This window comes from Leucopleurus acutus (genome assembly GCF_964270905.1).
Source record: "Leucopleurus acutus genome assembly, chromosome: 5".
Classification (NCBI taxonomy): domain Eukaryota; kingdom Metazoa; phylum Chordata; class Mammalia; order Artiodactyla; family Delphinidae; genus Leucopleurus; species Leucopleurus acutus.
The window spans coordinates 17586813-17658901 of NC_139147.1; positions in this window are offsets into that span (position 1 = coordinate 17586813).

Consider the following 72089-nt stretch of genomic DNA (forward strand, 5'->3'; position numbering starts at 1 on the left):
CTCTTGGTTATTTAGTAACGTATTGTTTAGCCTCCACGTGTTTGTGTGTTTTACTTTTTTTTCCCTGTAATTCATTTCTTATCTCATAGTGTTGTGGTCAGAAAAGATGCTTGATATGATTTCAGTTTTCTTAAATTTACTCTGGCTTGATTTGTGACCCGAGATGTGATCTATCTTGGAGAATGTTCCATGCACTTGGGTGCATATCTATTTATAATTGTTATATCTTCTTCTTGGATTGATCCTATGATCATTATGTAGTGTCCTTCCTTGTCTCTTGTAACATTCTTTATTTTAAAGTCTATTTTATCTGATATGAGTATTGCTACTCCAGTTTTCTTTTGATTTCCATTGGTGTGGAATATCTTTTTCCATCCCCTCACATTCAGTCTGTATGTGTCCCTAGGTCTGAAGTGGGTCTCTTGTAGACAGCATATAGATGGGTCTCGTTTTTGTATCCATTCAGCAAGCCTGTGTCTTTTGGTTGGAACACTTAATCCACTCACGTTTAAGGTAATTATCAATATGTATGTTCCTATGACCATTTTCTTAATTGTTTTGGGTTTGTTTTTGTAGGTCCTTTTCTTCTCTTGTGTTTCCCACTTAGAGAAGTTCCTTTAGCATTTGTTGTAGAGCTGGTTTTGGTGGTGCTGAATTCTCTTAGCTTTTGCTTGTCTGTAAAACTTTTGATTTCTCCATCGAATCTGAATGAGATCCTTGCCAGGTAGAGTAATCTTGTTTGTAGGTTCTTCCCTTTCATCACTTTAAGTATATCATGCCACTCCTTCTGGCTTGTAGAGAAACTCTACTTTCTTAAGCATACAAAGGATGCCATTCATCCTTCCTTCTCCCTAGACAAAAGGAAATAGTTTAAAATGTTAATAAAAACAAAACTTTTTGATTGGGAACGCTGCTTGGGAGAGCTCCGGAGACGGGCGCGAGCCGCGGCTAAGAGTGCGGAGCCCAGAGACGGACATGGGACGCTAAGGCCGCTGCTGCCGCCGCCAGGAGGCCTGTGTGCGAGCGCAGGTCACTAGCCACACGCCCTTCCGGGGAGCCTGTGCAGCCCGCCGCTGCCGGGGTCCCGGGATCCGGGGACGGCTCCCCCGGGAGAGCGCACAGCGCGCCTCAGGCTGCAGCGTCACGCCGGCCTCTGCCGCTGCAGGCCCGCCCTGCACTCCGTGACCCTCCCTACCCCCCGGCCTGGGTGAGCCAGAGCCTCCGAATCAGCGGCTCCTTTAACCCCGTCCTGTCTGAGCAAAGAACAGACGCCCTCCGGCGACCTACACGCACAGGCGGGGCCAAATCCAAAGCTGAGCCCCTGGGAGCTGTGAGAACAAAGAAGAGAAAGGGAAATCTCTTCCAGCAGCCTCAGAAGCAGCGGATTAAAGCTCCACAATCAACTTGATATATCCTGCATCTGTGGAATACCTGAATAGACAACGAATCATCCCAAATTAAGGAGCCCTGTGGATGAAAGGCTCTTGGTGCTGCAGCCAGGACTCAGTGCTGTGCCTCTGAGGTGGGAGAGCCAACTTCAGGACACTGGTCCACAAGAGGCCTCCCAGCTGCACATAATATCAAACAGCAAAAATCTCCGAGAGATCTCCATCTCAATGCCAGCACCCAGCTTCACTCAACGACCAGCAAGCTACAGTGCTGGACATCCTATGCCAAACAACTAGCAAGACAGGAACACAACCCCACCCATTAGCAGAGAGGCTGCCCAAAATCATAATAAGTCTACAGACACCCCAAAACACACCACCAGACGTGGACGTGCCCACCAGAAAGACAAGATCCAGCCTCATACACCAGAACACAGGCACTAGTACCCTCCACCAGGAAGCCTACACAACCCACTGAACCAACCTTAGCCACTGGGGACAGACTCAAAAAACAACAGAAACTACGAACCTTCAGCCTGCAAAAAAAAAAAAAAAGGAGACCCCAAACACAGTAAGATAAGCAAAATGAAAAGACAGAAAAACACACAGCAGATGAAGGAGCAAGATAAAAACCCACCAGACCTAACAAATGAAGAGGAAATAGGCAGTCTACCTGAAAAAGAATTCAGAATAATGATAGTAAGGTTGATCCGAAATCTTGGAGATAGAATGGACAATAGAATGGACAAATTGCAAGAATCAGTTAACAAGGACCTAGAAGAACTAAAGATGAAACAAGCAACAATGAACAACACAATAAATGAAATTAAAAGTACTCTAGATGGGATCAATAGCAGAATAACTGAGGCAGAAGAACGGATAAGTGACCTGGAAGATAAAATAGTGGAAATAACTACTGCAGAGCAGAATAAAGAAAAAAGAATGAAAAGAACTGAGGACAGTCTCAGAGACCTCTGGGACAACATTAAACGCACCAACATTCGAATTATAGGGGTTCCAGAAGAAGAAGAGAAAAAGAAAGGGACTGAGAAAATATTTGAAGAGATTATAGTTGAAAACTTCCCTAATATGGGAAAGGAAATAGTTAATCAAGTCCAGGAAGCACAGAGAGTCCCATACAGGATAAATCCAAGGAGAAATACGCCAAGACACATATTAATCAAACTGTCAAAAATTAAATACAAAGAAAACATATTAAAAGCAGCAAGGGAAAAACAACAAATAACACACAAGGGAATCCCCATAAGGTTAACAGCTGATCTTTCAGCAGAAACTCTGCAAGCCAGAAGGGAGTGGCAGGACATATTGAAAGTGTTGAAGGAGAAAAACCTGCAACCAAGATTACTCTACCCAGCAAGGATCTCATTCAGATTTGATGGAGAAATTAAAACCTTTACAGACAAGCAAAAGCTGAGAGAGTTCAGCACCACCAAACCAGCTCTACAACAACTGCTAAAGGAAGTTCTCTAGGCAAGAAACACAAAAGAAGGAAAGGACCTACAATAACAAACCCAAAACAATGAAGAAAATGGGAATAGGAACACACATATCGATAATTACCTTAAATGTAAATGGACTAAATGCTCCCACCAAAAGACAAAGATTGGCTGAATGGATACAAAAACAAGACCCATATATTTGCTGTCTACAAGAGACCCACTTCAGACCTAGAGACACATACAGACTGAAAGTAAGGGGATGGAAAAAGATATTTCATGCAAGTGGAAACCAAAAGAAAGCTGGAGTAGCAATTCTCATATCAGACAAAATAGACTTTAAAACAAAGACTATTAGAAGAGACAAAGAAGGACACTACATAATGATCAAGGGATCAATCCAAGAGGAAGATATAACAATTGTAAATATTTATGCACCCAACATAGGTGCACCTCAATACATAAGGCAAATACTGACAACCATAAAAGGGGAAATTGACAGTAACACATTCATAGTAGGGGACTTTAACACCCCACTTTCACCAATGGACAGATCATCCAAAATAAAAAAAAAAAAAAAAAAAAAACAAAAAAAAAACTTTTTTTAATATAAATTTATTTATTTTTGGTTGCTTTGATTCTTCATTGCTGTGCACGGCTTTCTCTAGTTACAGCAAGGAGGGGTTACTCCTCATTGCAGCACATGGGCTTCTCATTGTGGTGACTTCTCTTGTTGCAAAGCATGGGCTGTAAGTATGTGAGCTTCAGTTGTTGTGGCACACAGACTCAGTAGTTGTGGTTTGTGAGCTCTATAACATAGGCAAAGTAGTTATGACACATGGGCTTAGTTGTTCTGCAATGAAAACAACATTTTAAAATGAAGTTTCAAATAATTAATCATGGAAACTGATTCTATTTTCACAGAATACATAAGTTCAGTTTGCCAAATTATTTAGGATTTGATAGCACAATTCATGTGCCAAATATTCAACAACAGGGAAGCATTCCTGCCAAAGAAGTAAAATTTCTCATAGTACTTGAGTACTTGATCTGTTTTTCTAAAAAGTAGCTCCATTTTGGAAGCTTATGCATCTTAAGTAACAACACACAGAATTACCTCCATGGATCTTAAGTCACAGAAGTAAATTATACAAAGTTTTATTACTATTTAATGTTATAAACAGAATACATGTTTATTGCCAGATAACTACCTTGGAAGCTAGAAGTGGAGTTAATGAGTCTTGAAGGACATTACCCTCCTAAGAAAAGGGAAAAATCAGATAAATGCTATATATCTTGGTGTGTCCTAACAGCAGCACTCAATCAAATGCTTTACTCAAGGATTTTTTTCTTCAATTTGTTTTTTTTTAATTAAAATATAGTTGATTTACAATATTGTGTTAGTTTCAGATGTACAACAAAGTGATTCATATATATATATATACACATATATATTTCAGATTATTTTTCATTATAGGTTATTATAAGATATTGAATATGGTTTCCTGTACTATACAGTAAATCTTTGTTGCTTATCTATTTTTTATACAGTAGTGTACATCTGTTAATTTTTGTTTTGTTTTGTTTTTGGGTTTTTTTTGTTTGTTTTTTGTTTTTGCAACATCTACATTAGAGTAAAACACTTTTCTAGACTCAATGAATGGTTAAGTTTGGAACAAAAGCTGACTGACTCTTGGATTCCAAAAGCACATCATGTGAGAATCTTAGAAATGGTTCAGTAGATTTTACACAGTCTTTGATACCAGTTAGCTCCATGAAAACACTAATGTGTCAGAAAGGAAAAAAATATTCAAACTAATTGGACAAAGCAAAATTTGGAGAAATGATTTGGAAAGATATTTTTAAGCATCAGAGAGAAGAGACGGGGTTCCCTTCTTTTAAAACTACTGAGGATTTCAAATGAAATGAAAACAGTCTAGATTAAGAGAGAGTACACATATACCCATCCAGAAACAGACACAAATAAAACTACCATAAAACTAAACATCAAGAATTAAGGCCAGGTCATACCAAACTCTGAGATTAAGGGCTAGGGGACTGACCACACAACATGCCCAATTTCAATTAAACATGAGGTTTAAGTATGGGTCAGAAACATAAAAGGGCAGAGGCAGGTTGGAGAACTCCAATCCGAAATATTTGAAATTTGAATCAGGAGAGATACCATTGTCCAGGCTGACACATTGACATAGGAAGACATCCAGAGAGAAAAGGGCCAAAAACTGAGTATTCTGCCCTTTTTTGTTGGTATCTCTTCTATCATATGTCTATGATTTACAGATTCTTCCCATTATATTTCCATGAAATGAAACCATGTAAAACATAACCTACAAGACAACATGAGACATACGTATTTCTTTATAGTTATATCAGAATTTCTGTTTTCTTAATGTCTTTTCCTTGTTATCTCACCTAATTCTCACAGCCACCATGAAAGGCCAGGCTTATAGTTTGAGCTGAACCAATATATGGATGTCAGTTTGGGTTGCTATAACAAATTCCATAGATTGAGTGGGTTAAACGACAAATATTTATTTCTCACAGTTCTGGAGGCTGAATAGTCCAAGATCAAGGTGCTGGATGATTCAATATCTAGTGAGACTCCAAGGTCAGGTTCAGTGGTGGACACCTCACCATGTCCTCCATTGGATAAAGAGCAGGGAATCATTTTTATAATGGGACCAGTCTCATTCATGAGGACTCCCTCTTCATGGCTAATCACATCCCAAAGGTCTCACCTCTAAATGCTATCACAATGGGCATTAAGATTTAACATATGAATTTTGGGAAGACATAAACATTTAGTTTACAGCAACAGAGAAAAGGAGATTCAGAAGGATTAAGTAATCATCCTCATGTCCAAAGCCTATAAATGGAGTGAAAGCCAAAATCAGGGTTTCTGATGCTAACTATTCAAGAAAAGCATAAGTTATATATTTTAAGTGTACTTAAAAATTCTTGATAAGTTACAGATCTAAGGATAAAAAGGAGGGACATGTGAAATTAGAGGACTGGACTCTGGGGAGAACCCTCACATTGTTAAGGAAATCTGGCATGTGAAACTAGACTTAGCAAATAAAAATTTACAGACATCAGTTTAATTGAAATTTCAGATAAACAGCACATTTCTTTTTCTGTTTAGTTTAAGTGTGCCCTAGTGTTTGGTATAATTATGTCCAAGTTTTAGTATAAGTGCATCCTGATATTTTGGTCAATTTTACACTAAAATATATTTTGTTATTTTCTGAAATTCAAATTGAATTGTGCATCCTGTGGTTTACCTGGCAACCCTCCTCAAAATGTAGAGACGGCCTCTAGCTATCTAGAGGGGGAGTTAGGGTATGCTCAACAACCAATTAAAACTCTCACTGTTTCAATAAAGATTTATTGAGTATTATGGCCTGACCTTTGCTTTAATTGTGAGAAATTGAAGGGCTGTATCCACAATGTGGATAGATTAGTACAGTAGAAGGAGCAGCACACCCTAAGAATTCTAATCTCCAGACCAAAAATAGTGAACTAGAGAAGAGAAGGTGCTGGTCAAGAGGGCAGAGAGATGTGTAGCATGTGGAAGCCCTTCCTGGTATTTCCACAGACAAACATGGGGAGGAAGAAAACGTGAAAGCCTGGACTTCCTTTAGCAAGGCAGAAAATGAGGCCGAATTATTGGTCTCTGAAGGTTAAACAGATATGGAACCTTATGACTGGATAAAGCTCCCCCTGCACATTAATCTAGAAAGCTCTGTTTGCTAAAACATCATAGTTACAGTGCTTGTCTGACAACTAATAAATATAGTACCATCAAGATGGGTGGTGTAGGCAATCAGCTCTTGACACTAAAGTTTATTGTCTACCTTCCCATGGGTTCTTAAGCTTATTTACAGTTTTTACATGGGGAAAACAATATATATTTTTCATAGTCATGTTACTCTATCCAAGATCTAGCTTCCTCACCTAAAAAATGGGAAGAATCTATCTTAAAGGAACATTAGGAGATTTAAAGAGGTAATACTTTTAAGGCACTAGCAGAAGACCCAACACCTGGAAGTCACTCTATTTTGCATTTTCTTCTTCCTCTTTCTATTCCTACCACTCATTTGATCTGTAAATTTGATCAAGTTACATTAGTTTTATAGCTCTCAGTTTTAGCTGAAGTACTGGAAGTAAATTATCTCTTAGCCTCTTTCACATCCAAATATTTTATTATTAAGGCAGAGGGAAACTTTAAGAGGTATGTACTCTACCATGAAATCAATGTCATATGTAAAATTCCATCAGGAATTAAAATTTTTCCCAAGAGCAGGGAATGATTGCAAAACAAAAGATTATCACTATGTGAGGTTTAATAATTTTTATTGAAACAAGTTTTAAAATATGACAATATGAAACATTTGGATTTAGAAATACAAAGAAAAAGACATATGACAAAAAGTGATATTTATTTTGCTCACACATTCTCTAATATAAGCAAAAGAAAAAAAGATCCTATAATTACTTAATTTTCCTCTGGTTGGAGACTTAAAGAGAGACATTTCAGTGAAAAGAACGTGAAAGGGGGAAAACTTGTTGAATTACTCACATCTTAGCTATGAGCCCTATAAACTCAAAGCAGAACTTAGAAAAGCAAGTTGCTTCATTTAATGTTAGAAAATTAAAACAACAAAAGTTAAACCAAATACCAGTAAAATATCCCACAATCTAAGTATCACAAAACTGATCATTTGTAGAGTCTAAAACGTAAAAGAAAAGTAATTTCAATATTTCATTGCATGTATTTTTAGTAAAAGTGATTAAAAAGAACAAATAAAAAACTCATCAAGTAATAACTTACTACAACTGAAATGGATACTATGTGTCAAAAGTGAATTATAATGTAAGCTATGCATTTACCTAATTTACTTTACAAAGGTGAAGCAAATACTTGCCCTTTTACATTAATTTAGTCAGCCATATATACATATATACATACCCTTTCTTGCCTAATGTGATTCTACCATTTTGGAACTTAACAAATTTACGCTTTAGAGCTGTTTAAAATGGAAAATCGTTATATAATTTCAAAAACCATGCAATAATATCATAAAACAACTATACACTGCTTTTCAAATGATTTTCAATGTGTTTTTCAAAGCCCATTTCAAAAGTCATTAAAATAAATAAGGCCTGAACAACTTTATTCCATACATAGAACTATTAAACCTTACTCAAAACCTTCCAAATGAAATACTGAGCACTTCATACACTGTAAAGAACTTTCCTGGTGGTCCAGTGGTAAAGAATCCACATTCCAATGCAGGGGACGCAGGTTCCATCCCTGGTTGGGGAATTAAGACGAGAGAAAACCTGCACGCCACAACTAGAGAGAAGCCTGCGTGCCACAACGAAGAGCCCGCACCACAATGAAAAAAGATCCTGCATGTCTCAGTGAAGACCACATGTGCCAAAACTAAGACCTGATGCAGGCCAAAATAAACTAAGACCCGATGCAGCCAAAAATAAAAATAAAATAAATTAATATAAAAAATAAATAAATAAAATAAAGTTGCAAGCACTTAAGTGTTTGCTTATGTTATTTTAGTTCATTTTATGTTACACTACTTTTCATTATTTGAAATAACATCTAAATTGATAGAAATGAAATTATTTCTTAAGAATCATACTTTTCTTCAAGAATATACTACCATAAAACTTTTAGGTAAGTACCAAATTCTGTGTGTTATTAGATTCTTAGGATTTAGTAGTCATAATTCAAGGTAAAATTTTTTGATAAACAGTAATGCCTTTGAAAGAGGTATGTAGGAATGTTGAATCATCCTACCATATATTTTCTAGTACTATTATATTCCAGGAATATGTTGAAGCTCAAAATTTATTTTTTCAATCTTGCAAAATATTTATAGTCATCAACAGAAGTCAAATGATCTTCCAATCTCTGCATTTGACTTCTTCTACTTGAGAATAAGTGCATTATTTAAAATGTGTCATTTTAAACTATGTGTGTGATAATATATTTGTATTTAGAGTCTTAATTTTTAATGTAATGCTTAGATTTCAACTTGAAGGCATTTATTATACTATGTTTAATGGTGTTAACTTCATTATTTTATTGTGCAATATATACAAATTTCATAAATGTCAAAAAAACTAATTGATCTGGGAAATTTTATGGATTTTCTCTTTAACAGTGATAGCTGTTCTGTTGTTTTGTTTTCACATATGGTGGGAAATACACAAAACATTAATGTCTACAAAGCACTTTGTAAGTGCAGTCCCAGTGTACTCTTTACTCAAAGTGCCCCACATGCACTGCCTAATCTTCACAACAACACTGTAAGCTAAATAGCATTATCCTCATTTTATAGATAAGAAAGTGAATTCCTAATGAAATTAATTTTTCAAGTACCCATATACAGTAAGAGTGGACACAGATTAAAACCCAAGTTTGTCCAACTATTTAATACTCTAAATTCCAACACTTTCATCTGCACTCAATGCTTTCCCCAGCTCTGCTTTCTCACCTGAATAGACATATATTACCTCTACTAATAAAAATACTAATATTGGGAGAAATATTCCTAGTACACTATATTTCTGCATGTAAAAAGTGAAAATCTGAAACTATGCCATAGATATGTTTACCTGAAAGAAGCAAATACCTTTACATTTTATTCTAAATAAAGCTCTAAGAGATACTAACAAAAACTAAACTTTATACCATTTATTAAAATTCTCACTCACAAATTAATATAAATACAAACATAAAACTTGAGTGGATATTTTCTAATTCTCATTTGCCAGGTATATATTGATGACTATTATTATGAAATTTTTCATCAACCCAAGAATCTTTTTGAAAAATACACAACTTATCACTTAAAAATTTGAAACTATGAAACTGTACAAATTGGGTTATAATGTCTTATTAAATTTTCACACTATTGAAATGGTAGAGAACATCCAAATCCATCACATTTACACATCTTTCAAAGCCAAAAATCAATAATGTTTTCGTATGTTCCTACAACAGAAAACTTTTGCCATTCAAATTATGACTATTGATATTCCTCAAAAGTAATTCTTGGAAATGTATATTTATAGTCAACTCTTCTATCTTTATAGGCCTATGCTTACTTAAGGGAAAATATGATATATATTTATGTCATATCTACATATATATGTTATATATGTATATATATATATATACCCTACAGAGTTGCTGAGGCAACCACAACTTGCCAGGTCAGGATTTTCAAGAAATTCTCAAGTAAGCCAACATTTGATTTGCCTACATTTGCAATCTGCTTCTTCCCCCAGGACCTTGGTGACTTTTTTCCCAGAAGAAAGGTGGGGAAATCTTCCAAAGTCCAAGTCTAAGAAACCAGAAGAACTTTAAATAATGCACAGGTCTGGAAAGACAACATTGGAGTCTGGAGCTGGCAAGGCCATCAAGAACTGATGTGCCTAGCCCATACAGAGAAAAAATAGGTAGCAAGAAATGAGTGTGACAGTTGGAGGTTTGTCATTTTGAGAAATTTGAAAAATTGTTAAGTTTTATAGAGCAATAAGTTCAAAAGCTAAGCCAAAAGATACTGAAGTTCAGAGTGAAGTTTTGGTAGACTTACTGTATTAAGAAGCCATAATTGGAGTTCAGATCTGACCAAGTAATAAACGTTTTAATAAACAGTCCAAGATCTCAGTTGGGGTCCATGGAGATCTAAATCTTTAGAACACAGTTGAAGCAGAAATAGAATGAGCTTTATCAAAACTTCAAGCAAGTCTGGACTCAGCTAAATCCCCACCTGGATTAAGGAGACTCTTTCACAATAAGGCTGCTTGCCAGAATTTAGGGTCAGCCTTCTGTGGAAGAAGACAACACTATCCAGAGACACTATAATTTTTTATATGCCTGGTATTTTATTGTACCAGGCAAAAGAAGAATAGAAACATGACTAAAAATATTGCAGTCAACACAAATGGAAGATCCAGTTATTGGAATAATAAAATATTGATTTTGCTTAATGACCATGAAGATAATAGAGATAATAGCTATGAAAATAATGTGAACAAGAAAATTTAGAAAAACAGTGGGAAAAATATATAAAAGGATGGATAATTTTGACCAAAATTTGGAATCAATTAAAAATGATTCAAACAGACATTCTAAAGCAAAGAGTGGAATATCTAAGATTAAAAACTCAATGAATAGTTTTAATAAAAGACTGGATACAGCAGGATACAGGAGTTTTGAACTAAAATGAATGTCAGTATAAAATAAACAGAATCACAGGCATAAAATAAACTAGGGAGAAATGAAAGAAAACAGAACATAAAATAAGTCCAAGATGTTTAATACACATATAATTGGGGTGACAGAGGATGTGGCAGAAGCAATATTCAAATGAATAGTAGCTAATAGTTTCCTAAATTCCAAATTCCAGAAATTCAGGGAACCTAAAGCAAGAAAAAGAAAAATGGTGAAGGGGAAGGATGGGGAATGGAGATGATAAATAAAAAATAGGAGACATAGGGGAAAATGCACATTTTCTTCAAAGAACAATGGTAAGACAGGTGATTGATCAACAGAAATGATGGATACTGTTGACAATGGTAAGTTCAATGGTGAATCTTTAATCTATAAACTAACTTGAGTTTAAATCCTACTCTGAAACTATCACTCTAATTTAGAACAGATTAATCTTCCTTCTGAGCCTAAGTTTCTTCAACTCACCAGAGCCCAATTATTGTGATAGTCACATATCAAAGTTATTACAATACTTATCAAAATTTCTGACACACCAAAGACATTCAAGAAATGCTAATATCCTTTCCTCTATTTAAAGCAAAAAAAAAAAAAAGAAAAGAAAAGAAAAGAAAGAAAGTCTGAATGTTTTCTAAACTGACTGTGGCATTTAGTCAACTAAGTGCATGGATCTTTGCTTTTGAGCCCTCAGATAAGAGTGAAGGGGAAAAAAAGAAAAAAAAAAAAAGAGTGAAGGGGAAGAGAATTACTTTATGAGCACCTGGCACACAAACACACAATAATGTTGTCTCCTCCTTGACTCTGCCCATCTCCTTCCTCAACTTCAAATGTCACCTACAGTTCTTTCTGAAGTTTTTAGAGAAACCTCACAACAAAGCCAGTGGAATAATTTTAAACTGAAAATGCTGCTTGCTAACCTGTAAAATGCCTATTGGTTCCTTCCAGAGAGTCTCATTATTTTTAAGTTTGAAATAACACATATAGCACTTCTCATGGAAACTAAAAGTGACTTGTATGTTTTTTAAAAGGGAGGAGCTCCAAATTGATATGAATTAATTATTTAGTCTAAATGATAAATAAAAAATGTTGATAAATGGCTTTAACAGACACGCTAAGTACAGTTACATAAAGTCCAAAAGTACACTCAGTGCTTTTAATGGCAAGGAAGGATTTTAGCCAAGTTATTCTTTAAGCATAATGGACAGTTTAACGCTTCACTACTTCTTTTCCAGCTGTGAACTGCATGTTATTTTTCAAAGAGTGCTTCCTTTATCTAAAACACTTAGTCCAAACCATTCAAGTACACTCTGCTGCTTAAGGGAAAATGATGTTTTGAGTGACCCATTTTTTAAAGAACCTTATCTCAATTCACCATCCGAAAAAGGAAAATTTTTGTAAGCTTATACGCAGTCTAGTGTAGAATTTTCTTTTTTCCTAAAATTCTAAGCATAAAACGAATAGGCAAAAATTAATAAGGGCAGTGTTTTATAAATACATAACAGCTAGATAATAACATAGATCACAGGAAATTCAGCAATTCTTTGATGGAAAAATCTATTCATGATGAGCCCTGAAGGAAATCACTTTCAAGTTGATATTACCAAAATTCAGAAAAATGTTACATTAAGAAGGCTAATGATAAAAAGTCCATCATCTGGGCATCTGGATTCTTTGGTTTGTAAATGAATAGATGTTGCACCTTTAAGGCTACCAAATATAAATGGAAGACTTTAACACGAATTAATTATGGATGATGCTTTACTGGAGCACAGTGATCATTATTACGAGATGGACAAAGAGAGTTCTGAAATCAACAAGATGCATCATCATAAGACCTGGAGATACAACTTGGCTGCCAATGGAAGCAAAATAATTTGCTTTCACTGCTTCTCAGGAAAAACCAATAGTGAGCTAAGTCCTGCACAGGAGCTATGGGCAGGACGATCCTAAGATGACATGTCCCTGACAATTTAGGGAGAGGCAAAATACTTGTGTATAAATAACTATGATACAAGTAAACTGACACATGGAAACTTGTAAACATAGTAGAAGTAAGCTTTATTTATTTTGCTGGACTGGAGAGACTGGAAAAGCCCAGAAAGATTTTTTGGATGAAGTGAGATTTGAGCTGGGATTTAAATAGCACTTGTCAAACGCTAGTGTGTTTATGAGTCCCCTGAGGATCTTGTTAATATGCAGATTCTAGTTCACTAGGTCTTGATGGGATCTAAGATTCTGCATTTCCAGCAAGCTCCCAGGTGAAGCCACTGCTGTTGGTTCTGAGGCCACACTTTGGGGAGCAAGTCTTTAAATGACAAATAACAAGTTATATGTATTACCTTCCTTGGGTAATAAATAAAGATAAATGTGGTCCAGTCATAGAGAGTAGTTTGGGAAACTACACAGAGGCAATAAAATGCAGTATTTATTTAGGAAGGACAAACACCTATTATGGCTGTTGTGCTAAGGGGATAGGATGTAGAATTGTTAACTGTACTCCTAATTATCTAATTATCTTTTAAATCCACTTCCACCTACCCTGTGCTGTTTATTCAATGTATAACTTAAGCATCTTGCACCTGATTTATTGTAATAACCACTTAACTAGAGTTCCTTCTCCTATCTTCTTTCCCCTAGAATTCATTTGTCACAGTGTTACTCAAATTATTTTTCTGAAACGCAGATCTTTGGCTCTCTAACTTATAGCAAGTAATGTACACACGCTGAGACATATCATGACCCATGATCGAATTCTACTGCAGAATTCATAATCTACAGTTATCCCTGTGGACCACAATGCAGCAATGCTAAGAGACCTAGAGTCTTCTTAAAGAGTCACATGATTTCACACAACTGTACATTTGCACATGCTGCTTTTAAGCCTGAAATATACTTGCTGACTGGGATAATCCTATTCATTCTTAAAGATCTAGCTATGTTTAACATTCTGATTTCTCTTTCTCTCCCTCACTCCCTCTTTTCCCCTGCCCTTGGTAGGAAGAATGGTTCACTTTCTCCTCTGCTCTTCTTCTGTTTCATTCATGCATCCATTATTCAAAAACATTTTCTGAGCACCTGCTAGGTGTCGGGCAATAAAGAAGTTAGCTAAGGCCCCAGCCTTCATGATGCTTAGAGTCCATTGAGGAATGTAGTGTTAAACAAATGACTGAATATGTGTTATTTATAGAAAAAGGTAAATAAGTATAGTTTTCCTAAAAAAAAAAATTGGATGGTCAAGAAACACCAACCCTGTATTCTGTTGTGAAATGATCAGCCAAATCTGATGGTGGCTTCTCCCTTTAGAGAGGGTAGCATGTGTTCTCTAGTCTGCAACACATTCCTGTGTCAGTCTGGGTCATGCCACACTTGGGTTCATGACTTCTTTTTAAAGCAAGAGGGTGATACAAGCTACTTTCATGTTTGTTAGATCATTGCCAAAAGTATAGGGAATAAGTTGAAATGTGACAAGAATTGCTATAAGGTAGTTACTTATGAAAATATTATTGCAATTGTCCTAGAAATGAATGAAGTTGGTCTAGACTGAGGATGGTGTGAGTGAGGATAGAGACAAATGGGTGAATTGCAAAGATATTTATACTCTAGGTTAGCAGTATTTGTCATTTTTTTATGGAGCATTATATGAATAGAGAAGTAAAGAATGACTCCCAGAAATCTGGCTTGAACAACTGGTACCTGTTGGCCATATAATGAGAAACAAAGTATAAAACACTAACAGTTATGAAGCAGGGAAGAGATTATGAGTCTAGTTTTGCACATATTAAGTTTCAAGTGTCTGTGAGATATTTGTGTAGGGCTGGAGCTAATAAAATAGGCCTTAAGCTAAGAAAAGATGTTAGGCTGATAGATGTACATTTGGGACTTGTTAGAATGTACGTGATAGTTATATGCATGTAAAAGGATGAAACCACATAGAAATAGGGTTTAAATTAGAACAAGAAAAAACTTAAGAAGATATTGAACATTGAATAATTGTGTGACAGGGAAGCAGTTTAGCCTAAGAGACTTAGAAAGAATGACTCTTCCTCTGAAAGAGACAGGAGCAAAACCATTTTCTAAAAATACCAAGGAAAGAGCTTCCTTGGTGGTGCAGTGGTTGAGAGTCTGCCTGCCGATGCAGGGGACACGGGTTCATGCCCTGGTCCGGGAAGATCCCACATGCCGCGGAGCGACTGGGCCCGTGAGCCATGGCCATTGAGCCTGCGTGCCCGGAGCCTGTGCTCCACAACAGGAGAGGCCATAACAGTGAGAGGCCCACGTACCACAAAAAAAAAAAAAAAAAAAACCAAGGAAAGCAAGTATTACAAGAAAAAGGAAGAGATAAATAAGAGATCCAATAAGCTGGACCCAAAAACTTTCCAAAGGAGTATTCACATGGAACTAACAGGTCCTGTTAGTGACAGGAGTTTCAGAGGAGATAAATTGGCACAAGCCAGATAGAGAAGGATGAGGAATCCGTAATGGCAAAGAAGTAGATGCAATGAGCATAAATAAATGTTCTTTAAATGGACAAATAAAAAGAAAGATAGGGGAAGAGGTAGTCAAAGTGTACATAAAATTCATATTTCATGACAAGAAAAAAGATGAAAAAAATTTTAAACATGAAAAAAATGTTCTCTGCCCTTTAGCCTCCTCTCTCCCCACTGTATCCCCCATTGAATATCTGCATTATGCATCCACCAAACCTCTCCATCTTCTCCAATGGCAGAAATACCTGGTCAACCATAAAAAGCAACATTCTCCTAGCACCAACAAGACAACTCCTTAAAAGATAACATTCTTTCTTGATCTTGCAAGGGTCCATGATGACCCATGACCCACTACTCACTAGGTTGTATAAACTGCTAATAATTCATCATGTAATGTACAACCCTCTGTCTCAAAAAATTATATAACTGTGCTTTGACTTCTAATGGATGGAACAGTTCTCAGAACTTTCTGAGAGACTGTTCCCAGGTTATATTTCTCAACTGGCTTGAATAAAATTTTCCATTTCTTTTTTAGATTGATTCATTTGTTTTTTTTTTTTTTTTTTGACAAAAAGGATAGAAGAAGAAGCAAGGGATGAAATGTTAAAATGGAGGATGTTGGATGTTTAAAGACTGGAAAACCAGGAGGTGCTAGAGAGAAATGGAGCAGACATAAAACATGTCATAATGACCCCATGAAAATGAGAGGGCATGGGAGAAAGGGGAGGGGATCAGCCTTAGATAACCAAAGGGTACAATGCTTCCTTTAAGACCAAAAATCAGGAAGAATGGATGGCTGCATATGCAGACATTTTTATAGAGTGAGAAGTTTAGGCAACTTAACTCTGATGGCTACAGTTTTCCCTATGGTTATGCATGAAATGATATTCTTAAAAGGAGGGAGGGTAGCGAGAGACAGCATCGCTTCTCAAATTGTGGTTCATCCACACTTAGAGTCAGTTAGGGTGCAAGTATGAGAGCTCTGCAGGACTCAATAAATATGAGCATCTGCATTTTAATAAGCTACTTCAAATGATATTTAAACACATTGAAGCTTGGCAATCACTAAAGAGAAGGAAATAAATGAGTCATTTTATTCAGAGATTGCCTAATTTTCCTTAGGGAACAGTCCAAAGATATTGCTTTGAACTTTAGGCCTCAGATCACTTACCTCTCTTTGTTTCCTTATAAGTAACGACCTTTGTTTCCTTTCCAGTGTTAAGTCCTCACTTGTTTTTCAGCCAGTCCCTGATGGCTGCATGTCCTACTGTGAGCCTGTAATTGATGAGGATCTACCCATTGATGCACCCTTCCTTAGCTTCTCCATGACTGACTACTAAAAGAAAGTCTCAATGTCCTTTCCTTGCTTTTTTTTTTTTTTGGTTCCTTTATAGTTTAGAAAGTTTAAACTTTCAAAAATGATGGCTAGAAGGGATATACTGTGTTTTGATTGCTCACCATCAGGTAGAAATGGTTGGACTGGATTTTTGTGTACAGTGTGAGGTAGGGGTCCAATTTCATTGCATTTTTTACATGTGAATATCCAGTTTTCCCAAGGTCATTTCTTGAAGATATTATCTTTTCCCTATTGTGCATTCTTGATCCCTTTATCAAAGTAAGTTTCCCATCTCTGTGTGGGCTCTCCATTCTGTTCCATTGGACTATATATCTGTTCTATGCCAGTATCATACTGTATTAATTACTGTGGCTTTGTAAAATATCTTGAAATCAGGAAATGTAATGTCTTTGGCTTTATTCTTATTTCTCAAGATAATTTTGGCTATGCTGTGTCCTTTGTGGTTCCACATAAATTAATTTTTTTTTTCTATTTCTGTAAAAAATGCCATTGGGATTTCAATAAGCATAGCATTGAATCTGTACATAGCTTGGGGTAGTATGGAGATTTCAACTATATTAAGTTTTCCAATTTATGAACCCAAGATGTCTTTTCATGTATTTGTGTCTTCTTTAATTTCTTTCATCAATGTTTTGTAGTTTCCAGTGTACAAGTCTTTTACCTCTTTGGTTAAGTTTATTTCTAAATATTGCATTTTTTTCGAAGCTATGTAAGTGGAATTATTAATTTTTACTTTGGATTATTAGTTGTTACTGTATAGAAATGCAACTGTTTTTACATTAATTTTGTATCCTGTAATTTACTGAACTAATTTATGAGTTATAAGAGGTATTACGTATGTGAGTGTGTGTCTTTAGGATTTTCTATATATACTGTCATGTCATCTGCAAAAGAGATCATTTAATTCTTCCTTTCTGATTTAGATTTCTTTCTTTTTCTTGCCTATGCTCTAAATGTATGTTTTTGGAGATTTTTGCTTTTAAATGTATCATAATAATGGTAACAAATGGGTTTTAGTAATTTTTATATAATTCATTGCATGCTAATTTTAAAATATGAACATATATGCCTGCACACACATACATTCATATAGAGATATTCATATCTCTATAAAATAGATAGTAATTATTTTTCTTGAAAAATCACCTGGTAGATACAAAATTATAATAATACTTTTAATAATAGGTTTCATAAAGGAAGAGCTATGGCTTGCTTTAAATAGCAAAAAAAAAAAAAAAATCAACCAATAGAATGTTCTAATTATGGAGGAATAGATGGATCCAAATACATTTGACAGGTGGGAGTTACTCTTAGATATGACTGAATTAGCCACAGCTGCTTTCCATAGAATAATGCCCATATGCTCAGTAAAATGGGAGATTTAGTTTTTATCATAGGGTAATATTGAGTAATAATCTTTTAGGAGCCATGTTAATGCAAGCTAACTCCATTTGTATCTGTGCACTAAAAATTCAACACAGAAAAATCCGCACCATATGTGAAGGGAATTATGTGTATGACCTCCCAGAATTATTCAAGGGAGTGACGTTTCATGGAATTTGGACACATTCTATAAATCCTGATATTTCTCCTGATTGCTTCATACCCTGTAGATACTTGTATCTGGGGATCTGGTCCTTGACTAATAATTGACTTAAATGTAGCTCAGGTTCAATAAAAGAAACAGAGATTTGCCTTTTCCTTTTGGAACTAGCAAATTTAGTACAAACCCATTTTCACAGTGAAAAATGGATATATTTATTTTGGGCATGTGGCTTCATTTTTCTCCCCATTGTCTTCCAAATACTCATAATTATTTCAACTGTTAGTCATGTTTAATCACTAGATGTTTAGTGGCATTATCATTTACAGACTTGTTATTTTGTAATGAAAGCATTAGCAATTACATAAGAAAGGATAGGCCAAATATATTCAATTAAAACAATGTTTGCATATCTTTATATAACTATGCAATTAAAATTTAACACAACAGTTTAAACATTATACAACTTGAATCACCATGAAATATTCTCTCAAAGCTTAAATGGCATTAAAAGAGAGCTTTTCTTTGATCCCATGCAGATCCAAATGTTCTCAAAATCTGGAAAAGCTGAGGATGGGAAAATTCTTCCAATCAATGATGCCAAGTATGTTTTCTATGTAAAATAATATTATGTTGTTAATCAAATGAGTAATAGTGTAGGGTAAGTGTGAACTGAACATATTTTATGGGGAAAAAAATTCTGTCTTCTCTCCATGTAAGAAGCATTTACGCAGATGACAGCCATTGTATGACTTCTATGGAATCCATAGCTCTGTCTAGCACCCTTAGTGCTCACAAGAGGGTTATAGTAGGCTCCAGTGGCCTGAAGTAACAATAAACTAAAGAAGCAGCCTCTTTCCAAAGCATTTTTGGGAACTTGGAACCCTGGAGTCAATGTTTCTCATTATTAAAGCATGAATCTGGTGATAATAATAGATAGAAGCGATATCTGCTTTTTGTTGATACATGAGGAGTAACTAAATATGACTTATCTTTGGTGGATCTGATCAGTTCTGAACTTTCTTACACAAATATGCTTATTATGTCAGCAATGCAGGAAATGTTATCCAAATCCTAATAATAATTTCCAAGTTTATATTTTAACTTTGATACTATTCACTCATTTATAGATTATGGTGAAAATTTTACAATTCTAATTAATGAAACATGAATCTTGATTCACAGCAAAGTATTTTAAATTATGATTTTTTTACCATATAGATCCATTAAAATATAGAGAAACAAACATTTACAAACTCATTCTACCTGTTTTGCCCTATTTCAGGGATTATTTTACAGGGATTTTCTAAAACTTTTAGGCAAAAATCATTTAGAAATAGTTCAAGAATAAAGCATCCACTAAGATTTCTATTTTGTAATAGTCTCCAACCTTATTAAGTCATTTAAGCCTCTTTAGCCATAAAATTACTTTACAATAAAGCACATATATTTATATACATACACACACATGCATACACATACTCCTTTTCCAACATAAATTGCTAATTCTATCCTGTTGTAAAGAGAATTACAAGGAAGAAAAGAGATTCTAACTTCTAAGTTTTGTTCCAAACCAAAAAAAAATTAAAGCCAATGCCACAGATAGGAAATCTGCTAACAGTTTCTGCTCCAAGACTCTACCAACCCTCCCTACCACACCCAAGGAAATGCTGTTTTCTTCATACTTGACATAAAGAGGCCCATTCATAGTTCGGGATTTAATGGAACTCGTGGTGATCTTATTTATAGGGCTGGTAAAAGTTCCCTGATGCATGAAACAGATCTACTGCTCTTCAACATCTACATTCTCATCCAAAATGGTCGCAAAAGGAGATCTTCTCTCTCTTCCTCAGGGAGAAAGAGGTGGAGAATAAGAAAGTTCCAGACATATTATGATATACTTCATCAGTGATATACTTATCAATAGTAACACACAGCATGGGCACGTCAGGGCATTTTGTTACAAAAATCTTTAGCTTGTTTTTTAAACTACACCTTTTAAAGAGTGGAGTCAAAGTTACAGATGTTTTAATAATCTTATTCCTGCCCCCTCCCCCCAAAAGTATTAAAATATTCTTAATACATTTTCCCTAACTTTTGTTTAAAAATACCCAGGAGAGGGCTTCCCTGGTGGCACAGTGGTTAAGAGTCCACCTGCCGATGCAGGGGACACGGGTTCGTGCCCCAGTCCGGGAAGATCCCACATGCCACGGAGTGACTAGGACTGTGAGCCATGGCCTCTGAGCCTGTGCGTCCGGAGCCTGTGCTCCTCAACGGGAGAGGCCACAACAGTGAGAGGCCCGCGTACCCCCCCACCCCCCGCCACACACACACAAATCCAGGAGAAAAAAGGAAAGTGTAAAAGCAAAGCTGCTTTATACAATATAATCCAGGAATAACTGCAAGGCTAGGATTCAATGAACAGCTGAGTATTTGAGGGACAGACATTAGCATCTTAAACGTCTGTTTGATCTGTTCAACAAACACATTTGAATATGAGAAAATCACTCCAGTTATGGGCTATCATGATATATCTGAGTGTAATGAATATGCTATTTGAAGGTAGGTATGGGGAGAAAGACCTGTTTTCACTGGCAGAGTAACACTATCCTTGGCAGCACTGAAGGTCTACTTCTACACTGAATACAGTAATTGTGTATGGAAGACTCTAGGTTGAATACATTTAGTGAGGCAAGGTGCTAGGAGAGCCCTTGGCTCACTGTTGGGCACAGTTGGGTTTGCATTCTGGCCCCATCAACCATTATTGTTGGTTCTTAGTCAAGTTATTACAACTTTCTTAGTCAAACGTTTCTCAACTCTAAAAAATGTATTAATCATACCTATTTTGCAGAGATGTTGGGAAGATTATACAAGGTGATATAGATAAAGCATTTAGTGCCCTCTCATTAGTATAAGTGGTGACCACTCTATAAACTTCCATCTTTGATACATGCACTACAATGTTCATAGCAGCACTGTTTACAATAGCCAAGACATGGAAGCAACCTAAATGTCCACCGACAGATAATGGATAAAGAAGATGTGGTACATATATACAATGGAATATTACTCAGTCATAAAAAAAATAAATAATGCCATTTGCAGCAACATGGAAGGACCTAGAGATTATCATAGTAAGTGAAGTAAGTCAGAAAGAGAAAGACAAAGACCATGTGATATCACTTATATGTGGAATCTAAAATATGATACAAATGAACTTATTTACAAAACAGAAACAGACTCAGAGACATAGAAAACAAATGTATGGGTACCAAAGGGGAAAGGGGTAGGGGAAGGATAAATTAAGAGTTTGGGATTAGCAGGTACAGACTACTACATATAAAATAGATAAACAACAATGTCCTACTGTATAGCACAGGGAACTATATTCAATATCCTATAATAAGCCATAATGGAAAAAAATATGAATCTCTTTGCTGTACACCAGAAGCTAACACAATATTGTAAGTCAATCATACTTCAATTAAAAAATTTTAAAAAATAAACTTCCAACTTTGATACTTTTTTCTTCTTAACACTTTTCTTCTTTCTCTCTTATTCTTTATTATTTGTGCACCCTACTTATCAATACTTTAACTGATTTTTTAACAGTTAGAAAAAATTTAATTTTCTAAATGAAAGAGTATGCCCCCCCCAAAAAAAGAGTATTTCTGTAGTTTTGGTAAATTCCATAGCAAAAATGTGCTAAAGTAAAATATTAGCAGATATCACAACAAGAATTTTCTAAATTCTGGCACATAGAAGAAATAGTAAAAATCTTTACTGAGTGATTGCCATGATCCATGCAACTTTCTAAGCCCTAAATGTCATGTCATTTAATCTCCATGTAATATTTATGAGGTAGTAGTTACTGTAGTCCTCATTGTAGAGCTGAGGACCATAAAGTCTCATGGAAATAGTATAATAATGTACCAAAAGCATATACTGCCATTTCTGAGCCAGACAGGACTTGGACCTTGATCATCTAACTGTGCTATTTTCACAGCTACTATTTTCAGTGGAACTTTTGATAAGGAAGGTTCAGCTCATTGGTAAGCACTTCAAAAAAGAACTGTTCCTTTTAACAGTGGAGAATGGTGTCCAAAAAGGAGCGTCAAAGGAGATGATCATTAATGGCAATAGGGTTTCTGATATACTTTCTTGTATCAGAAAAAGAAAACCAACAGCATTGGCATAAACTTTAATCATAAGAGAGAAAACTTAAATGCAAAAAAGCATTTTATAATAAACTCAATCTATGTCATAATTTTTTTAATGAAAAACTGATTAGAGAAAGCTAGGATAGGATATAATAGGAAAATGATTGTTTATTTCAAGATCACCATGTTAACAATTTGAAGCAATTTTGTTTGACCTCAGGCTTTTTACTATGTATAAGGTAAATGTGTAATTAACTTAATTCACTATTTGTACAGAATCAATGGTGTGTAAGTAATGTTGCATTAAAAAATACTGTCAAATTCAGTTGTTTAAAACATACCTATGGTTGTTTATGAGACTCTGAATCTGGTGGGAGTTCTGGTGTCACCTCCCCTCAGTAGTCACTCAGTCACCTGCACTGAGCTGCAAGTCAGCCAGATGGCTTGGCTGATCTTGGCTGGGCTCTCACATGCCTGGGGCTTTGACTGAACTACTGAGCTGACCCAGCTCTGCTACTCATGCTCTCATCCTCCACCACACTGAAGACAAGGGTCTAAGAGAGAAAGAATGGAAGCACACAGGACTATCTAGACCTAGACTATAAACAGGCACTCCATTGCTTCTGTCATATTCTATTGTCTAAAGCAAGTCACAAAGTCAATGCAGCTACAAGAATTGGAGAAAAATATTCCTCATGATGAGAAGACCTATAAAGATACATTACAAAGTACACAGACACAGATGGGGTCAAGAATTTGGGATATTTTTGCAATCTATCTACCACAAATGGCATTTGCCACTTATATATCTCAAGGTGACTTTGGTTATGAGGCATTTTTTAATAACCTTTTTATTTTCAAATAGTTTTAAATTTACCAAAAAATTACAAAGATAGTACAGAGAATTCCCATATACCTCACACTCAGCTTCCATCATTATTAACATCTTACATTAGTGTGGCACATTTGTGACAACTAATCAACAAATATTGATACATTATTATTAACATTTAATTATAATAAACATTTATTATAATAAAATCATGCTTTATTCAGATTTCCTTAGTTTTTACCTAGTGTCTATTTTTCTGTTCTTGAATTCTATCCAGGAAATCAGATTAATTTTAGTTGTCATGTCTCTTTAGACCTGTCTTTATTGTGACAGTTTGTTGTTGGCATTTTTAGAAATCTGATCACATATTCATATAGAAGTGTATTGTAAGTGATTCTTCAGATGTAAAATTGCTTAAGTCAAGTATATAGCAAAGTGCAGCTGTGAATTGCTCATAGGAACAAAGAACTGCATACAGTCAAAAAATAAAATCTATTTTATTAATGCACCTTACTTTTTTAAACACTATTCCCCAAACACATATAGTTACATGTGAAAGAAATTTATATCATACATGCCTTTAGACAGAATAAGGGACAGCTTAACCAAGGGCCTTGGCACAATAATTTAAAATAAAGATGATAATCCAGGGAGCTTTAAAAACTACTCAGAAAACTTTACAAAGCCTCATCTAATCAGCTGCATTAATGGAACTCCTGAGTATGTGTTTGGGAATATCCTGGGGCTGTTCTAGAAATCACTTTAAATCATCCACAAAATCTATAATTGAATTCAACTAAAGGATGCAGCTAAGATAAAGCAACTGTCTTTAGCATGGCTAACACATAATGAAGCTTACACACACACACACACACACACACACACACATATATATTTTAAATTAATAGTGTTCTGGGTTGTTAGCAACTGACAAAAATGTATTGTTTTCTCTTTAAGCGACAAACAGAAAATCAATTGCTTTCAATCTGAATTTCGTTTTGTCTCCCACACTCCTCCTACTTCTATATAACAGCCTCCCAACAGGCAAAAATATAAAGGGTCATTTAATGAACTTGACATCTGTGCCCTCAGCTACTGCCATTGGCTTTTCAAGATGGGTCATTCCACTATGTTTGCCTGTGTCTAAGAGGTAAGATTCTATAGGACCCCAGCTTAGTGCCCCACAATTCAAGAATTTTGAAGAATGCTATGGAATAAATTCTAGACAAAAGATAGTCTTAAGGAGTAGGTTCTTATTCAGTAATAGAGATCAAAATTAAAATCTCCTTGGTCTAGAAGAAGTAATTTAGAAAGTATCTGTCAGGAGAATGTTGACACACCTATGAGGTAACACATCCCCCCTTTTCTCCTAAAAAATGTCTCTGATTACAGGGTGTCATGGGAGAGTCCCTGATATTTGGACAGAAGAAACCCATGATCTTATGAGAATACATCACTTAATTAATTAATTTTTTTTCACAAAGTATATCCATAGAGAGTTAACTCTACCTGAATATTGGAAAGGTAACACTCAAGGTGATCCTAAAAGCATGTGAACAATTGAGTGAGGTAAGAGGGATGAGAGAGGAATGTAGAACCAGCATCAGAAACCTTTGATTTCTCCTCATGTCACCACCTAGGTGTGCAAAACAGGTGCCAGGTAGAAGATGTGGCCTTGCATAGGAAGTTTGTACAGGAAAGTTGATGTGTCAGTGGCCCAGGGGGAGGTGGTCCTCCAGAATATGCTGGGAGGAGATCAGAGCAGTGGCCAGGAGCAACTCGGGGACATCAGCTCAAAGTTTTAGGAGAAGAACTTTAATTAACGAATGAAGACATCCTCTTTGAACAATGTAGTCACTTTAAGAATGAAAAAAGAGGGCTTCCCTGGTGGCGCAGCGGTTGAGCGTCCGCCCGTTGATGCGAGGACACGGGTTCGTGCCCCGGTCTCACATTCCGTGAAGCAGCTGGGCCCGTGAGCCATGGCCGCTAAGCCTGCGCGTCCGGAGCCAGTGCTCCGCAACGGGAGAAAAGAATTTAAAAAAAAGAATTATAGCCGTCTGGCTAAACATGGTCAAGTTATTGTCAAATTTATGACACTATTTTATTCATCAGAAGATTTTAGGTAATTTATGTTATTGTACATAAAATACCAAAAGGTACTTGAGACAGAGTAAAGGGGAAAGGACCTTTCCTAATTGAAAAATGCTAATAGATATTTCTAACAAAATAGCCATTAATAAATAATGCTAATGTAATTAATGTAGGAAGACAGAAAGAAGGAAAGTCCAATGACATGAAATGAAACTCTGGCCAATACTCCACTAGGTCTTTTATATACACAAATACACTTAGCATAATTACCCAAAATTAAATATATATTGAATATATGCCATATTTTATACCTGCAGCTTGGCATCATCTTTTTAAAAATTGCATGCTTAACTCTAAACCTCTGAACAAAATACTAGATGGTAAAATAGAAATTATGTTTATTTATTACACATTGACATTTGATCATACTTGCCTAGTTTTTGAAAAAAGTCTTCCTCCTACTACTTTTAGAGACCTTAAAATGCCTGTGCCGAAATAAGTTTTATTCCTTCTATAAGACATCACAGAAATCCCATGCTGCAAATGTGCTAAATTATTTGAGCTAATAATGAACACATATAAAAAAAAATCTGAGCTAATTCATATTATTTTAAAATTACCTCTCAAAACATCTTTTTCACATGTGAAATGGATAGCTTTGTGTACTCTTATTTTAGCAACTCTTTCATGTTTGGAATTTTCTCACACAATTCTATGAACATAAAATCTGTGGGTGGGGGAAATATAGTTTTGCTAAATACAGAGAGAATACACTTAATCTTAGGGCTTGACTTCAGAAAGTGGACACCAGCTATTTGGTGATCTAATTTATTTGCCCAGGACCAAAGTTATTTCTTGCAATTTAAGAAGTATGCTTTAGACTGGTCAGTCTGAAAATACATGTAGCCTCTCTTTCAGGATTTATCCCTGAATTGGACGGTTGGCATTCCCCTAGGTTACTTAGGCTAGTCTTTGCATGCTTTGCCTCTAACAGCTGGCTTCTGTGACATTCTTTAGACTTTCCCTGGGGTAAAGGACCTCTTAGGGCCAGAAGTGCCTGGAATTTTACCTTCCCTGAGCTGAGTCCCCTCTAGGCAGCCCCAGAACCCATAACTGATTGATCCTGGAAGAAAAGGAGGCTCCCTTCCCCTGAGCAAAGGCAAATACTGCTGTCATTTACACTGGGAGCTCCTGGTAGGATTGGACTAAAGCTGGGACTTTGACAAGAAACTTTACCTTTGCTTAATTTCTTCTTCTTCCCTGACCACCTACTGGATTCTCCTGGGAGTGTTTGCATATAAATGTGCATCTCCTGGTTAGTTTCTGGGAACCCCAATTTAATACCCCCATTGATTTAACTGCTCTTCAAAAGAAAGAAGACCAATCTCACATAGAGAATCAGTGTAAAAATCCTAGGTAGATTGAAAACAATAAAATCTAACAATAAAATTTTTAAAAGATTACATAGCAGTAATTTCAGAAAAGCAAAAATGTTCTCCAAGAGAAGGTTTTCAAACTAATTCACAGTATTAATTTTTCAAAAGAAAAAAATATCATGATTGCTACATAATAAATAAGAAGAGTAAATAAAATAATAAAGATACTTCCTTTAAATTATAAAAATGTATCAACCTTATACTAATTTAATAGTATCCAATAACATTCAATTTATAGGAGACTCCCTGGATTAGAATTCACATTTCTCTCCAGATTTCTAATTCCATGGTAGCCTCTCCTCACGTATATTGTAAAAATCAGACAATAGGAAAATAAAATCTGTATTATAAAATTGAAAATGACATCATTATAATGATATGAAATAGAAAATAAATTGGATGAAATTATTAGAAACACTGTAAATGGCCATCTCTACAACGATTATATTTTAAAAGTAATCCATGACACGATAGTATTTCTTGTATTTATCAGAGTAAACCTACAAAAATATCTTTTCTCTCATTATTAATATTTTTATGTGTACAGCAAATTTGTTTGGTTTTCTGACTATAAGGAATCCTCTGCCTTAAAGCAGATAACCTAATTATTGATGGGGCTGGCTTAAAACCATACCACAGACATCAGTAAAAGTTTATTCAAGATTTAAAATAAAGAACATCTCAGAAAAGGTATTATATGTGCCTGTCCTTTTAACATAGTCCCAAAAGATATGACTGAAAAAAGTATTCATGACCTAGCTCTTCATATCTCCTCAGGCACTTAAAAGCAACAAAAAATGAGATTTTTAGCCCTGGAAGATTAAACTTGTTTTAGAAGTGCTTGGGAGTAAGGCAATTTTGTGAAAAGTGCTGTTCTTAACTTTAAAATGATAGGTTTTACACAAACTCACTTTCCGAATAAGGATAGACAGAAATCAGAAGGGGAAAGGAAGTTTTCTTCACAAACTAGTGAATTGTTAGAATCAGACTACATTACAACAAATCACTGAGCAGCGTGAATGAATACCAAGCTTTAGTTATGGGACATAACTAAAGAAAAGCAGGTACATTTCTACTATAGTCATTAAAAGAATAAACAAAACAAAAATACATAAACTTAATCAATAAATATTGCAATTCCCACTTTTCCCATCAGGAAACAGATCCAGACATGAGTAAACAAATAGGCTTTATATAGGCATTAACTTAAGCTTTACCTTCTCCTAAGGATCTTTTTTATCTTTTTTTTAAAAAATTTTATTGGAGTATAGCTGACTTACAATGTTATGTTACTTTCAGGTGTACAGCAAAGTGAATCAGTTATACGCATATATATGTCATGTATATCCATTATTTTCATATTCTTTTCCCATGTAAGTTATTACAGTATAGTTCCCTGTGCTATACAGTAGGTCCTTATTAGCTATCTATTTTATATATAGTAGCGTGTATATGTTAATCCCAATCTCCCAATTTGTCTCTTCTCCCAACGTTTCCCCTTTGGTAACCATAAATTTGATATGACCTCAATGTATATGCACTTCTTGTAAGGCCATGTAAGGAAGGAAAGAACAGGCAACCTCACAGAGACTGATACAGGAGAAAATTCATGCAAGATTGTTACCCTCGGGAACCAACAATTCAACCCTTTTTCAAACCACATTTTTTAAATAATTTATTATTGTATATTGGCTGTATTGGGCTGGATAACTTGTCTTTTAGTCCAAAGTCTAAACAGAGGGTAGAAAAAATTTTCAGAAAAGACTACATAGTAAATAGTTTAGGCTTCTGGACCAAGAGGAAAAACAGAGTATATATATCCAATAAAATCTTAAATACTAAAAATTATTTTAAAACACAATTAGCCCAAGAGCCACACAAAAACTGGCAGCAGGCCAGATTTGGCCCAAGGGCAATATTTTGCTAACCCTTGATATAGAATATGAAAAATTAAGCAGGGGCTTTATGGGATTACACATCACCCAAAATACTAAATTTGAACATAGATGATACTTTGAGGTTTTTTTCTATTTGAGAAAGGGTATCTTTTATTTTTATATCAGCATTTTTGACATAATGCATAAAACGGATGAATTGTGGTAGATATTTTTGGTGGACTCCTCCTAAACATCCATGTCACACCAGATGATTGTTCTATTCCAGCAATGATAACTCTCACTTCCTTGACAGTGATCTGGTAAAGAATGTAATGTGACATAACTCTAGCCAATAAGATACATAGGGAAGTCCACCTGGAGGCCTCTAAGGAAGATATTCTTTCTCTAAGAAGGATACCTAAGAAAGAGATGGTCCTTTTCTTCCTCTAAAGGTAGTCCAAGTGAATATGAGATGTGATGTCAGGAACCACTACAGCCATCCTGGTAACAACTGAATGTGAAGCCAAAGTAAAGGATGGCAAGTCAGAAAGATAATGTAATTACTTAGCTGGATCTGCCTGCTTCCCCACCCAGATCCCAATAAGTCTATAGATTCAAATATTTTCTGAATCATTTTTTCTACCACTTCTGGTCTCCAAAGATACTTAAGGGTTTTTGGTTGTTGTTCTTTTTACGGCTATACTTTTCACATTTTACCATTGCTCTATGATCACTGTGATATTGTGTTCTGGTGCTCATAGATGTTTAAGTCTTTAAAAATATATACCTAGGTATTTAAAAATTTTTGTTTCTATCTATTCTATTAAGCATTTGCAGAAGAGCATCAAAGCATGATCTGTATTGATATCTTGACCCTAAATGTCCAGATTTTCTATAGATCTAGTATTTCATGCAGGGTAATTGACTTGTTCCACTAATAGATGTCCTCCTTTGGGTTGGCTTCTTGCCCCAGGCTATGCGTATACTGGTCAATCTGTGAATGGCTGCCTCATTGCCAATCTGGCCACGGTAGTAGAAGGGTATAATACAATTAGATGTGGTCAAAGCAGACAATACAAAGCAAGGAGAAGAAAGAACAATCTGTGATTACTTTTGTCAGAAATGAACCGTAGGTGTGTAAATGTCTCTAAATTGGAGGTCCAGGGGCTCCTAAGACAGAAATATAACTCAGTGCAGGAGGGATGTGGGTAGGTCTTATCCCTCCATGCCTAGAGAATACCTCTGATGTGATACAGAGAAGTTATATAATTAGAGCTCTATGGGCCTGAAATATGAATGTAAGCTTCACAGCATCAAAAGAGTAGCCAAAGCTGGAGTTATAATCTTGTATCTGGCTTACAAAAAAGTTCAAATATAAGTGAAGAGTCCCCAGGAAGTAGCTGAAAAGTTGGAGAAATATATCCTTCAGATATACAGGATAATGAAACTCCACCTCAGATGCTGGGGTGAAGCTATTTTTAACCCCACTCTATAGGTTCTGTATATAATCCTTCTTACTTATGCTCTGTAGTTTTTTTCCTTCAGACTGAATTAAGCACAACTTAAAATGAAAGAAAGTCCCCCACCCTCTCTTCTGCTGCCAGGTAAGGGTATAGCACTTCCTGCCAAACGTCTCCCAAGTAAATAAATTACACTGAACCCAAGCTCTTGGATCTGGACAAATGTTTCCAAAACGCAACTATCAACCTGTCACTGAAGTGAGGGCAAGGAGTCCTTCTTATCTGGCAAGTATTAAAGAACGTTGGATGAATTATGTTTACTACTGCTGTATCTCATGGGAGTGGGGTAGGCTAATAAATGTGTGGGATGATTAATTCTTTGTGTTTATTGGCAGAGCATTTCGAAGATATTCCATCACATACTCCCTGGGTTTATATTATGTTGGAGATGTCTAATACGTTTTTTAAATCCGTTATTCAGGAATAGAAAGAGAAAAGTCTCCATCTTTTATGTGCCAGGCCATGAAAGAAAGTGATCATTGAAAAAATACAAGCAGCCTTTGTCCTAGGTAAGTTTCACATAAAATTCTGCATGTTAGAATTTGGAATTGCTTTGGGATCCCTCCAGGCATCAGCCCATGGGGTGACAGGACAAAATAAAGGAGGAAATGTGCTATCTACTTTTAATATGTACATTTCTTAAAATGAGGTCCTATCTAAAGTAATTCTGAATGCTTACCCATTGGGTCACCTCCAGACAATTTCTAAAAACAGTATTTTTATTTGGTGAATAAAGCATACTAGGTTACAGACCTGATTTAGATTGCATTTAGAGAGCAGGGAATTGGTAGCTGGAAAACTAAATTGAACTGAATGTTTCTGCTATTATATTATCATAAAGAAATTTCACTTCTAAATAATTCCCAACAGATTGAACAACTGATTGGCATTTTGAAACAATGAGTTTGTTATTGTATAATCCTTTTGTTCATTCATTTGTTCACTCATTCAATCAACAAGATTGAGTTTTTATGTGAAGCCCTGTGCTTAATGCTGGAATATAGTCCTCAAATTCATGCAAATTATATTTGAGGGTAATGTCTATCTACTCATCCCAAAGTTAAGGTTTCTAATATGTATAGTACTACTATATAAAGTGAAACAGAAAAAATAGTATTTGGGAATTTAGGTAAAGAATGACTCCAGCTTAGGAAAAGATAATGAACATAATAGGATACTGTTATATGTAGAGACCAATTTGCTTGCAATTTTAATATGACTATTTTTGAAAGCTTTATATATTTCTTCTGCTTTAGATTTTCAATCAATGAATTGAACAGCTTGGTATAAAGAGTGAGTTAAGAAAAAGCAAGAATTCTTCAATAAATTCTTCAATAAAAAGATAAACCAAATGAATCTTCATATCATATATTTCATTTACACCTATTTTTCCTAAATCAGGAATCTAGGAGTCATCCTTGACTCCCTTCTATTCCTCAACAGTTTCTCAATCCCCTACTGCCCAACCAATCCAACCTACTGATTCTACATTCTTAAAATACCTCAGATCCAATGCCTACTCTCCATTCTCACGGCCACTATTTTAATTTTCCTTAGATTAATAAAATAGTCATTATGTAGGTTTTTCTGTATTTTTTTTCAGGACTCAGTTCAACTACATACTGCTCCTCAAACCTTTCTAAGCAACACCCACTCTTCTAACCCATACTTCAATATAGAATTAGCCACTTCCTCTTCTGCACTCCATAACAGGTACTCCAGACCTTTGTTACGGGTACCTATCTAAGGATTTGTCCAAAATATTAGCTATCAAACCCTTAGGAACATAGGCTGTTGAATTCACAATTCTTTTCCAAGTGCCTTGTGCAAAAAGCCTGATATATACGAAATTTAGCTCCTGTTTATTTAAAAAGTAAATAAGTGAACACATAAATATAAAAATCCACTTCTTTTTAGCATAGTTCACCCAAAACAGAGCAGAGATGCAACAAATGTACCAGTGACTAGAAGAACTCAGATATTTTCAAGTGATGGATCAGAGATTTTTTTTCTGGTTTTATTGGGAAATAATTGACTGTACACATTTGAGGCATACTGCATGATAGTTTGATTTGCATATACTGTGAAATGATTGCAGTAGGTCAGCTAACATCCATCTTCTCACACAGATACAATAAAAAGAAAAGAGAAGGAAAGAAAAAAGGAAGAAAATTCTTGTGATGAGAATTTTTAGGATTTACTCTCTTAACTTTTCTGTCTATCCTGCAGCATTGTTAGCTATAGTCATGATGCTGTACATTACATCCTTGATACTTATTTATCTTATAACTAGAAGTTCATACCTTTTGACCACCTTCCTCCAATTTTCCTTCATTACTCACCACCTCTAGTAACCATAAGTCTAATTTCTTTTGCAGTGAATTTGGTTTTTTGTTTGTTTGTTTTAAGTTTTTATTTAGATTCCAGATATAAGTGAGATCATATGGTATTTGTCTTTGTATGACTTATTTCACTTAACATAATGCCTTCAAGGTCCAACAATGTTGTTGCAAATGACAGGATTTCTTCATTTTTATGGCTGAATAATATTCCATTATGTATATAATCTCAACTTCTTTACCCATTCATCCATCAACGGACACTTACATTGTTTCCATGTCTTGGCTATTGTAAATAATGCTGCTATGAACATCAGGGTGCAGATATCTTTTGGAATTAATGTTTTCAATTATTTTGCATATATTCCAAGAATTGGAGTTTCTGCATCATATGGTAATTTTTAATTGTTTGAGGCACCTCCCTACTATTTTGCATAACAGCTGTACCAATTTATAGTCCCACCAACAGTGCATAAGTCTTCTCTTTCCTCCACATCCACCCCAGCATTTGTTATCTCTTGTCTTTTTGATAATGGTCATTCTAACAAGAATTAGATGATATCTCATTGTCATTTTAATTTTCATTAGCTAGTAATGTTGAGCATCTTTTCATGTACCTGTTGGCCTTTTGTATATCTATTTTTGAGAAATGTCTTCTCATATCCAAAGAATGTCTTAAATGTTGAATAAGAAAACAAAATTCTGTTTCGGAAGAGGTCCAATCCGCTATGTTTCTCTGAGATACTGCAGATTGTGTTATTTTTCTTTAAATAATATACATTTCATTCAGGGAAAAAAAGACAAATAAAATTCATAGCAATTTAAACCACAAACTCAACACAAAAGAGAAAATAGGAAAGAAGGGGGAAGGAAGGAAGGAAGGGAGGGAGGGAGGGAGGGAGGAAGGAAAGAAGGAAGGAAGGAAGGGAGAAAGGGAGGGAGGGAGGGAGGGGTGGGAGGGAGGAAGGGGGGAAGGAAGGAAAGAAGGAAGGAAGGAAGGAAGGAAGGAAGGAAGGAAGGAAGGAAGGAAGGAAGGAAAGAAAGAAGGAAGGAAGGAAGGAAGGGAGGGAGGGAGGAAGGGGTGGGAGGGAGGAAGGGGGGAAGGAAGGAAGGAAGGAAGGAAGGAAGGAAGGAAGGAAGGAAGGAAGGGAGGAAGGGAGGGAGAGAGGGAAAGAGAGAGGAAGGGAGGGAAAGAAAAGACCTAGAAACTCCCACCAGTTCTTCCTTAGGCTACATCTTTTTGATGACACCTATCTAAGTTACTGAGCACATGGAAGCTCATGAATTTTTGCTCCATGTCTGTTTCAGTCATCTGTACTTGCTAAACCTGTTCTGATACCCCACAAAATTCCTTCTCACTGGCCTTGAGCAAAAAATCTTTTCACAACTCCATAAGTCCTTAGAGTCTCTAGCCCTAACTGATGCGAACTTCTCCAAACGTGTACAATAAATGAATAATCCTTCATTTAATCTTTCATTCAGTTCTTCAAAAAAGAGTAGTTACTGAATACCAAGGCCTTAGGGTAGTAATTACATATTTCCCCCAAATCTTAGAGGTAGCAAAGGATAGTAGAAAAGGCACAAGTAAGAAAAACTCAAGCAAAAATATTAAAAATCTAGAATGAAGTACAACTGAAATGCCTAGGTATTCTAAAAGAGCAAAGTAACATTGTCTTGTTTTACTCAATTGTTTAATATCTTTTAAAATACAGTTGTTTATAATGTGTCCTAACTTTTACATTTGTAAATTAGTCTTTGCTGCTGGTCTCTGACACAATATTCTTTTTCCTTAGAGTGTGAATTCAATCTAAGCTACATTTAATTGTGATTCATTTTTCTCTGTCTTCCTGTATTCCCTGCTAGAATCCAAACTTCATACAGGACCTGCTCATCATATTCTCCCTGTAGTCCTCTTTCTTCACACTCAATTCATTCATGACTTTAAAATCAATGAATATATTATTTTATTGGATTCTGGTAAAGACCTAGCAAAGAAAGAGGTATTAACCTCATATGACTGGTGACAAGGAGATTGAGCCAGAGGAGCAAAGTAGTTTAAACTCAGTCAATTGTAGGAGAGTAAGAGTTCAAGCCCTAACTCTCAAGAACCTTGCCTGACTGTACTCACACTGCCTGCCTTGTGGTGAATAGCATCACTTAGATGCTATTGGCACTATTGGCAGATAGTCCTAGAATCCACAAAGATTTAGAACTGCATTGGTTGGGGCATAAAAAGGAAAACTAATTCTCTTCTATTTCACTTGACATAGAGGTATTAAATGTAAAGAAAAAATGTAGAACAGAAAAATATTACATTATTTTGAAAATTATTAGTGAATGTCATTTTTATCCAGTTTATTGTTTAGATATTATACAATTGAATTCTTACATTCATATATAAAATTAAGTAAATAACTATGTGGATTGATACTTAACCCCAAATCACAGAATCATTTTAAAAAAAGGAAATCCATACAGCTTATTGAAATGTTAATGAAGGACTAGTAGAATATCAAATAGAAATTAGGTGAAAAATTGTGAGTTTGAAAACAACAAATAATCAGTATGTATGCTTTTGAACGGTCCATGTGAGTAAATGTCTTTTTATATTATTTATTTATTTGTTTGTTTGTTTATTTATTTTGTCTGCACCACACAGCATGTGGGATCTTAGTTCCCTGACCAGGGATCGAACCTGTGCCCCCTGCATCCCTGCATTGGAACCAGGGAGCCTTAACCACTGGACCACCAGGGAAGTCCCAGTAAATGCCTTTTTTAAAATAGCATTCAATTAGAAACTGATTTCTCTAACATTCTAATAGATTATTATTTTAGGAGATATTTAAGAAGAGAATAAAAATATTTAGTATCATTATATGCTATATTATTTGGGTTTAAATAAAGTATGGAAGATATGGTATTTGGTACCATGAGGTGGTAGTGGTAGCTGGTGGAAACAACCATTAGAAAGGATTTTCAATCATATGGTTAAAAAACCTCAAAGGACTGCTCTAAGGCTTAGGTAAGTTTGCATTTTACATGTATTTAGTATGGCCACTGGCATAGACTGAGTGCAATGTAAGTTTCTGTGTAATAATAGAAAGAAAAAGCTGAAATGGATACTTTGTTTAGGTTTATGTTTGAGTGTTTTTGTTACATAATACATTGTTCATCTAAGTAAAGATGGCAACAGATGTCCTACTTATGTTTTTTTTTCATATCTCACATCTAGATTTTTAATTGTATGACTTTTAATAGATGCAATAAACTTCATTTGTTTAAAGTGTATAATATCAGACATTTAGCATATTATATACTCATAAAACCAACAGTGATGGTTAATTTTATGTGTCAACTGGACAAAGGGATGCCCAAATAGCTGGTAAAACATTATTTCTGGGTGTGTCTAAGAGGGTGTTTCTGGAAGAGATTAATATTTGAATTGGTAGACTGAGGAAAGATCTAATCTCACTGAAGCAGGTGGGCATCAGCCAATCCTGAGGACCTGAATGGAACAAAAAGGCAGAGGAAGCATGCTTTGCTCTATTTGAACTGGGACATTCTTCTTCTCCTGCCTTTGGACACAAACACTCCCAGGTCTCAAGCCTTCCGACTTGGGTTAAATTACACCATCCTCTTACCTGGGTCTCCAGTTTACAGACTGCAAATTGTGGAACTTCTCAGCTTCCATATTTGTCTGAGCCAATTCCTATAATAAATTTTCTCTTATACACACACCCACCCACACACACCCACACACACATACACACACACACACACACACACATATTCTATTGGTTCTGTTTCTGTGGAGAACGCTGCCTAATACACCATCCTATATTAAAATAGTCAACATATTCATCACCTATAAGTTACCTTATCATTCTTGACTTCACTCCCCCCAACTCAGGAATTCTCTTACCTACTTTCTGTCACTTGATTAGACTGAGTTTTCTAGAAGTTTATAAACATAGTATGGCTATGTATACAGTATGTATGGCTTTTTGTTGTTGCTGTTATTTATGTGGCTCCTTTCACTCAGCATAATTATTTTGAGATCCATCTATGTTGTTAAATGTATCAATAGATGATTTCTTTTTCTTTCTGGGTGATGTTCTATTGTTAGGGTATATCATCATTTGTTAATCCATGTGATGGGTTGTTTCCAGTTTTTAGCTATTACAAATAAATCTATTCAAACATTTGCATACAATTTTTGTACGGACATACGTTTTCATATCCTTGAGACCTGGGAGTGGGACGGCTGGATCTTGTAATAGCCGTATGTCTATTTTTTTAAGGAAACCGCCAAACTGTTTTTCAAAGAAATTGTACCATTTTCTGTTTCCACCAGCAGTGTATGAGTGTTGTAATTCCTCCACATCCTTGCCAATGCTTGGTATGGCCAGTCATTCTAAATTTAGCCATTTTAATAGGTGTGTAGTGATATCTCATTAAGGTTTAATTTTCATTTTCCTATGAGTAATACACTTTGTTATTATATATCCATCATCAATATATCTTTTTAGGAACATTATCAAGTGATGCAGTTATCACCATAAATCAGTTTTAGAACATTTTTACAATCCCTTCTAACAATATCTCTCATACCCATGTACAGTTAATCCCTGTTCCCACCCTCAGCCTCAGGCAACCAATCATCTAGTTTCTGTTCTATAAATTTGCTTTTTATAGACATTTAGTATAAATGGAATCATAAAATATGTGATCTCTTGTGCCTGGTTTCTTTCACTTGGCATACTGACTTTGAGGGTCAGCCATGACATAACATGTATCAGTAGTTCATTTATTTTATTGCTGAATAGTAATCCATTGTATGAATATAACAAAAATTTTTATCCATTTATCTATTGAAGAGGATTTAGGTTGTTTCCAGTTTTGGACAGTTATGAATAATGCTGCTATAAACATTCACCTGCACATCTTTCTGTAGACATAAATTGAGGTATGGATTGAAGTTCGTTTGTTTACATATGGATATTGTTAGGGACTGAATTTTATTCCCCCAAAATCCATATGTTGAAGTCCTAACCTACAGTATCTCAGAATGTGACTATACTTGAAAATAGTGTCTTTAAAGAGGTAATTAAGGTGAAATAGGGTCATAAGTGTGTGCCCTACTCACTATGACTAGTGTCGTTTTAAGAAGAGGAGATTAGGACAAACAAACATAGAGGGAAGTTCATGTGAAGGCAACAGAAGAAGTCATCTGCAAGCCAAGGAGAGAGGTCTCAGAAGAAATCAACCCTGTTGAAAACTTGACATTGGATTTGTATGCTCCAGATTGTGAGTAAATAAATTGATGTTGTTTAAGCCACTCCGTTTCTGAAATTTTATTTTGGCAGCCATAGCAAACCAACACTGATATCAATTTTTTCCAGTAATATTTGTTGAAAAAAGTAAAACTTTCTCCACTGAATTATCTATGTATGTGTGTCTTTGTCCATATTTGTGTGGGTTTGTTTCTGAATTTTCTATACTGCTCAATTGATCTGTATGTCTGTCTTTAAGTATAAATTGTCTTGATTAATGTAGATTTATATTGGCTTGAAATCAGGTAATGTTAGTCCTCCATTTTTGTTCTTTCCAAAGTTGTTTTGCTTATTATAGGTCATTTACATTTCCATATACATTTAAGAATCAATTTGTCCAAAAATTCCTTCTAGGACTTTAATTGGGAATGAATTGCATCTATAGATCATTTTCAGAAGAAATGACATCTTAACAATATTGAATCTTCTGAGACAAGAAAAGCAGGTATATCTTCCAATTCATTTAGATCTTCTGTGGTTAATCTCAGCAATGTTTTGTAGCATTTGTGTGTACAGATCTTTCAAATTTTAGTTATATTTCTCCCTAAGTATTTTATACTTTTCTTATATTTAATGGTATTTGTAAATTTCTTTTTAATTGTCACTGATATATAGAAAAACATTTAAATTTGTATATTAATCTTACATTCTGAAATCTTTCTAAAATCATTTAGTTAGCAGTCTTTTCAAAGATTTCTTTTATTTTTTGTATAGATAATCTTGTCCTCTGAAAATAAAGGTGGTTTTATTTATTCATTCCCATCCAGATTCTTTTCATTTTCTTTTCCATCTTTTCATGTTGGATAGAATCTCCATTATAATATTATATAGATGTGGTAAGACCACCTAGTTTAATCATTAAGCATGGTGCTTGCTGCAGGTTTTGTGCATACATCTGTTATGAGCTTGAGAAAGTTCCCTTTTATTCCTAGTTTGCAAAGATTTCTTTGTGTTTTTTTTAATTTTATTTTATTTATTTTTTTATGCAGCACTTTCTTATTAGTTATCTATTTTATACATATGTCAATCCCAATCTCCAATTCATCACACCACACCAAAGATTTCTTTACAGGAATGGATGTATTTTGTAAAATGCTTTTCCAGCATTTATTAAGATAATTATATGATTTTATCATTTTTAGTTTGCTAATATGATAATTAAAAAGCATAGGTTAAATTATTTTTATTTCTTTTTTAAACATTTGGTAGAATTCACCAGTGAAACTATTAGTACATGCAGCTTTCTTTGTGAGATGGTTTTAACTACAAATTCAATTTTTAAAATAGATATAGGTTATTTAGTTTAGCTATTTAATCTTGAATGAGTTTTGGTAATCTGTGTCATTTGTCCATTTTATCTAACTTCAAATTTATTGGCATAAAATTGTTAGTAGTAGTAATTTTTTATCCTTCTGTTATCTCTAGAATCTGTAGAAATTTATCTTTTCTCATTTCTGATAACTACATTTTGTGTTTTCTCTCATGTTCTCCTGATCTATTTGGCTATGAATTTTGATCTTCTCAAAGACACAGTTTTGGGTGTCATTAATTTTCTCTATTACTTTTATGTTTTCTATTTCACTGATTTTTGCTCTGACCTGTATTATTTTTCTTTGCTTACTTTAGATTAAAGTTTCCTTCTTTCTACAGTTTCTCAATATGGATGCTGAAGTCATTGATTTTAGCCTTTTTTTCTAATATGTGTTTAACATGTTACATAATAATATAAATATTTATATTAGGAATTTTTTTTCTAAATATTACTTTAATGGTTTTCTCCAAATTCTGATATGCTGAGTTTTCATTTTCATTCAATTCAAAATATTTTCTTTCCAATTTCTCTTGATTTCTTATCTAATTCATGGGTTATTTAGAAGTGGGAAACTAAATTATAGTTTCTAAGTATTTGAGGGTTTTCCACTTGTCTTTCTTCTGTCAATTTCTATCGTAATTTTATCGTGTTTAGATAATATGATGTGTTTTCTTTCAACTTTATGCGTCCATATTATATTCCTTGAATACTTGTAAGTTTATTGAGATTTGTTTTATGGCCTATAATATAGGCTATTTCAGTGAGTGTTAAGAGCCCACTTAAAAACAACAGGTGACCTACTGTTGCTAGGTGAAGTGTTCTATAAATATCAATTAGGTCACATTGGTTGAAAGTGGTGTTCAAGTTACTATATTTTTGATGGTTGTCTACTTATTGTTCTATCAGATATTGAGAGAGTGTACTGAATCCTCTGACTATAAATATAGATTTGGCTATTTCTCTTTGCATTTCTATCAATTTAGGTTTTATGTGTGTTGAAGCTTTACTCTTAGATGTGTTAATATTTAGAATTGTTTTCTTGATGACTTGCTTCTTTTCGTTATGAAATTTCTTTCTAAACTCTAATAATATTTGTTCTGAAATCTAATTTATCTGATATTAATAAAGCTTTAACAGCTTTCTTTAGTGTTAGTACAGTGTATTTCTTCAAGTTTTTAATTTTATTCTATTCATTTCTTTACAATTAATGTATATTTCATTTAGGCAGTATATAGCTGGATCTTGTTTTCTTATACAAACTGACAAATTCTATCTTTTAACTGAATTATTGAGAAAATTTGGATTTAATGTGATTATCGATATGTTTATGATTAAATCTTTTGTCTTGCTCTATATTTTCTCTTAGCCCATCTGTCCATTTTCCTCTTTTTTTCTACTTTCTTTTAGGTTAATTATATATTTTCATGATTCTATTTTGTTGGCTTATTGGCTATAAATCTTTGTTTTTTATTTTTAGTGGTTGCTTGAGGGTTTATAGTGTAGGTTTTTAACTTAGAGCTATCTGCTTCAAGTAGTATTACAATACTTTATATATATTGTGCAAACCTTACAACAGTATACTTACATTTCTCTCCTGCTAAACTTTGTGATATTTTTCTTATACATTTTACTTTTACTTATTTCATAAACTCCACAGAATGTTGATCTTTTGTTTGTTTAAACACTCAATTATCTTTCAAATATATTTAAATAATAAGAAACAATTCTTATATAATTATCTAGGTAGTACCATTTCAGTTGTTTTTCATTCCTTTGTGTAGATACAGATGTGTAACTAGTATTATTTTCTTTCTGTCTCAAGAGACTCAACATTCTTGTAGGGCAGGTACATGGATGATTAGATTGTTCAGCTTTTATAGATATGAAGACCTTCTTATTTTGCTTTTATTTTTGAAAAAAAATAGTTTTTGCTAGGTATAAGATTCTAAACTGAAAAGATTTTCTCTCAATACTTTAAAATATTGATCCATTCTTTTTGATTTGTCTCTTTCTAATGAGAAACACTGGTGTCATTCTTATCTTTCTTCCTATGTACATACCACATGTTCTTGGTTTTTGTTATTTGGTTTTCCCCAATCTAACTGTTTTCAAGATTTCCTCTTTATCACTAATTTTTAAAAATTTAATTATGGTATTCCTTGGTATAGTCTTCTTCATTTTCTGTTCCTGATGACTTATTAATATTTTTAGAGCTGATGATTTACAGTTTTTATCAAATATAGAAATATTTGTACATTATTTCTTGAAATATCTCTCTCCCTTACTTTCTTTCTTCAGTTACTCCAATTACATATATATTACACTGCTTGAAATTGTCCCAGGCTTACTGATATCTTGTTAATTTTTTTAAAATTATTATTCTCTTTTTTCTGTTTTATTGGGAACATTTTCTGTGTCTTCAAGTTCACTATTTTTTTTTCCACAAGGTCTAATTTGATATTATCAGATCCAATGCAATTTTCAATTTAGGCTTCATTTAATCTACAAAAGCTTGATATGCATTTCTAAAAATATTTTCCAGGTCTCATCATAAATATTTGTACATATGTAATACAGTTAAAATAATTATTTGAGGGGGGGACAGAAGAAGATGGCGGAATAGTAGGACACAGAGATCACCTTCCTCCCCACAGATACATCAGAAATACATCTACAAATGGAACTGCTCTTATAGAACACCCACTGAACACTGACAGAAGACCTCAGACCTCCCAAAAGGCAAGAAACAACCCACGTACCTGGGTAGGGCAAAAAAAAAAAAAGAAAAGAAAAAACAGAGGCAAAAGAATAGGGATGGGACCTGCACCAGTGGGAGGGAGCTGTGAAGGAGAAAAGGTTTCCACACACTAGAAGCCCCTTCACAGGTGGAGACTGTGGGAAGCAGAAGGGGGAAGCTACAGAGCCACGGAGGAGAGTGCAGGAACAGGGGTGCGGAGGGCAAAGTGGAGAGACTCCCACACAGAGGATCAGTGCTGACAAGCACTCACCAGCCCGAGGCTTATCTGCTCACCTGCTGGGGTGGGCTGGGGCTGGGAGCTGAGCCTCGGGCTTCGATCTAACAGCTGATCTTCAGCAGAAACTCTGCAAGCCAGAAGGGAGTGGCAGGACATACTTAAAGTGATGAAGGAGAAAAAACCTACAACAAAGATTACTCTACCTAGCAAAGATCTCATTCAGATTTGATGGAGAAATTAAAACCTTTACAGTCAAGCAAAAGCTGAGAGAGTTCAGCACCAGACCAGCTTTACAACAAATGCTAAAGGAACTTCTCTAGGCAAGAAACACAAGAGAAGGAAAAGAACTACAATAACAAACCGAAAACAATTAAGAAAAGGGGAATAGGAACATACATATCGATAATTACCTTAAATGTAAATGGATTAAATACTCCCGCCAAAAGACACAGACTGGCTGAATAGATACAAAAACAAGACCTGTATATATGCTGTCTACAAGAGACCCACTTCAGACCTAGGGACACATACAGACTGAAAGTGAAGGGATGGAAAAAGGTATTCCATGCAAATGGAGATCAGAAGAAAGCTGGAGTAGCAATTCTCATATCAGACAAAATAGACTTTAAAATAAAGACTATTACAAGAGACAAAGAAGGACACTACATAATGATCAAGAGATCGATCCAAGAAGAAGATATAAAAATTGTAAATATTTATGCACCAAACATAGGAGTACCTCAATACATAAGGCAAATATTAAGAGCCATAAAAGGGGAAATCTACAATCATAGTAGGGGATGTTAACACCCCACTTTCACCACTGGACAGATCATCCAAAATGAAAATAAATAAGGAAAAACAAGCTTTAAATGATACATTAAACAAGATGGACTTAATTGATATTTATAGGACATTCATCCAAAAGCAACAGAATACACATTTTTCTCAAGTACTCATGGAACATTCTCCAGGATAGATCATATCTTGGGTCACAAATCTAGCCTTGGTAAATTTAAGAAAATTGAAATCATATCAAGTATCTTTTCTGACCACAATGCTATGAGACAAGATATCAATTACAGGAAAAGATCTGTAAAAAATATAAACACGTGGAGGCTAAACAATACACTACTTAATAACCAAGTGATCACTGAAGAAATCAAAAAGGAAATAAAAAGCTACTTAGAAACAAATGACAATGGAGACACGATGACCCATACCTATCGGATGCAGCAAAAGCAATTCTAAGAGGGAAGTTTATAGCAATACGATCCTACCTTAAGAAACAGGAAACTCCTGGAATAAATAACCTAACCTTGCACCTAAATCAATTAAAGAAAAAAGAACAAAAAAACACCAAAGTTAGCAGAAGGAAAGAAATCATAAAGATCAGATTAGAAATAAATGAAAAAGAAATGAAGGAAACAATAGCAAAGATCAATAAAACTAAAAGCTGGTTCTTTGAGAAGATAAACAAAATTGATAAACCATTAGCCAGATTCATCAATAAAAAAAGGGAGAAGACTCAAATCAATAGAATTAGAAATGAAAAAGGAGAAGTAACAATGGACACTGCAGAAATGCAAAGGATTATGAGAGATTATTACAAGCAACTCTGTGCCAATAAAATGGACAACCTGGAAGAAATGGACAAATTCTTAGAAATGCACAACCTGCCGAGACTGAACCAGGAAGATAGAGAAAATATGAACAGACCAATCACAAGCACTGAAATTGAAACTGTGATTAAAAATCTTCCAACAAACAGGTTTTCCCTAGTTGCACAGTGGTTGAGAGTCTGCCTGCCAATGCAGGGGACATGGGTTCGTGTCCCAGTCTGGGAAGATCCCACATGCCATGGAGCTGCTGGGCCCATGAGCCATGGCTGCTGAGCCTGTGCATCCGGAGCCTGTGCTCCATAATGGGAGAGGCCACAACAGTGAGAGGTCCACGTATCAAAAAAAAAAAAATCTTCCAACAAACAAAAGCCCTGGACGAGATGGCTTTATAGGCAAATCTATCAAACGTTTAGAGAAGAGCCAACACCTATCCTTCTCAAACTCTTCCAAAATATAACAGAGGGAGGAACACTCCCAAACTCATTCTATGAGGCCACCATCACCCTGATACCAAAACCAGACAAAGATGTCACAAAGAAAGAAAACTACAGGCCAATATCACTGATGAAAATAGATGCAAAAATCCTCAACAAAATACTAGCAAACAGAATCCAATAGCAAATTAAAAGGATCGTACACTATGATCAAATAGGCTTTATCTCAGGAATGCAAGGTTTCTTCAAAATACACAAATCAATCAACGTGATACAGCATATTAACAAACTGAAGGAGAAAAGCCATATGATCATCTCAATAGATGCAGGGAAAGCTTTCAACAAGATTCAACACCCATTTATGATAAAAACCCTGCAGAAAGTAGGCATAGAGGGAAGTTTCCTCAACATCATAAAGGCCATATATGACAAACTCACAGCCAACATTGTCCTCAATGGTGAAAAACTGAAACCATTTCCACTAAGATCAGGAGCAAGACAAGGTTGCCCACTCTCACCACTCTTATTCAAAACAGTTTTGGAAGTATTAGCCACAACAATCAGAGAAGAAAAAGAAATAAATGGAATCCAAATCGTAAAAGAAGAAGTAAAGCTGTCACTGTTTACAAATGACATGATAATCCACAAAGAGAATCCTAAAGATGCTACCAGAAAACTTTACAGCTAATCAATGGTTTGGTAACATAGCAGGATACAAAATTAATGCATAGAAATCTCTGGCATTCTTATATACTAGTGATGAAAAATCTGAAAGTGAAATTAAGAAAACACTCCCATTTACCACTGCAACAAAAAGAATAAAATATCTAGGGGTAAACCTAGCTAAGGATACAAAAGACCTGTATGCAGAAAATTATAAGACACTGATGAAAGAAATTAAAGATTATACACATAGATGGAGAGATACCATGTCCTTGGATTGGAAGAATCAACATTGTGAAAATGACTCTACTACCCAAAGCAATCTACAGATTCAATTCAATCCCTATCAAACTACCACTGGCATTTTTCACAGAACTAGAACAAAAACAAATTCACAATTTGTATGGAAACACAAAGGACCCCGAATAACCAAAGCAATCTTGAGAATGAAAAATAGAGCTGGAGGAATCAGGTTCCCTGACTTCAGACTATACTACAAAGCTACAGTAATCAAGACAGTATGGTACTGGCACAAAAACAGAAATATAGATCAATGGAACAGGATAGAAAGCCCAGAGATAAACCCACACACATATGGTCACCTTATCTTTGGTAAAGGAGGCAAGAATATACAGTGGAGAAAAGACAGCCTCTTCAATAAGTGGTGCTGGGAAAACTAGACAGGTACATGTAAAAGTATGAAATTAGAACACTCCCTAACACCCTACACAAAAATAAACTCAAAATGGATTAAAGACCTAAATGTAAGGCCAGACACTATCAAACTGTTAGAGGAAAACATATGCATAATGCTCTATGACATAAATCACAGCACCCACCTTCTAGAGAAATGGAAATAAAAACAAAAATAAACAAGTGAGACCTAATGAAACTTCAAAGCTTTTGTACAGCAAAGGAAACCATAAACAAGACCAAAAGACAGCCCTCAGAATGGGGGAAAATATTTGCAAATGAAGCAATTAACAAAAGATTAATCTCCAAAATTTACAAGCAGCTCATGCAGCTCAATAACAAACAAACAAACCAATCTAAAAATGAGCAGAAAAATTAAATAGACATTTCTCCAAAGAAGATATACAGATTGCCAACAAACACATGAAAGAATGCTCAACATCACTAATCATTAGAGAAATGCAAATCAAAACTACAGTGAGATATCATCTCACACCTGTCAGAATGGCCATAATGAAAAAGTCAAGAAACAATAATTGCTGGAGAGGGTGTGGAGAAAAGGGAACCCTCTTGCACTGTTAGTGGGAATGTAAATTGATACAGCCACTATGGAGAACAGTATGGAGCTTCCTTAAAAAACTACAAATAGTACTACCATATAACTCAACAATCCCACTACTGGGCATATACCCTGAGAAAACCATAATTCAAAAGAGTCATGTACCAAAATGTTCATTGCAGCTCTATTTACAATAGCCAGGACATGGAAGCAACCTAAGTGTCCATCCACAGATGAATCAATATAGAAGATGTGGCACATATATACAATGGAATATTACTCAGTCATAAAGAGAAACGAAATTGAGTTATTTGTAATGAGGTGGATGGACCTAGAGTCTATCATACAGAGTGAAGTAAGTCAGAAAGAGAAAAACAAATACTGTATGCTAACACACATATATGGAATCTAAGAAAAAAAAAAAAAAGGAAAAGGGTCATGAAGAACCTAGGGGTAAGATGCGAATAAAGACACAGACCTACTAGACCATGGACTTGAGGATATGGGGAGGGGGAAGCGTAAAGTGTGACAAAGTGAGAGAGTGGCATGGACATATATACACTATCAAACGTGAAACAGATAGCTAGTGGGAAGTAGCCGCATAGCACAGGGAGATCAGCTAGGTGGTTTGTGACCACCTAGAGGGGTGAGATAGGGAGGGTGGGAGGGAGGGAGATGCAAGAGGGAAGAGATATGGGAACATATGTATATGTATAACTGATTCACTTTGTTATAAAGCAGAAACTAACATACCATTGTAAAGCAATTATACTCCAATAAAGATGTTAATAAATAAATAAATAAATAAATAAATAAATAAATAAATAAATATTTGAATGTCTTTGGTAATTCTATCCTATCATCTATGCCATTTCCGATAAGTTTTAATTCTACTTTCCTCCTCATCATTGTATTTTCTTATTCTTTGTTTTTCTTTTTGTTTTTGTTTTTGTGGTACGCAGGCCTCTCACTGTTGTGGTCTCTCCCGTTGCGGAGCGCAGGCTCCGGATGCGCAGGCTCAGTGGCCATGGCTCATGGGCCCAGCTGCTCCGCGGCATGTGGGATCTTCCTGGACCAGGGCACGAACCCGTGTCCCCTGCATTGGCAGGCAGACTCTCAACTACTGCGCCACCAGGGAAGCCCTTTTCTTATTCTTTGCATGACAAAAAAATCTTTGAGAGAATTCCAGATATTGTGCATTTTGCCTTATGCTGAGCATTTTTATATTCTGATAAATCAACTCAGCTTTATTGTAGATGCAATTAAGTTGTTTGGAAACAGTTCAATCTTTTCAAATTTTGCTTTTAAACTTTTTTTTAGGTTCAACTAGAAAAGTGCTTAGACTAGGAATAAGTACCTTCCACTACTCAGGTAACTGCCTTTGGAGTCCTCTACCAAATAACCCCTGATTCATGAGTTTCTCTAATGTATCTAGCAGGGACAGGCACTATTCCTTGTCATTTTTTAAAAAAGAAAATTAATTAAAAGAAGATTTTTTAAATTCTATAGTGCTTTACAATTTTTGAAAGTTTCATACACATGATTTCATATAATCTCAAAATGACCCTTTCTTCCCCAACTCATATTGCTCGCCCCCCGCCTTCTTTCCCTGCTGGTAGCCACTAGTTTGATCTCTATATCTGTGAGTCTGCTTCTTTTCTGTTTTATTCACTAGTCTGTTATATTTTTAGATCACATAAACATGATATCATACAGTTTTTTTCTTTCTTTATCTGACTTATTTCACTTAGCATAATGCCTTCCAAGTCCATCCATGTTGCTGCAAGTGACAAAATTTAATTCTTCTTTACAGCTGAGTAGTATCCCATTGTGTGTGTTTATATACATATATCACATTTTCTTTATCCATTCATCTGTTAATGGCCTCCATCCATCTCTTAATGGACACTTAGGTTGCTTCTATGTCTTGGCAATTGTAAATAACATTGCTATGAACATTGGGATCATGTATCTTTATGAATTAGTGTTTCTGGTTTTTTGGGGTCCTTTGTGAGTACCTAGCACTATTAACTCTAATCTGTTCCTATAGTTGTTTCCTTGGCCTCAGGGAGTTTCCTCACATACATGCACTGATCCATATTCAGATGGGTAATTGGGGCAAAACCTTCAGAGTTCCCTTTCTGTCCAGCAATCTCCTCTCTAATACTCGGTCCTGCAAACTCTATTCCCTTTGGGATCCCTGTACTCTCATTCCTCTCTCCTGAACTCAGGGAGTCCACCAAACCTGCCTGTATTCCTTCTCCCTACCTTGTGGCATGAAACCCCCTCAAGTCAGTATGCTGGGGCAATTATAGTGTTCTCCTCATTTTTTCCTCTAAATGGTTACTGTCTTGAATTATATTATGTCTAGGTCCAGTGCCTTGAAAACCATCATTTCACATATTTTATCTATGTTCTGATGGTTTCACGCAGGAGTGTAAGTCTGGTTCAAGTTACTCCATCTTGTTTGAGAGTGTAAGTCCCATTTCTTTTTAATGTGATACCATAATATAATCACAGAGAGAATATTATATTCATATCACAATGCTGTGGTAACATTAGTATCTGCAATATCACTTTATTCCAGTTCTCAATAAGTTAATCAATGTAAGCCTCTGCTCTACTAAGTATCTTAACCCTCCAAAGTAATTAACACTTCCATCCCATGACATTCAGGAGCAAACCTTGAAATTAAAATGAATTAATATCTTTCATGCTATTTTGCTTAATGGTAACAATTTAAGGAAAAATGCAGTTTATCACACTGTTTCTAATTTTTAGCAGAAATTATATATATATACACAAATATAGATATGTGTATATGTGTGTGTGTGTGTGTGTGTGTATATATATATATATATATATATATATATATATATATATATATATATATATATATATGAGAGAGGGCACAGAATGAAAGAGAATAAAGAAACAAATAAGGAAAAGATATGTGCACTTGACAGTTTTCCCTAACTGCTATTTTTCTAGCTAGGATTTCAGTGCATGTAAAGTTTATGGGCATAGAGCTCTTAAGAATTTTACATTCCTACTATGAAATGGAATACATGTCTTCTCTTTTAGATCACTTATAAAGATTACCCAAATCAAAAGGGTGTACAAAGACAAACAATCATACATTTAATCATAATAAAAGAAAACACTCTGCAGCAGAAACCATACCGATATTTTCAAGTTTCTAATAATAAGTTCCAGATGGATTAACCACGTGTCACTGAATCTTTGCAAATTTTGTATTGTCTTTAGGACAAGAGACTTGCACTTTCACAGTATGTTTTTCTTCAAGAGGCCTCAGAACACTGAGACTTTCTCCACCCTTTATGAGTCTCACTATGAAATGATTCACCATGGGTGGGGAGTGTAGATATCACCCTTCATAAGCCCACCAATGTGGTCTTGGCAGTCACTGGAATCTACTGGCAAAATAGGACAGAACACAAGGAATCCATCACTTTATATTTTTTGCTGCACAGGAACTGGTCCTGTAAAAACATGTTAACACCAATGTGAAAAGTCTTACAAGCATATAAAGCATATTTTTTGATGTGTTCTCTTTTATATAGATGTTTATCTATATTTGGAGTTTATTAGAAAATATCAGTAATAAAACTCATGGGAAATTAGAGCCATTCTCTAAGACCACCAAACCAAACTCATTCAGATTTTAAGATTTTTAATCCTATCTTAAATTTTTCCAAGCCTATTTATTATATATTAGGGGAAGAGTCATTTTCCTGATAATGCAAGAAAAAAAAATCACCAAAAATACTGCACTAACCAGCCCTCACTCTCTGGCTTTAGCTTGAAATAACTTCAATAACTAGTTGTGATGATCAACAACTCATAGAACTGTGACAGGAACAAAAATTTTATACTCCTTTAGCTCACATTCAAAAGTAAATTGAAACTGAACTGACTATGGCCAAGTATCTTTTATGTTAGTGAATAAATGAGCAAATACAAAGTTTCAGATTGTTCTTTTGGATATTTTTTATAAATTTCTGTAAAAGTTGGTATAAGATATTCATAGAATGTGTTATTAATGACTTTTGAAATCTTGAACAGAAAAAGAGGAGAATTTAAAACAGAATATCTGTTTTGATTTTAAGTGTCTGATCAATAGCCATGTTTTTCTTCTCAAATGTAGAAACAGCCAAAAGGACGCAAGAATCAACATGCATATGGGGGTGTGTGTGAGCATCACAGTTATTACTGATAAAAAAGTGGATCAGAAGAGGTGGCTTAGATGCATGGCCATAATTGAATTCCTAATACCATCATCAATTATTTAATTTATCCCCCAAATTCCTGACTTCCCACCCAGAGGGAAGTACCTGTCCTACTGTAAGGCTCCTATGAAAGTAGAAAGTAAGAGGTTTCAGAAAAGACAGAGCTAAGCTTACTGAGTTTGCTTTGTTATATTTCAACAAATTGTGAAGCACATATTAATCTTCATCCCCATTATACCAGTGTATTTAATCACATTGCTTAAAAGCTGCAAGACATCTGTTATTTTAACTTTGAAATGATACTTTTTCCACAGTACACAGTGGAGAATAACAGTAGTTTGGGTTTCCTTTATAAGTGAATGCATTTAGCAGATAAATTTCACATTATAAAAAATAAAATTTCATAGCCAGCAAGATCTTAGTGATATCAAATATAAATATCTCCCCTAAAAAATTAAGAAACTGTAACTCAAAAAGGTTAAGTGACATGCCCAACCAACATCCCCCAAGCTTTTATTTGCAGAAGTGACACTGAAACTCATGTCTCTTTGCTTACTCTTTGCTTGGACTGTGAACGTCACAAAAATTTCTCAGGGTTTCCCTCCACCCCCATATGTGGAACATGATGGCTAGAGTGGGCTGGCCTTTCCCCAGGTCAGTTAGACTCTGATAACACACCAGAAGGTTAAGCTCTGCTAATTCATTGTCCCTGAAGGCAGGCCTTGTTAGGAAGAATAACTCTATTCTCAGGAAAGAATTTTTCTCCAGTATTTACTGTCAGAACCTGGTTGAGCTCCTGGGTGTGATTCCCACAATTTTCCTAGAATTTTTAACTCTCCAAGTTATCTACACTGAGCCTCCAACAATTTGCTGATGACAGTTCAGATTTTTCTTCCCTGGCACCAATTCCGAGGTACTTTCTGCTCAAGAGTCCCTGCTCTGGGAAGCCATGACTCCTATTCACCTGTCTGTCTCTCCAATCTTGGGGGCAGTGATTTGCCCTGCATCCTTCCCTCTCTTAAGGATCCAAGAAGGGTTGTTGATTTTTCAGTCTATCCAGGTTTTCACTCATTATTAGAACGGAGTGGGGACTTCCAAGCTCTTGACATGAAGAACCAGAAACTGGAGGTTCTAGACTTTTTCATATTTTATCTTTTCAGTAATGCCAGATGTTTACAAACATCACTAAACTTAGAAAATCCTAGTGTACATCTGTTCCATTTTTCATAACCCCAAGGGAATTATATTAAGTTCAGTCTCCATTTTTACCAAAACTTGCATACATCTGACGTGTTGTTTTTGAACGGTTTTCTCTTTTTATGTTTAGAAATGTTCTTCAGTCTTTTAAAGATCAATATGATTTTCTGGTTGGAGAAGTGGCTTACACTGTGTTCTTCACAGATACGTGAGTCAATTTCCCTGAGAATGCCATCAAAATACAAGTCCATCTTCTAAGTGTTTTCCTAAGTCATCATAAATGTCGTGGGGGTATTTTGTACAGCATTTGAATTTTTTTACTGATTGAATGATATAAAGATTTTCAGGTTCTTTACAACATGAAAATGCTCCTTATCATATAATGGAAAAGTTGTCTTTTCACTGCTTTGAAAAGTTTTCCTTCAAAGTCAGGGGGATATGCCTTTGCTCTCCATTACATTTCTGTTCTACCACAAGGCCACCCTCCCCCCAGAGGAGTCTGGGGGTGGGAACGTTGTGCCCCTCCTGCTCAGTGGGGCCCAAATTAAGCCTGAGGTATTGGTCCTTCAGATCTCCTGCCAATGTTTTAATCATGGTTTAAACTAAGTTAACTAAAACCCAAGCCATTTGCTACTTTATTCACTGTCTCTGAGCATTGCAGTTAATAGTCAGGAAAATTAGTCCCATTCATAATAGAGATATTGTGTTTAAACAATTTGAAAGTGAAACCTTCAAATTTCTAATTATTTTCTATCCACATTAGAGAATGCCATGGAAATGTCTGTAATATTTGTTACATCCTTTGACACGGTGCTCCTTTAGTCAGAAGAAAACAAATTCTCTTCCAGGGGAAAAAAAATGAGGCTGTATGTTAGTACCAAAAAGAAAAAATAAAAATAAAAGACCTTATTAATGCCTTGCCACTGTTTCAATAAATTTATATTTCAAATACATTTGAATGAAATATGTCCTTCCTTTTATTCAAGATGAAGAAACTACTCTTGATGACCGGAAAACTATATAAAATGTACCTAGCTCAACTCAAAACAATTTACTACTAACTGGGACTTCCTTGGTGGTCCAGTGGTTAAGGCTCCACACTCCCACTGCGGGGGGCAAGATCCTGCATGCTGCATAGTGTGGCCAAAAAGAAATTTACTACTACCTGTTTTTCATTGCATATACTCATAAAAATTACTTACAATGCAATTCATATTTTCTATGTGAAAATTAAGGACAATTATTGTGATAAATAAGGAAACAGGCTATACTGAATTTTACCCTCATTAGTTTGCAAAGGTAAGCTACTTGTATTTAGTATGCATTTTTTCTAGTATCTTACATTAGCTAAGGATACATTTTTAACATACCATCTATGGCATTCTTGAGTTTTAAGTTTTTAATAAAAGATCACCTTCAATGTAAAATATAATAATGAGAATGTTGCATTCAGCAGGAAAATGGACTTTCTGTATCACATTTAACATTTTATTTTTTAATAGGCTACAGTTTTGGCAAATCTTGATTGAAAAATAAACAGTAAGCCATATAATGATCAAAGGAATTGGTAGATTTATAATTAACCTATGCACTTCATATTTCATTTAAGAAGAAAGAAAAGAAGTAGAAATAGAAACACAATAATAATAACTGCTATAATTTAGTGCTCACTTACCCTAGGTCAGGCAGTTCAGTGAGTGACCTGTGTTATCACTAAACAACTTGTTATCAACTGTCTCTATTTATAGTAAATATAATCAAAGAGATTATGTCAGTTATCCCAGGTCACATCGTGAGTAAATCTTAGAGCCAGAAAATAGAGTTTTTAATATAAACTCTCCTCTTAACATTGGTAGGAGAGACCAATCTACTATAACAAAGAGATTCCAAATTCAGCAACCTAAAGAAAAAAATGAGACAATTTATTTCTTTCTTATACAAAAAGTTCAAGAAAAGCATGGCAGATGGTCAAATGGTTCCTCAGTCATGAATGCCTATCCCTTTCATTTTGTGGTTCTGCCATCCTTAAGGCCTTGATGCATGGTCTAAGCGGAGCCATCAGCAAGAACTCTCAGCAGGGGGGGAAGAAGAGAGAACACAGAGGAGCCATATTCATACATTTGTGCCTACAGAATGGTAAACTGAAAGCAGGCTGAAAAATGGAGTCCAGCTAGGCAACCACGTGCACAGTTCCCATTCTATTATCAATGAAGAAAGGAGGCAACTTCCGTGGATAGTTGCCACCACAACACAAACTCATGTGATTTCATTGAAACCTCTATGCCCTTGGCTATCAGTCATGAGCTTTTCTCATCACCTCACCACACAGCTTCAGAAGCCATCCACATACTTCAGTTTGGATTTCTCATGGCCCAAGATCAAGAAGCTCCAGATCAATTTCATCTTAGCTCTTCTCTCCTAAGCCAAAGTTATCTTCTAAATGTATCATCTTGACCAAAGACCAATGGCTAGTTTTCTAATCAAGAATCTGTAAACTGGGCTTCCCTGGTGGCGCAGTGGTTGAGAGTCCGCCTGCCGATGCAGGGGACACGGGTTCGTGCCCCGGTCCGGGAACATCCCACGTACCACGGAGGGGCTGGGCCCGTGAGCCATGGCCGCTGAGCCTGCGCATCTGGAGCCTGTGCTCTGCAACGCGAGAGGCCACAACAGTGAGAGGCCCGCGTACTGCAAAAAAAAGAAAAAAAAAATTCTTGAGGAAGTGAGGGAGAATGAGCAGGATATAAACCTTTCAAGCAGAGAACACAATGTGGGCAAGGAGCCACAAGAAGCAGGAAGGGCAGAACACCTTGGGAACTGAAAGAACAAGTGACTAGAGCTGAGAAATGGAGAGTGTGCAGATAAGCCTGGAGAGATATCAAGAGGCCAGAAGTTGAATCTCTTTTTAAACTGTTTTAAACTTTTTGTAATTATCACTTTCTTGCAAAGGACAATGAAAAATGTCTTATGTGAAGGTATGACATGATCTGATTCAAATTTTAAGATCTCCCTAAGGCTGCTATGCATAGCATAGATGAAAAAGTATAGCGTGGATGTGGGTAAACCTTTTAAGGAAACCGAAGAAGCAGTAACAGATGAGAGTAGTTAGGGCTAAAATGATGCTGACGGCAAAGATAGAGAAAAGTACATGAATTAAAGATACACTTGGAAGGTTAAATCAGTAGGATTGGTGATTGACTGGATATGGGGGTGAGTGAGAGAAGGTGATGTCAGGGATAACATCTGACTTTTAGCCCCACATCATAAGGAAACCCTGCTCTGCAGGGTGCCCAGGTTTAGGAATGATGAAGACAGGAAACGCTGCCCTGGAGGGAGCCCAGGTTTAGGAATGATGACCAAAAGTTCAATTTGGGACTTATTGGGTTTGTGGTGACTTTTAGATACCCAACTGGACAAGTCTAGTAGAAAGTTGGATTCTGTGAACGGGACATAAAAATTTGGGAATCATTTGAATGTTTAAGTTGTAAATTAATGAGCACAGAGAAGATAATAATAATAGAAAAAAAAGACTGGCTAAAAGAAGATGGTCTGGCAAAGGGACTGGAAAAGGATAGCTGATAACCTATGACTAGTTTATTCCCCAAACCTCCATACTTATTTATCTCACTTTACCCAACTCCCACTACTATTTATTCTACATAACGTTGTTGGTGTAATTTCCTTTAAATATATCTATCAAAATGTCACCAATCCTGTTTGTTGCTGTTTATTTTCTCTTACTATATGCACACATGTTTTAATAAAACAGCACATTAAATTTTACTGCAAGAATCATATTTAGATAAAAAGAACAATCTAATTTAAGAATAGTTAAATAAATGCTCCATTACTTTTCCTTCCCCTTTTAACTGCTATTCTGGCAACTGTAGCAATAACTTTTTCAGTGGTAAAAGGGTTAACAGATTAAAAAAACACATTATCTTGTCTCTGTTGTTAAGGTTTATTGTTAAAGCTTACACATAGAAATTCAATAACAATTTTGGTATAAAAGAAAACCTCATTCAAATTATTTTTCCAGCCATGATTATATTAAAACAGAGAAACTATTGGGAGAGACAAAGAGCAGACACTACAAAGAGCAAGAGAAATCATCATGGTAAAAGGAAACTGACGATGCAGAAATTCAGCACTAAGATCAGCGTGGAATTTTTGAAAGTACCTATTGTCTCAACAGTGCAAGTTGTTTTTGTCTTTAAAACATTATCTATTGTAAATCTATCCCATTTCAAACCCACATTACCTGGTTGACTAACTTACCTAGACTTAATAGAGTTCATCTCTTACATAAAAATGAACTCATGAAATAGATTCAAAATTTATTTTCTCCAAAACAAGACAAATAAAAGGGGTTGGGGAGGGTAATGTCAATTATTTCTTTTTCTTTTGCTCAATGGCCTCACAGGGAAGAGCCACAAAAAACTCAGGGTTTTTTCCTCAAGATACATTGTGGAGAATATTCAGGCACATTAATTCAAAAAGTATTTATTGAACAGATGTCCACTTTATTATACTTTTCCACCTCACTGTATTCCTGGTTACAAATAGCATATTAAAATAGTGATCATTTTGAGAGTTTTGACGCACAATGTGTAATGATAAAGGCTGAAACTGATAACAATTAAAATTATCGATCTTAAACATAGTAATCAATTTAAAATGAACATAATTTGGCAGTGTTAACATATGTGTTCAAGGTTTCTTTTCTATACCATTCTACTTTTAAGTAAATGTTCCAAGTGAGTACATTAAAGAGACAAAAATCAGAAATTGCTTTATTTATTATTGTTGTTGTTGTTATGGTTGAAATTGTCATCATTACTTTAATTCTATTATGCTAAATACCAGGGCAGTTAAAACACATTTCTCAATACTATATAGGATGAAAAATAAAATCACTTACTATAATCACATCTGTTGGAAACACTCCATCTAAAAGGTCTATATTGTTGCAATTATATACAATTTGAAGCAACTTTGGGTATCTAAAAGATTATAAAAAGATAATTTACTTTTTAACTTCAAAGCAACAAGAATGACTACAGAAATTATTGGTCGGGAAGAAAGAAAAGAGAAAGTCAAGAAAAAGTATCTCACCTGGAAGATTATTTTGCAGATAACTTGAATAAGCTGTTTGTTAAAAGCTTAGCTAACAGGTCTCCTGTCTAATTGACTCAAAGTAGCATTCAATTATGCTTAAAAAGGTTACGAAAGTGCTTTTCTCTCTTATCCAAAATGTGGCATAATGATAAAAATAAGGAAAGGTCTAATTTCATACTCAAAAATAGCTTATATTAGGAACTAGAGTTTATTTTTTAAATTGGTGAAGAGAAAAATATTAACCAAGCTGAAATAAAGACTCATCTTTGTGCATTTTTGATGCCATACAAATAGAAGAGGTCCTAGCACACTGAGAGTAGCCTTGAACATTGAACAAGGAGCCCATGGGTTTGGCCTCTGTGCAAGTGACTTTTAATGTTATTATTTGAATACCATATATTGAGGGATTTCTGTGCTAAGACTTTTAAATATTACTTTAATCCTCACAATAACTATATGATGCTGGCCAAATAATCTTTAATTGTTATATATTATGTATTTTATAAGTGAGTATACATGTGTAGGATGGGAGAAATAATTGAAAGAATAGACAAATTAGGTATTAGTAATAATCAAGAGTCAAGTCCATTGTAGTTTCTCAGAAGCCTTATAAAATTTTTCAGTCATTTTTCTTTAAAGGCTTAATTCCATGTTATCAATATTTCAAATGTTTAACTTCTTTATATTACTGAACTTTATATTACTGCCCCTGAACTTTATTTTTTTAAATTTTTTTATTGAAATGTAGTTGATTTACCATGTTATATTAGTTTCGGGTGTACAGCAAAATGATCCAGTTATATATATATATGTATATATATATATATTCTTTTTTAGATTCTTTTCCATTTTAGGTTATTACAAGATATTGAGAATAGTTCTCTGTGCTATAAAGTAAGGCCCTGTTGGTTATCTATTTTATATAAGGTAGTGTGTATATATTAATCCCAAACTCCTAATTTATCCCTCCCTCCACCCTTTCCCCTTTGGTAACCATAAGTTTGTTTTCTATGTCTGTGAGTCTATTTCTGTTTTGTAAATAAGTTCATTTGTATTATTTTTTTCTCAGGACTTGTTTTTAGCCAGACTGAACAGTGATCCGACCAGCCACCTCCTCATGTACAACTCCCATAAATTCATCAGGGCAGCTGAGAGGTCATCATTTGCAGCTACAGAGGGAGACTGTGAATACTGGAATCTAAGAAATAATGTTTGAACTTAGTACAGAATTATGAAATATGTCTGTGGCAAAATCACCCAGAAGAATATTCAAAATTGTTTGCATTTTTGAAACAAATTTTAAGCAATCTGTGAACATGAAGAGTTCTGGAATTTTTAAAATAATTTTGGATTTATTTTTCCATTCAGGAGACCACAATCATAGAATTTGGGGGTCGGGGAGTCTTTTATTACTGGAATTATAATAAAAATAAGTAATAAAATATATAATAAAAATAGCAAGAAGAATGTGTAGACTACAACTTGACCAAAGTTTATGTCCAAGAATAAATACAGAATTATTAATTTCAAAGACCCCCACTCTAAGTGCTTGTTGGAATATTTTAACTTAATTATATTTGAGATTGCAAAAACACAATGTGATTGAAAAATACTGCTTTCAAAAGCTACAGTTTTGTATTGAGTTCTTTGCACATCTGGAAATGTTAACTATATCACGATTCAACTGTAAAATGTATATACTGCTTGACCCAGCACTTTCATCTTGGCCATTTATCTTAAACAATAATTGAACATGTACATTAAAGATTGGTTAAATATAGTCGTCATAGCATTATTATATTATCAAAATCCTGGAAATTCAATGAATATCAACACAAAATTGTTGAAATAAGATATTATGAAGACATAATATTTCATATGGAAATGTCTCAATTGATATTTATAGCAGAGTTGAATGAAGAAGCAGTTTAAAAGATACAAGGAATCAACCATTTATATAAATTATGTATATCTGTTTATTTCTCTTTATGTATGCAAAAAATGATGTCAGGAATTTCTTTGTCAAAATACCAAGAGCTGGGCTTCCCTGGTGGCGCAGTGGTTGAGAGTCCGCCTGCCGATGCAGGGGACGTGGGTTCATGCCCCGTCCGGGAAGATCCCACATGCCACGGAGCGGCTGGGCCCATGAGCCATGGCCGCTGAGCCTGCGCGTCCGGAGCCTGTACTCCGCAACGGGAGAGACCACAACGGTGAGAGGCCCGCGTACCGCAAAAAAAAAAAAAATACCAAGAGTGTTTAACTATGAGTATAGAGATTTTAGGTAATTTATTTTATATCATTTTGTATTTCTTTATATTACTGATTGTTGTTTATAATTATATACTGTTTTATAATAATATAATAAAGATATTTTAATTTTTAGATATTTAACAATTTGAATGAGTGTGTGGAAGAGTTGAAAAAATAACTTGACACTGGCACATGGACACAAAGACAATTATACCAAACTTCAACATGTCGAAGTTTCTGTCAAGGAATGTTGTGCACATCACCTGAGTTCTCATCTATGTGAATTATATATGCTTGGCACTTAACCATCTCGAAACTTGTTCTTCTCTTGACTTCAAGAACACCTTGATTTTCTTATTTTTCCATTTCTATAATAGATAAATTGGTTTATCTCCTCTTTCTGACCTCTATATTTTGGAGCCCTTAGGATCCTGTCCTATTCTGTCCTGCTAAATATTTATTAACACCTATATAAATATTATATCACCATCCCTAACATCAACTTGAACTCCACTTTCAAGTAGTTAAATGCCCATTCTACTTCACTTGCATGCTGTTAGGCTGCTCAAACTTAACATATTCAATGTCAAATAGAATTCTTTACTTACCTCAAAAAACCTATTCCCCATTTCCCTAGACTTTAGTCCAAACTACCATTATCTCTTGCCTGCTTCACTGCAACATCTTCTTAACTGAACTTCCCATTAACCCTTCCCCCCACCAACTCCCAGCCAATTTTCCACATAACACCTCTGTTCAAATCCTTGTAAAGTTTTCCATTTTGTTTAAATTTCATACTCTTTATTCTGACCCACAAAACCCTACATAATCTAGACCTTTTCTACTTAGTTGAGTTCACATCCCATCACTCTTACGCTCACCAACTATTCCTCCACTCACACCCAGCTTCTGTTGTTCCTGAACACTTGTTTAAAACGGGATCCTATATTTGTGCATTCCTCTTCCTAGTAAACTACTACTGCAGCTCTTCATATGGATAGATTGGTCTAACGTTCTGGTCTCGGTACAATTATCACCTTCTTGATAAGACTCCTTTGACCACCATTTGTAAAATATCCTTCCTCCCCTTTCCTATCCATCCCCTCATCATGTTTTAATTTCTTCACAGCTTATCACTACCTGAAATAACATTATTTATTTATTGGTTTGACTGTCTATTTTTGCTTTCTACTACTATAAAAAGTAAGTTCTATGTGCTCAGGGCCTTTGTTGCCCTTGTCCACCATTGTATCCCCCAAATTTAGAAAAATGGCTGACATGCAAGAGATAATCAATGAATATCTTTTGAATAAACAAATGATTGTGCATTTCTGGCTAAAGTCTATACTGATCAATTTTAATTTGCTTTAATCTGCTGAAGACCTAGTCCCGAATATAAAATAAAGTCAACTCTATCTGCTCAGAGACAGCCTTAGACTTCCTTTTCTTTGCTTACAAAATTAAATTTATTGTTTTAATTGAAATATAGTTGATTAACCATGTTGTACCAGTCTCTGCTATACAGCAAAGTGACTCAATTATACACATATAGACACTCTTTTTTTATATATTCTTTTCTATTATGGTTTATCACAGGATATTGATTAAATTTAAACTTCTTGCCTTAGGCATTTTACTCTCTCCATTGCCAAACTATGTTTGCTTGTCCCTAGGTCAAACAGCCCTCCCACACACATACAGCACATACTACCACTCTTTCCTTCCCTCTTACTGCACAGGAAAGCAGTGTAGACATGGTAGAGAAGATTGGCTCTGGAGACAGGTTACTCACTTCATTCTCCCACTTCACCCTCACCAACTGCTCAATCATGGGCAAGTTGCTCAACTCTTCTAAGCTTTAGTTTACGCATCTGTAAATATGATAGTAAAACTGCCCATCTCCTAGAGTTGTCCTGAGAACTAAATGACATAATGTATGTAAAGCACTGAGGAGAGCTATTTCACCATGTCTCAATTATGTTTTCTGAAAAACAGTAATTTGTACACATAAAGAAATCAAAACCTTTTCAATTCCCTTCCCTACCTAAAATTCTGTAAATGTCAAGTATTTACTAAGAATGTTAAACTGAGGATTTGTAACCTCTCTGATCATGCTTTCTAAAACTATACCATTTAAAAGAAAGACGTTGCTTTATAAGGTTAGGGTAGCTCACAATGTCTGTCTCCTTACCTCATTATGATCCTGATAAAATGCTTGCCAATGTAAAATCATGACAAAGCTATTTCATGGGTGTGAATTATGAGAAAACTCCTTCAACATCAAATTTTTTGGCTTGGTTATTTTCACAGGTCATTTTTCTGTTGGTTTCAAAATCCAGTGATATTTCCACTGAATAATCTGGCCTCCTGGGCAATCATGTATTTTGGGAAGACAATCAAACTATTGACATTTTTACCAAAAAGAGAACTGTATGATCAACTTAAAATTTCCTTTGATTTTGAGGTCCTCTAGCACACGGTATTTCTTTTAATTTCCTTTATTAGTTCCATTATATTTTACCTAGTAGATACCAAGAAAGATTTTAAAAGAAATTGCACCAATTATAGATAAATAATAGAACTCTTTTTCCAAATACTTTTAACTTAAAAATGCTATTTTGCTTTAATGATGAGAAAAAGAGTTTTAAACAATAATAAAAACTAAGGTTTTTAAGGTTAAAACTGAGGTTTTAATAAGGTTATTTTTAATGTGAATTCCATCCAATACTAACAGGGTACTGATTAAAATTTATATAGTGTTAGCAAAATGAACAACTTTCCACTCTTTGGGGGTAGGGAGGAAGCAGAAGTCAGATCTTCCATTTATGTTATGGGAAACTCCTTTTCTGCAACATTAATACCCATTTAATGCCAATACTCTTAAATTTTCAAACTTCCCATATAAAGCAAGATTGTCACATATATGCTAGCAATTCAGCTGCAATTTTAAATAAGAGCGCCTCATGGAGTTAAGTGTTTTCAAGGAAAATCATAACACATAACTTTTTCCAAAGACTAATTAAATACAGAATATTTGAACTGGAAGATTCAGCATCATACTGGATCCAATATGTTCCTCTAAGATGTAAAAATCTTCTTATTTAGTTAATTAAAGGTTTAAAATAAAGTTTTTTTTATTCTAGCTGTAAATTAAAATAAAATAAACTGCATTTATATAATAAGATTTCATTTTACAGCTGATGTTTATTTAAAAACCAGATCAACTCAGGGTTTCTGTCATATATCTTAGTGCTGAGCATAATACGTATGGGAAAACCCACTGCTTCCTAACTCAGTGCTTCTAACACAGAGAATCAGATACAACAAGAAATGTTCTGCCCTGTCCTGCCCTTGTCAGTTCAAGTGAGACGTTTAACATTGCTCTAACATGGTGTTTCTTTGAGGTTTAATTTCAGTTCAGTTCCACTTTTTAGAATAGCAATGGTGCAAGCAACTTGGTATTACAACACAGAAAATCCCAGCCACATGGTAAAAGCTGATCCAGAAACAAATGAGTAACATCAAAAACAGGCCAAAAATCATATCCAAAGAACTGAAAAAAAAAAAAACTAACGATTTCAGTGGAAACTTCTACACTGGTTGGGTTCATAAGCACAAGTTAAAGGTGGGGAAAGTCTTTATTTTATTAACTCTGCTTAAGTACTGAAATTTAGAGACCAAAGTAAGCTTTCTTTCCTGATATGAATGGTAGAGAATTTTTAAATTATATGTCTACATTTTGCTACTCAGTGATCTTTAAAACTAAGTTCTCTTGAAAGTATAATCTTGCTAACAGTCAAGTAGCTTCCTGTTTACTTAAGTCTGTTTTGTTTGAATTTTTGAATTTTATTTAATTTATTTTTTTACAGCAGGTTCTTATTAGTTATCTATTTTATACATATTAGTGTATATATGTCAATCCCAATCTCCCAATTCATCCCACCACCACCACCCCTGAATTTACTTAAATCTTTTCCAACATTTTTTGCCCTATTCCTAGTAGAACCTAAGGAATATCCTCTTTTAATCTTGACATCATCTCCCCCCTCAAGCCATATAAAGATGGGATTGAAGTGAACCTTTGTAGATGAAAAAACACTGACAACTATTTTTTTTCTTATGGAATATGCTTAAACCAGTTCTTTAAATAATCATTGTTCTTAGGCTCTATCTATAAGGTAAATTCAGATAAGAGATTTTTTTTTTCTAGTATGACAGTATTTTGACCAGAGTAGTCTTCCAATAAACACTGATTGACTTATATATACTTTAGGAAATGAGGAATAAGTCCGACATACATCCATGTTGCTGTATTAAACATTCTCAAGGAAAAAAACAATGTATTTTCTTTCTTTTTTTTTTTTTTAATGTTGAGCCTTCTTTTAATTTATTTATTTTTATTTTATTTTTGGCTGTGTTGGGTCTTCGTTTCTGTGTGAGGGCTTTCTCTAGTTGTGGCAAGCGGGGGTCACTCTTCATCGCGGTGGGCGGGCCTCTCACTGTCGTGGCCTCTCCTGTTGCGGAGCATAGGCTCCATACAGGCAGGCTCAGTAGTTGTGGCTCACGGGCCTAGCCACTCCATGGCATGTGGGATCTTCCCAGACCAGGGCCCGAACCCGTGTCCCCTGCATTAGCAGGCAGATTCTCAACCACTGCACCACCAGGGAAGCCCAGTAATGTATTTTCTTAATCTTAAAATGGTCAGCAACTTATTATTTCTGGTTCAGACATGTTTATACCTCTGGCTAAATTTTCTAATCTCTCAATATTTTATTTTTCTTATCCATTCCAAAATAAATATGGATTCTTAAAATCACATGGGTTCTTAGCAGTATATTATGAATATCAATAAAATATGAGTACTACATGACATTATAGATATAAAAACAATCAGTACCATGACTAGCCAATAATGATATCTTTGCAAACTATAAAACATTGTGCAAATGCAGAGCATGTACCTTGGCAAAAAGAGATATTAGGCTAAGAATGAGTTTTTCAAGAATAGTTCTGGAATTCTATTAGAAAACATATATATTCAGGGACTTTCAAGTATATCACTAGATTCTTTAAAGAAAAGCTGCAATTTTATATTTAATTAAAATTTCTATTCTAAAGTAACTTATGCCTTTAATTCTGCTTTTAAGTCATATTGTGAGCAAATTCTACAATCCCTTTCCTTTGATCAGATCATAAAAATATTGGAAAATATATTTTAAAATAGAGTGAATGCATGGATTCTCTCAGAAACACAAAAGAGAAGTTTCTTTAAAGAATATCTGCAAAACATAAAGCAGATGAGATTCAAACTAAGAGGAAAATGACATCTTAGGACACTTGTGAGACTCTGTGGAGGAGAATACCAAATAAAGTGGGAACTGTCACAAGGATTTATATGCCTAAAGATGGTAGATGCTCAGGGTGAGGGAGAGGCAACTGACGGGGACCACCCAGTGAAAGGTCCAAACCAATCAAAACGGAGAAAAGGTAAGGAATATCAGATGTAAAGCCACTGTCTCATCATTTTCTCATCATATGGACAAAGTAAGGAACATGAACTCTGGAAGTTCCTACCTCTCACTCTGCTGCAAGAAGAGGCAGCAGGCAAATTGCTAAGGATTTGTGAATTTGAAGCAGTCAAAAAGACTCCAAGTTATCTGAAAAGCATGGAGACCATAAAATCAGATAGCAAACCAAAATACTCAGACACAAGAAATAGTAGTACTAAAGCAATCAGAAAAAGACTTGAAAACAAGTGTAATTAATAAAGGTAAAAGTTGCATCTGTGAAACAAAAACAGAAGGTAACTTGCCATAAAAATAATCCTTTAGAGATATTGGAGGTAAATATAGCTGTTGGGAGAAAAACTTAATTAATATATGGACTGAATAAAATGATGGTTATAGATGAAGCAAGAATTGGTGGTCTGGAAATGCTATGGATAGTAGATATCAAAAGTTGATCTTAGCTTATTAAGAATGTCAAGAGGGAATAGAGAAAAATGAAGCTGAGAATCATAATTATGGAAATAACATTTGGGAGTGACCAAAAAGCTAAGGACCATGCCCAAGATGCTAAAAAAAGACAGTGAAGAGAAGTACTACAGAGAATATTTTTAGGCAGAAATGGGAGAAAAAAAAACTTCTCCTGATAGTACTGCACCAAGTATATCACACTCGATACTCTGGTTCAAATATACTTGTAGGTATTGGTAAGTGTTATGCACAGAAAATGATGGGACAGAACATAATCAGGCAGGAGTCATGGAAGATGAAGGGACTTGAGTGGAAATGAAAATATTATGCCGAATGAAAATAAGCCAGCAATAAATGGAAAGATGCCCTCAGTGAAAAGATCCTCAGTATGAAATGAGCTGGACACATTCAAGAATCATTAGAAAAAAACATTAGGTCTTCTGCAGAGTAAGCATGGAAAAGGACCGAAGAAGAGTTCAGAGAAAGTCAAGAACCAGATCATACAGTACCTTGTAGGCCATAAGAAGATTGGCTTTATTGTACATGCAATGTGAAGCCTTTGGAGGATTTTAATAGAAAGTCACATGAACTACCTTGAACGATCACTCTAGATTCTATGTGGAGAATAGAAAAGAGTGTGGAACAACAAGGAAAACATGTTGGGAATTTATCAGTTGTTGGAAAATCAGGTTGTCTTGCTGGTGTCTATTTTGAACAAGAGATAAGATATAAAAATTTATATAAATCTCATTATTTTAAAACTAATTATTTCTAGTCAGCATATTTATATAATGCCACTTACAATGTATGATTTGATTTTTCTCCTCAGAATATTTGGATTAGCTTTATACTAATTCTCAACACACACTCAACTACCTCCTTTGATGTCAAATAGGAAGACCTTGAAATATGACTTCTAGGGTTTGGAATACAGGGATTACAAAGTTAAAGAGTAGGAAAACAGATGACTCTCAGACAAAAACACCTTAAGTACATTCATTGGCCAACTATTATACCGAAATGAGCACTTACTATTTGTGATATATTAAATCTAATGTAAATATAGTAATTTATTTTGACTTCCTGAATTCTAAGTTATCTTTAAATCTGCATTCTCAGATAACAGAAACCTCTCCAATTAAGAGGCATAGAATAGCTCTATATATTGAGTGATTACAAAGTGCTTAGCACAGTGTATAGTGTTTTATGTTCTTTATCTCATCAAATCCTCATGACTATTCTATTTGACCTGGGCTTTACTATTTCCATTTTACATATGAGGAAGTTCTGTCTCAGAAAGACTAAATCATTTCTGATGGCTAAATGGCTAACATCAAATCTGAAATTCCAACTTAGGGATCTCTGACTTGATAGTGGTCATAGCCATCATTTTGTACTGCATCACATGAAGTCAGAATAGCAGACCTACTCCAATTCCAGGGCAGTCACTAATTAGTGGTGTGATTTGGAGTGAGTTACTGAAACAGTTCAGGGTAAGTTTTTTAGTTTGTAAAAGTATGAACAATAATGCATACTTTATTACCATGTATATGTTGTCAACTACAAATTGGCTCTTGCCATTGGCACTTGCCATCTACCTCTATAAGGATTAAATTATGAGCTGCTGCAGCTGCTGACTTTCAACACTCCCTGAAAGGAGTTCAGAGTGGAGATCAGGAATGAGGCACTCTGTGCTCTGGGAAAAACTGGCAGAACATGTCTTCAGATAGTGAGCTATTTTCAGGAGACCATTTTACGAGCCCAATTCTTGTATCTCCTCATATCTAGAAAAACACTAACATCCTTCTTGGTGATGTCTGCTCCTTGTGACTAGCAGTAGCCTTCACGAGACTAGCAGAAACCTTCTGCAAAAAAATATGTGCTTTATTGTATGTACTCCCCTTTCACCAAAATCACAAATATACTGACCTTCCCCCCTATCTCTTTGAAGCAGTTTCTCAGAGCTTTCTGAGATGCTGTCTCCCAGGCTGTAGTCCTCATTTTTGCCCCAAATAAAACTTAACTCTCAAGGCTCATGTTGTGCACTTTTTTTTGTCAGCAGTATCAAAGTAAATGAAATAAGATTTGTGAAAAATCCATCACAGTGTCTGGCAGTAGAGTTGAATCTGATATATGTATATCTCCCTTCTTTCTAAAACTTAACTCATTTTCAGAAAAAAAATTCTAAAAAAAAAATCAAGTGTATCTGTCTTTTAACCAAATTTACTTAGTGTAAATTTACCTTTTCTTCAAGGCTAAGGGTACACACCATTATGCCAAATGAAGAAGGGACATAAGACCATTTGCCATCATGCTAATTGCAGAGTTTTACTTTGCTGTGCTCTTTGTGTTCTGAATTTCTGACTCCCAGGTCATCTCTCATGCTATAATTCTAATGTCAGTTGTCTTTCTTTAGTGGTTACCACTGTTTTACAACTTTATGCTTCTAATTTCTGCTTCTGATCTGTAGTGGGCTGAACAAGTAAATTTTATTTCTTCTGTTTTCTCTAAACCCTAAGATCCAGCTAACATCTAATGACAATGATCACTTAGCACAGAGCTGTATATGTGAAAGCTCTTTGACAGAAGACAATGGACCAATAAAGGTAAATATAGTAACACAAATGACAGCCCTCAGTCTTCATTTATTTCTATACTCCTAGAGCCTCAGTCAGTGTCTGGCAAATGGTAGGTGATAAATAGAATATTTCCTGCCATATTAGTAAACAAAGGATGTCACAGTCATCAGCTATTGCAGCCACCAACAGACAGTGAGCTGGTGAGCCCTGAGGGAACTCAGGAAGGAAAAGGATACCTGCCATATAGCAGCCATCAGACTGCAGCCACTCCCTGCAGTGAGCCCTGAGGAAATTAGGATGTGAAAACACAGAATACTGGCCCCAGATAGCTGAGGTGCATATCAAAGAAATGATTTCAGTGAGCCCAGAGTCTGGCATCTTCCCATGCATAGAAAAGCACCAAATTCCTTAACTTGAGATATCTAGTTTTCTTTTATTAACAGTAATCTTTTGTTTCTACTACCTGCCCTTCATTGCAAAACTCCTATATATCCTGGCACCTCCCTCACCTCCTCAGAGCAGTTCTCTCAGGGTTACTTGAGATGCTGCCTCCGGGCTTGAAGTCCTAAAAATTCCCACCGAATAAAACATTTTCAACTTTTAGGTTGCTCACTTTTTTTGTTGTTGTTGTTTTGTTTTCCCAGTTGACATAGGCATTCAATAAATGTTTCTGTAGTGAAGGTTTAATACATGAATCTAACTGATACTTTTCTATGAGTCTTTTTATTAAGACATTGTGGTTTTGAGTTTAATTTTAATATTTTTGGTATTTCTATTTCATAAAATGTCAAAGATGCTACATGAATCATGTTCAGTTCCTTTTAAATCCCCTGAAATTTACTTCCTACTAATTTTTTTAAAGGAAAAAGAAAAAAAAAAGCTATAAATCTACAATGAAATCATGAGAAAGGCTATCAGATAATGGATTTCAACTAATTTATGATTAGATGAAAAGCATTTGGTGGGGGGCATCACAAGCCACTGGGAAAAAGATGCATTATTTTTAAATGATATTGGAAAGATCAGCTCATTATAAGAACAAAAAATAGATTTAGGTCCTTTCACACGACATCCCAAAATAAACTTTAGAAGGAATAAATATCTACATGTGAAAAATAAAATTATATAGCTAATAGGAGAAAATATAAGAGAAGATCTCTGTGGGCTCAGAGTGGGGGAAAAATTTTTTGGCTTAATCTAGTCCAAAAACTGTTCTCATTTTACAATTTAAATGATGTTTATTTCTCCCTAATCAGGAGAAAAGCCAGAACCAAGGGTTGACTCCCAGTTCTGTTCTATTTCCAAGGAATCATTCCTCATTTATTTATCAGTCTCAGATGAAACATATGCTATCTTGAATCCTTCTGATCCTTGGAGATTAGTTAAACCTGGCCTGAAACACTATTTCACAGTGTGTGAATGTCCAGAACCCTCCTCACAATTTCTGGAAGCTGCCGAGACTAAGATCTTCAGGGTTTCCTCTAAGTATGTGCCGGTCTGTGTGGGCTTGTCCTGTGTCAGTACAATACCAGACCCATCACTGGTTTATGTACACACCCACAGTCTCACAGCACATATACACACTCACACATACAAACAACAAGCATTTCTGAGTTTGGCAACTTCAGTCAACATCTGGGAAATAATGGGTGGAGGGACTTTAAATTCCATACAGCTTTCTACCACAGCTCCACTCCCTTGTTTGTCTCTCTTTCTCTTAGATCAACAGGTACCTTATTATTTTTTAAAAATCTCACTTAAAACATTTTCATCAACTTCAAGGTCCCTGAAGATCTCGCCTTCTCTCAATCACTTGTCAAGAGCTTTTTTGTTGTTGTTTTGTTTTTTCTTTCTCTCTGAATAAATACATTAGCTTTTCTAAAAAGGATATGCCTGTCCCATGACAAATATGCATCTAGCATAACTAACATTATACAATGTGCAAAAAAATAATCAGTGACTCTGGAAATGGTCTGGGAAAGAAAGCTGAAAAATAGAAGCTAGACTAGAATTAGTCTAGAAAATGAAATCTGGTTAGAGGTACCAGACCTTGACCCACTGAGCACGGTCTACTAAGTAGTAGTAATTAAGTCATTGGGACTATGTGGTGAACCTGCAAGTACTGATTTCAGTACAATTTGAAAGTTCATTTCCTTCACCACGTATAGAAACGCACTCTGAACAACCAACAACCAAACTACAACAATAGCAAACAGAGCTGGCTTGATTGGTATAATAATAAAAAAAGATATTACATAGATCTCTTCAATATATTCATAATAAAAGTCTGTAGCCATACTGACTCCGTGTCCTGTGGAAAGCTACTTAGGTCAAGAGGGAGATGTGCATGTGGAAGGTTGAGGAGGCCTGGAGATGACTTCAGGGAAGTGTAGGAAATGTGGATGATGTTATCCATCCCCTCTACAGTCACCTAAGCTGTATTCCATGAAGGTACTGACAAAAAAAGAGCATGTCAAAGAGAAGAAAAAAAATAAGGAAAAACACTAGGAAAAGCTAGTTTCCAGAAAGATCTAATATCTCATTTTAGAGACTCTTCAGTGAACATATATATGTTGAAAGGTTAAATTTAACCAGCTGATAAATAAGTACCAACTCTTTCAAATTTATTTCATTTTAAAAATTAACTTTTCTCTTTGAAATATTGTGTTTTAGAAATCAATGAGAATTTTGAGTTAAAAATTAAATCATCCCAAATGAATGTTAGAAAGGCATTTTCAGTGCAAATTATAGAAGTGATTTGTTTGAATTGTGAGATTTCAGTGAGTTGATAATTAACATGAAATCCTATCTCTGTATTGTCTCCAGATCTACCTTTGAAAGATAGTAAGATTGTTTCCTAAAATCTACCATGATTTAGCTACTTTAGCATCAATTTAAATTTCTATAAACCAAAAGAATGGCTAGAAAACATTATTTAAAATAAAACTCTACTCTCAGAATGTCAACCTATAAATGATTACTATTGTTATCTACCTTATAAAATGTCACAAGGTCCTATTACACTAGCAACTTGACCTTAATGTATATGATTCAAGGGGTAAAGTACCCAATCAAGTATGTGGTTCACATGCTTGGGCATTCTACTGGGGCTACTGGCATTAGTGTCCTGGCTCCTGCAGTATTTGGTCATAAAAGAGAAACTATCTGATTCTCTTTGCCAATTCCATTATTTTATACTTTCAAAGTTCTCATACTACTGAATATTTTAGACTATGCTACTGAATACATATTTTCCACATATACCTTTGGACCATGCAGGAAAAGAATGAGACAGACACTTTGTTAAAGTGGCTAGTCCCAAATTTACTTGAACTGGCAAACTTCCAGAAGTCAAATTCTTTCTTTATCTATTTCTCATTTAGGAATAAATGAACTCTTCTACTGATCTTTATGACAAACATGTAAAGCTTTAGAAAATAGCACAGGTATTATTCAGATATGGCATGGTGCAATTTTCCCTGAAAGCAAAAAAAAAAAAAGTTTCAAATAAATTCTACTAACAAAAAAGTTTCAATCTTAAACATGAAATTATTAATTAAATAAAAGCTTCAACAATATTATATCATACTATGAGGGCACATAATTTTCTATAATATACTTTTTAATAAAAAACAAATTAATCAATTATCTTTTTTCTATTATGAGAAGTTATTTCTAAATTTGTACCATGACAGGTGATGTCAGCAAGCTGGAGGAGTAGGAGGTCCAACACTCCTCTTTCTCACACATGCACACATACACAAACAATACATGACTACAAAGAAACAAAAATAGCTCTGGGAAAGCTCTGTTCTACAAAAACCTGTGAAGCACAGAAAAAGGGTGGCCACATAGAAAAGCACAGGGAGCATTTTACCTGTGTCACCCCATACTCCAGTCCAGAGCAGCTCAACACCAAGACAGATGATATTGGACAGATTTCAAATAGACGCAAAAGGAAAACAGGTGGGGCCCAGCAATCCTGGACATCAGTGGACATCTGCAGCCTTTGTAGAGAACCTGCACAGTTTCCACCACTGCTATACTCAACTGTAGTGCTGCCAGCAGTTTTTCTATGTGTCCTCTCCCCAGGACTGGAGCTATCACTGTGGTGAGACCTTCCCCCAGAGGTTGTAGTGACTGCCACACCTGGTTATCCAGTACTGGGACACCATAAAACTTTACCATCTACAAGACTGAAGCTGCCACTATGTTCAACCTGCCCCCCACCCCCGCCCCCAGTTTGTCCTAAGTTGAAGCCTTAACCACCCTCTGGGTCCTAAATCTGGGCTTTGACCTGATAAAGTTATTAGTGAATATCTCAGTATAAACTTTGCAGGCTAGGACAGTGGGATGATATATTC